Genomic DNA, 72,089 nt, shown 5'->3' on the forward strand with positions numbered 1-72,089 from the left:
CTTTTGAACCATATATCATACAACTTTTTAAGTGTGTATATTGTCCCGTTGATTTTAGTCATCCACCGCTCTTACACTGTTAAATTACTTCATATCCTTTTTTTTAACATATCTTGTTTAATTTCATGTTATGTTTTATGGTTGTTTTGTTCCTACATCTTCTGAAGAACTATTCACTATCTACGCCATCAATTTGGGTAAAACAAGCTTAAAGGCTGTGATCAGGTTACTTTTCTATCTTTTTTCTTCCATGGTGGGTAAATTTAAAACTTCTACCCTTTTATGTAATCACTGCAACCTAAACTAACCCAAGTTACTCTAACACATTCCTAAAATGATCGGCGATTTCATTCATGGTAAGTTTGGGCTAGGTTAGTGTTAGTTTGGTTGGGTTATATTAGGCGAGTTAAGCTAGGTTAGCGTTAGTTAAATTAGGTCGCAGTGATTTCTAAGTGTAAATGGCCTGAATTTACGCTGCGTGTGCGTGTGTGCGTGAAATTTCTTGTTGAAAATATTCCCTGCAACACACACACACACACACACACACATATAGTGTGTGTGTGTGTGTGTGTGTGTGTGGTCACTTGCAGTTCTACATTACTCTCAACAATCTGATTCCGTTTTGGAATCTTGTCATTGATGTGTATGGATGTGTATAACACCTGTACGTTGGTGAAAAAAAGGGGGTAAAAGTTAAAGAAGTGAGGCACTAGTGAAGGGCAGGTGGCCGGAGGAGGGCAGGTGTGAGGTGCAGTTGTGTACACCGCCATATATATATATATATATATATATATATATATATATATATATATATATATATATATATATATATATAATATATATATATATATATATATATATATTTATTTATTATTTATTTTGCTTTGTCGCTGTCTCCCGCGTTAGCGAGGTAGCGCAAGGAAACAGACGAAAGAATGGCCCAACCCGCCACATACACATGTATATACATACATGTCCACACACGCACAATATACATACCTATACATCTCAATGTACACATATATATACACACACAGACATATACATATATATACACATGTACATAATTCATACTGTCTGCCTTTATTTGTTCCCATCGCCACCTCGCCACACATGGAATACCAACCCCCTCCCCCCTCATGTGTGCGAGGTAGCGCTAGGAAAAACACCAAAGGCCCCATTCGTTCACATTCAGTCTCTAGCTGTCATGTAATAATGCACCGAAACCACAGCTCCCTTTCCACATCCAGGCCCCACACACTTTGCATGGTTTACCCCAGACGCTTCACATGCCCTGGTTCAATCCATTGACAGCACGTCCACCCCGGTATACCACATCGTTCCAATTCACTCTATTCCTTGCACGCCTTTCACCCTCCTGCATGTTCAGGCCCCGATCACTCAAAATCTTTTTCACACCATCTTTCTACCTCCAATTTGGTCTCCCACTTCTCCTCGTTCCCTCCACCTCAGACACATATATCCTCTTGGTCAATCTTTCCCCACTCATTCTCTCCATCTGACCAAGCCATTTCAAAACACCCTCTTCTGCTCTTCTGCTCTCTCAACCACACTCTTTTTATTTCCACACATCTCTCTCACCCTTACATTACTTACTCGATCAAACCACCTCACACCACATATTGTCCTCAAACATCTCATTTCCAGCACATCCACCCTCCTGCGCACAACTCTATCCATAGCCCACGCCTCGCAACCATACAACATTGTTGGAACCACTATTCCTTCAGACATACCCATTTTTGCTTTCCGAGATAATGTTCTCGACTTCCAAACATTCTTCAAGGCTCCCAGAATAAGTATATATATATATATATATATATATATATATATATATATATATATATATATATATATATATATATATTATACTTAGTCGCTGTCTCCCGTTTTAGCGAGGTAGCGCAAGGAAACAGACGATAGAATGGCCCAACCCACCCACATACATACATACATACATACATACAGCCAACATACATACCCACATATGCATACCTATACCTTTCAACGTATTCATACATATACATACACAGACATATACATATATACACATGTATATATTCATACTTGCTGCCTTCATCCATTCTGTCGCCACCCCGCCACACATGAAATAACAACCCCCCCCCCCCCCCCCCCGCGCTTGCGAGGTAGTGCTAGGAAAAGATTACAAAGGCCACATTCGTTCACAGTCTCTAGCTGCCATATATAATGCTCCGGAACCACGGCTTCCTTTCCACATCCGGGCCCCACAAAACTTTCCATGGTTTACCCCAGACGCTTCACATGCCCTGGTTCAGTCCATTGACAGCACGTCTACCCCGGTCTACCACACGTTCCAATTCACTCTTATTCCTTCCACGCCTCTCACCTTCCTATATGTTCAGGCCCCGATCGCTCAAAATCTTTTTCACTCCATCCTTCCACCTCCAGTTTGGTCTCCCACTTTTCCTCGTTCCCTCCACCTGTGACACATATATCCTCTGTCAATCTTTCCTAACTCATTCAATATATATATATATATATATATATATATATATATATATATATATATATATATATATATATTCTATCCCTGGGGATAGGGGAGAAAGAATACTTCCCACGTATTCCCTGCGTGTCGTAGAAGGCGACTAAAAGGGGAGGGAGCGGGTGGCTGGAAATCCTCCCCTCTCGTTTTTTTTTTTTAATTTTCCAAAAGAAGGAACAGAGAAGGGGGCCAGGTGAGGATTTTCCCTCTAAGGCCCAGTCCTCTGTTCTTAACGCTACCTCGCAAATGCGGGAAATGGCGAATCGTATGAAAAAAAAAAAAAAATATATATATATATATATATATATATATATATATATATATATATATATATATCTATATATATATGTATATAAATATATATTATACATATTCGCCATTTCCCGCGTACACTCTTAGTCTCAGTTGCACTTCACTTAATACTTATTAATCTTAGTTGTCCCCTGACGTATGTCTAGCGCGTAGCGCTCACCGAATGTCTTTCTCGTTAAATTATACTGTTTCTCCTCTGCCTTCATTCCGCTTGCTAAACTGTCTATCTGATGTTAATCTGGGATTGACATAAGCCATGAGTCTAATCTTATTCTAAATGTTTCTCATTTCCCCTCCCTTAAACGTTATCTAATATAATTAATTATACCTCACAGGTGATAAGTCACATGGAAAATCCATTAAGATTCGATAGAATAACCACAGGTGTGCCTGGAACGCCTAGCCTTCACTGACTGTAATCACACCACAGGGACTTGTTTATCGTGTGTCGATATTACATTACTGTATCAAACACACTACACATCCTCACAATTCACCGAAGAAATCGTCATAAAGGTAGATAAATCTGTATGTATGGTTTGAACGCAAGTGATGGCGTGTCGTGATTACAACCGAATCTCATAAGGAAAATGTTGACAGGAACACGACGAGGTAAGCCCAACACTGCAGTAACGATTGAATCACCAGCTTTGGTGAACCTAATCTCCCGAGCGAGACGGTATTACCTTCCAGCACAACGACGATACGGCTCTCAACTACGGCGGTACGACCCTTGAACACGACGCTATGACCCTTGGCCATCGTATCGTAGGGCTCGAAGCGTCATACCGTTGTGTTCGATCGGCCATCATGGTACGAGTGTGCTCGGGGTGAGACGCATCTGGTGGCTTCACCTTGACCTTGTCTGTGGCGTAGTCGTCTCCCGTATACGTGACACTGTTTACTGTGGCACAGCCTGCATGCATGTGTGGAGCTTGTTTATATGTGGTGATTGACTCTTGAACCTCGTGACCACACAATTATACGGCCCTTGGCCTTCGTTTTGATCCTTAAGGGCTTGACGAGATGCAAGGCCATTGTATCCAAGAAGCCTTTTAAATTCTAAGAGTATTATGCCTAGCCTCGCTACACGTTAAATTTCAGTCCATTTATGTCTCCTCTTGATTTCAAGGTGTACAAAAAGACAGTGTGTGAAAAGTGTACACTACACTTATTCTTTATTCTAGAACATGTCTGCACAAACGGTGGCCCACGGTTTCCATGTGCCCTTCGATTATTAATGAGGTTCCCGGAGTACCACGAGTAAATAGGTTGGGCATCATAGATACAGCGTAGATAAGAAGACGAACAAAGGCCAACATGTGAAGAGATTATCAAAAGAAAGAAAAAGACAAATTTAAGAACTCTAGAAAAACGTCTTGACCTTTGGGTGTGTGTATCCTGTTGCGTCCGGAAACGACCCAATCTTATTTCTCTGCTGGCGACATTCTCGTAAACAGATAACCACACGTAGATTTCTGGCTGCCACAGGACAACCCATGACTCTGTAATGAAATATGCTTCTGGGAATTACATTGTTGAATCATTACGATTCATGGTGAGTCAGGGGCACACCAGTTACCATTACGTTTTGTTAATTTCGCTAGTCTGTGCTTAGCATGGGCCATTGTCATTGTCCTTTTGCCACTTTAGTTTTTCTCAGCACTGGTACTGTTCCTGTTGTCTTCGTAATTTATATCTGTCCGTGTTTTTTTATTATAATTCCACGGGGTCTCATTGATAAAGCTTGAATATTTTATTTGTCCAGCTTTCTGCTTTACATATTAATACAGGAATATAGACAAATTTGGCTTTCTGTTTCATATATAATTAGGTGTCGAGAACGAATTCCTATTTTTACTCCTTTTTTTTTTTTTTTTTTTGCTTTGTCGCTGTCTCCCGCGTTTGCGAGGTAGCGCAAGGAAACAGACGAAAGAATTGGCCCAACCCACCCCCATACACATGTATATACATACGTCCACACACGCAAATATACATACCTACACAGCTTTCCATGGTTTACCCCAGACGCTTCACATGCCCTGATTCAATCCACTGACAGCACGTCAACCCCGGTATACCACATCGCTCCAATTCACTCTATTCCTTGCCCTCCTTTCACCCTCCTGCATGTTCAGGCCCCGATCACACAAAATCTTTTTCACTCCATCTTTCCACCTCCAATTTGGTCTCCCTCTTCTCCTCGTTCCCTCCACCTCCGACACATATATCCAATTGGTCAATCTTTCCTCACTCATTCTCTCCATGTGCCCAAACCATTTCAAAACACCCTCTTCTGCTCTCTCTCAACCACGCTCTTTTTATTTCCACACATCTCTCTTACCCTTACGTTACTTACTCGATCAAACCACCTCACACCACACATTGTCCTCAAACATCTCATTTCCAGCACATCCATCCTCCTGCGCACCACTCTATCCATAGCCCACGCCTCGCAACCATACAACATTGTTGGAACCACTATTCCTTCAAACATACCCATTTTTGCTTTCCGAGATAATGTTCTCGACTTCCACACATTCTTCAAGGCTCCCAGAATTTTCGCCCCCTCCCCCACCCTATGATCCACTTCCGCTTCCATGGTTCCATCCGCTGCCAGATCCACTCCCAGATATCTAAAACACTTCACTTCCTCCAGTTTTTCTCCATTCAAACTCACCTCCCAATTGACTTGACCCTCAACCCAACTGTACCTAATAACCTTGCTCTTATTCACATTTACTCTTAACTTTCTTCTTTCACACACTTTACCAAACTCAGTCACCAGCTTCTGCAGCCACCAGCGCTGTATCATCAGCGAACAACAACTGACTCACTTCCCAAACTCTCTCATCCCCAACAGACTTCATACTTGCCCCTCTTTCCAAAACTCTTGCATTCACCTCCCTAACAACCCCATCCATAAACAAATTAAACAACCATGGAGACATCACACACCCCTGCCGCAAACCTACATTCACTGAGAACCAATCACTTTCCTCTCTTCCTACACGTACACATGCCTTACATCCTCGATAAAAACTTTTCACTGCTTCTAACAACTTGCCTCCCACACCATATATTCTTAATACCTTCCACAGAGCATCTCTATCAACTCTATGTATGTCATTATTTAACGAGGTCAGACTCAAGCTATTATTATATGAATGATGAAGGACTGGAACTTCTCCACACATTATTATAAGATGAAGTTGTACTCAAGTCTTCTGCTCTATATATCATTGCAAGATTGAAGACACTTAGCTTGTTTGTGATTAACTTGCTTGTGATTCTTGAGGACCAGCCTTGGATCTCGTCTATTGCCTTTGTCTTTAGTGATTATTGTATTGTGTTATGCTCCACATATCATTTTAGGAATAAGGGAAGATTAATGTCGGAAGACCCAGTTAACTTTCCTGTTATTTCTCTGAGAGTAGCTTTGATACCTGTGTGTAGTGAATAACAGTCTCAATTGTGGTAGATTGTTCGCTATAAACTTTGTGCGCTGTCTTTAGCTTGTGTTCTGGGACTGGGATATGGTTGCTGTACTTTTTGCTAGCTGGCGTTGTTTACTTCGGAGGATTAACAGTGTCACGATGGCTGGTCAAACTGGTTTGAATTTTAGCAAGTTTGTTCATTGGGGAAGGAATATTGTCGCAGTAGGAAGAAATTACAGGTAATTTTCTGGTTGTATACTGTAGCGTACGGTGATAACTGTGACTAGGTGTTGCAACAAGATGGCATCAGGTTCAAGTAAGGAAATGAGAAAATTTTAATGATTTATAGCTAGTGCATTGGCAAAATTGTCCAACTTAATAAACTTCTCACATGCTCCATAGATATCTGTTGTTTGTTGTATTGTCTCCACTAAAAGTGACGTAACATAGTGGGTGCAAACAACAGTGTTCAACTTTTTATGATTAGGTTATGGTTATTGTGAAATCTAGTTTATGGTTATTGTGAAATTGTGTTTTGTATCTAGCTTAATTTTTGTTTACTCTTATTGTTATTCTTTATATTGTGCTCTCTTGTCATTTTGAGTATATTATGAGGACCACATGGGAAGAATGCATTTTATATATATGTTATGTTTATTCTCTTTAAAATATGTTTAGCCAAAATATATTCACATACTCTCACGTGGATTAATTGAAATTGTCAAAATTGTAATGGTGCTAATATCAGATTCCTCACCCTAATATTTTTTTTAATTTCTTCATATTAGTAGTGTCAGAAAAAAAGCACTTATTTGCCCACATCCACTGTCTATCTTTAAGTATAGTGCACTGTAATCAATGTCATGTTTGAATAAGGAATGTGTGATTATACCGATATAGTATCGGTGTAATCCTCAGTAACCAGCATAGAATAACCATGGAAAGTTCCACTGTTAGTGTCAGCAAATTTCAAACCCCTACTCCGCCTGCTGGCTGAAAACTGGCACCTGGCAGCGGGACAGTAGTTATCGATTGGCTCTGATTGGAGACACACTGGTCTCTCCGCTAACTTGTGTTCTCACCCCCCATTGTTGTCGAGCTCTGAAATGAATATATTTTTGTCCTGTAGGTTTGATTGCAACCCTAAGAAGACTCTCGGTACTTATACCAGCATGTCTGTTGAAATCTTCGAGGATCATGGATTTTGGAAAGTTTTAAGATATAGGTAGTATTTGACCATGTTGCTCTTGAGTGAGATGGAATCTTTGAAATAGAGATGTGCCAGACATTGAGTCCATTATGACAAATTAAAATCAGTTTCATGTTTGTTTATTGTTTTTGGCTGTTTGAGAAGCTATCTGTGCAAAGCATTTTGATGCTTCTTGCTCAAAAGATGGCATAGAAAATAATTGCTCTCACTGAAAATGCTGTACTTTCTCTCAAATGTAGGCTTACTGAATACAGAACTCTCCATAACCCAGACTTTTAATTGTGTGTTGGGTGGCTGTATTAAAGAGGGAGAAAGTAAGGAAGAAATACTACAAGGAATAAAATATTTTTCTGGATGGGTGTGTGGCTACTGCACAACTTACTGTTCAGAAAACTAAGCACCAATTGATTGATACTTTTAAATGGGCATTAGGTTGACTGATGGCATATCCATTTTCTGTTCTAGCACATCTTTTCCTCAGTCAACTCATGTGTTCCATTGTTTATAGATTAGTTAACTTTTCATATGATATACTGTTTATTAGTACAGTACATTGTTGTTTGGTGACAATATTATCCTTCACCAGTAGAATCCCATGGTAGAAATAAGAGTTACTCAACCCCCAGATGTGCGCAGTACTGTATTTTTTTATGTTAGCATATTTGCTTCTTATTTACTATTGTACCATTGTACTGTAATCTGCATCATTCTGATCACTTCAGGTATGTGTATCTTATTTTTTACATTTTGTAGTGTGTACCACTTTTATTTATTTATTTTTTTTTTTTGCTGACATAATTGTTCAGTATCAGGATTTGGCTATTTTGAATAAATGTATGATAATATCACTTTTTTGTCTACCATGCTTCATATGTATGATGTTTAAAATGTTCATGAAAATATAGAATTAGAATGCTTTCTTTTTTTGCATTTTTAGAGACCACTGTCGGGAGCTGGGAAATGCTGTTCCAACAAAGCCTCTTCTTTTTATGAAGCCTCCATCATCATATCTGGAAGAGGGCTGTGGACCCATATTGGTGAGACACCCTGTACTCTAAATTCAGTCAATAATTCCATTGACTTGTCTGTATCATCTGGATGATGGCTCTAGACTTACACTAGAGAAACACTTTTGATACTGCCATTACATTCTGTAGAAATTTCTTGCTTATCATAGAAGGGCTTTGGACTTGATGTCAAAGCACTATCAACACAGCTAGCACTTTCTGCATCTTTTATTGTTTCATTGGAAATGTATGGGTGGGAGAGAGTATAGAATTACAACTAGATATTAATGAGCCTCATTCATCATACAAAGTAACTAGTGTTGATCTTTTGTATTTACACAAACTCTTTAGGGGAACTTTTTTGATAATCGTTGATTAGTGATAATTCTGTTTCAAGATCATTTTAAAGTAGTGAAATGTAAGAGGGGTAGTGATGAAAAAGTAAAACTCAGCACTGTCATCAGGTCAGACAGCATAGCATCTTAGTCCACTTTGTAAATAAATGTCATGCTAAGGCTGCAAATCAAGATCAATGCCCTTTTCAAGGAGGATGCTAAACTACAGTATCTTACAAATATTGATGATTCTAAGAATATATTTTTTTTTAAGTTTAGTTAAAAAAATGTATATTTTTTGTTTTTAAAGCTTAAGAATGATTAAAGGAGAGAGAGTTCTGGATTGTGGCTATGGAAAGAGTTTTTTTATGAACCTCCTTTTATTTATTTCCCAAGTGCCCATCCGTACACCATGTGTAGTTAATGAATATTTCAAAATCCATAGGAAGTGTATATGATGGTTAATGTATTTAACCCCAACTGAAGTGATTTGGGCATGAAAGAACAAGTTTGTAAACTTTTTTCAGTCGCTCGTTGTCTCAGCAGCTTTTGAAAATTGACTTTGATATTAATATGCTTGTATCAGTTACTTGTTTTTTCCATACTTTGCCAGTGCTGTAAAGACTTCACAGGGAATCAATACTAATCCCTTTTTTTTAACATTTGTGAATGATGTAGCTAAGAATATTTTATTTTTAGATAATTTTAATGATATTTACTTCATGGAGTTCAAGAATGAAAACTCGCAGTCTTTCAGGTGGTCTCTGTTATGTGTTTATATGTATATGTCCTGTGTATGTATATGTATGTATACGTTGAAATGTATAGGTATGTATATATGCATTTGTGGGTGTTTATGTATGTATGTGTGTATATGGGTGGGTTGGACCATTCTTTCGTCTGTTCCCCATGCGCTACCTCGCTAACGCGGGAGGCAGTGACTAAGTATAGTAATGATAATGATATTATTATTATTGGGGAAGAGCAGTGTGGTTTCAGAAGTGGTAGAGGATGTGTGGATCAGGTGTTTGCTTTGAAGAATGTATGTGAGAAATACTTAGAAAAGCAAATGGATTTGTATGTAGCATTTATGGATCTGGAGAAGGCATATGATAGAGTTGATAGAGATGCTCTGTGGAAGGTATTAAGAATATATGGTGTGGGAGGCAAGTTGTTAGAAGCAGTGAAAAGTTTTTATCGAGGATGTAAGGCATGTGTACGTGTAGGAAGAGAGGAAAGTGATTGGTTCTCAGTGAATGTAGGTTTGCGGCAGGGGTGTGTGATGTCTCCATGGTTGTTTAATTTGTTTATGGATGGGGTTGTTAGGGAGGTGAATGCAAGAGTTTTGGAAAGAGGGGCAAGTATGAAGTCTGTTGGGGATGAGAGAGCTTGGGAAGTGAGTCAGTTGTTGTTCGCTGATGATACAGCGCTGGTGGCTGATTCATGTGAGAAACTGCAGAAGCTGGTGACTGAGTTTGGTAAAGTGTGTGAAAGAAGAAAGTTAAGAGTAAATGTGAATAAGAGCAAGGTTATTAGGTACAGTAGGGTTGAGGGTCAAGTCAGTTGGGAGGTAAGTTTGAATGGAGAAAAACTGGAGGAAGTAAAGTGTTTTAGATATCTGGGAGTGGATCTGGCAGCGGATGGAACCATGAAAGCGGAAGTGGATCATAGGGTGGGGAAGGGGGCGAAAATTCTGGGAGCCTTGAAGAATGTGTGGACGTCGAGAACATTATCTCGGAAAGCAAAAATGGGTATGTTTGAAGGAATAGTGGTTCCAACAATGTTGTATGGTTGCGAGGCGTGGGCTATGGATAGAGTTGTGCCCAGGAGGATGGATGTGCTGGAAATGAGATGTTTGAGGACAATGTGTGGTGTGAGGTGGTCTGATCGAGTAGGTAACGTAAGGGTAAGAGAGATGTGTGGAAATAAAAAGAGCGTGGTTGAGAGAGCAGAAGAGGGTGTTTTGAAATGGTTTGGTCACATGGAGAGAATGAGTGAGGAAAGATTGACCAAGAGGATATATGTGTCAGAGGTGGAGGGAATGAGGAGAAGGGGGAGACCAGATTGGAGGTGGAAAGATGGAGTGAAAAAGATTTTGTGTGATCGGGGCCTGAACATGCAGGAGGGTGAAAGGAGGGCAAGGAATAGAGTGAATTGGAGCGATGTGGTATACCAGGGTTGACGTGCTGTCAGTGGATTGATCAGGGCATGTGAAGCGTCTGGGGTAAACCATGGAAAGCTGTGTAGGTATGTATATTTGCGTGTGTGGACATATGTATATACATGTGTATGGGGGTGGGTTGGGCCATTTATTTCGTCTGTTTCCTTGCACTACCTCGCAAACGCGGGAGACAGCGACAAAGCAAAAAAAAAAAAAAAAAATTATTATTATTATTAGTAGTAGTAGTAGTTAGTAGTATTGTTATTGTCATGCTTGATCGCTGTTTCCTGCATTAGCGAGGTAGTGCCAGGAAACAGGTGAAGAGAGACCCATCCACTCGTATATACACATACACGTACATATATATATATACACACATACACCTACATATACATATATAGACATGTACATAATCATGCTTGCTTGCTCTCATCCATTCCTGGAGCCACTCAGCCCTAAAAGAAATAGCTTTGCCACCATGTGTCATCGAGGTAGCACCAGGGTACAGATGAAGAAAGGCCACATCCGTTCACACTCATTCTCTAGCTGTCATGTGTAATGCACCAAAACCACAGCTCCCTCTCCTCGTCAAGGCCCCACCAACCTTTCAATGGTTTATCCCAAATGTTTCACGTGCCCTGGTTCAGTCCATTGACAGCATGTCGACCCCAGTATACCACATCGTTCCATGCATGCCATTCACCCTCCTATATGTTCAGGCCCTGGTCACTCAAAATCTTTTTCACTTGGTCCTTCCACCTTCAGTTTGGTCTCCTACTCCTTGTTCACTCCACCTTTGACACATGTATCCTCTTTGTCATCCTTTCCTCATTCTATCCATATGTCCAATCATTTCAACACACCCTCTTCTGCTTTCTCAACCACTCTTTTTATTACCTCACACCTCTCTTACCCTTTCATTACTTACACGGTCAAACTACATCACACCACATCTTGTCCTCAGACATTTCATTTCCAACACATCCACCCATTTCTGCACAACACTATCTATATCCCATGTCTCACAACCATATGATATTATTGTAACTACTATTCCTTCAAACATACCCCTCTTTGCTCTGTGAGATAATGTTCTTTCTTTCCCGACATTCTTCATTGCTCCCAGAACCTTTATCCCCTCCCCCTGTCTGTGACTCACCTCCACTTTCATGGTTCCATTTGCTGCCAGGTCCACTTCTACGTATTTAAAACACTACTCTTCCTCCAATTTTTCTCTATTCAAACTTACACCCCAACTAATTTGTCCCTCAATCCTGATGAGCCTAATAACCTTGCTTTTATTCACATTTACACTCAACTTTCTCCTTTCACTCTCTTTTCCAAACTCAGTCACCAACTTTTGCATATTCTCGCTCTTATTAGCTGCCAGTGCTGCAAACAACAAATGACTTATTTCCCAGGCCCTCTCATCCCCGACAGACTGCGTCTTCACCCTTCTCTCCAAAACTCTTGCAGTTACTTTAGAGAAAGAAGATTTTCAGCAAGACCATACTCTTTTTCATCCATTGATGATGATGCACCCTCACTGAAGGTGATGTTTCATTCATGGTGTAATTACATGCAGGGAAAGGCCAGTAACATCTATAGGTGTGACTGCACATTTTCTGCACCTAAACACGGAATGATTTACTCTTCATGGTTTCTTTCTGGGCATTTCACACTATACAAACTCTAAGCATGCTACACACTTACATATTAAAGTGCATTATTTATGTTTTATCCATACAGGCAAAACTATTTCTATTTGTGTGAAAAAGAAATTATAACTACAGTAGTTTCATTTTCTAAAACTATAATTTCAATATTCTCCCTTACTGGGGGTGAGACTGGTATTTTATTCAACATTACGTGACATTGACACTATTGTTTTGACACTAAAACAATATTGCTCACTTTATGGATTCTCTCCAGGCTTGATTTTTTCTTTCTGGGCATTTCACACTATACAAACTCTAAGCATGCTACACACTTACATATTAAAGTGCATTATTTATGTTTTATCCATACAGGCAAAACTATTTCTATTTGTGTGAAAGAGAAATTATAACTACAGTAGTTTCATTTTCTAAAACTATAATTTCAATATTCTCCCTTACTGGGGGTGAGACTGGTATTTTATTCAACATTAAGTGACATTGACACTATTGTTTTGACACTAAAACAATATTGCTCACTTTATGGATTCTTTCCAGGCTTGATTTTTTCGTTTTATACGCTAAGTACGTTACCTATACATATTATTTACATATTGATTACACTGGCAGAAATTTTTATGTTATTCACATGAGCAAATGCCTGAGTAACTTCATCAAAAAAGAAGCACTAATATTTCAGTACTTGTTTCATTATTCAAAAACAATAAGTTTTCCTACTTAATTGAGGTAAGAGAGAGTGGATGCTCATGTATGTTTGCATGTGATTCCATCGTGATTGTCTGTACTTGCATAGTGTGGAATGATGTATTATATGTAAGTGATTTCCCAGTTACTCAGTTTACAGCCATACCGTAATTAGCACCCAAGATGTGTTTCGGGTCACCGAACACTAATCATGGCAGTTGCATCATAATTAATACATGGCTCCATGGAGATGCTTACCCACAGCAGTGGGATATTGGTAATAGCTCAAATGATGACTTTGCTCATATAATGAATGTTCGGGATCAACTTTTAGATGATAATTTTTGATGAAAAATAATCATCAGTAAGTTTTGGTACTTGTGTTCACCAGTGCATTGAGTTAGAGTAGCAAGATGATCACCGTCTTTACACCTTATACTCTGTATTTTCACAAAAATGTTGCATTTCCTTGAATGCTTGGCCACATTTAACACTAGCATCTGCAGGCCTCTTTCTAGGTATTATGGGCTTATTGTGCAAAGAAAAACAGGTAAAAATACGATAAATGAATTGACTTCGAAGTAAACATATTTTGCCTTATGACCTGCATTTTCGCATCTGAAACTTGTTTTTCCTAAAATGCTGGTCTACATTATCAACACTTAACACTTGCAGGCCATTTTCTAGATACTTTGGACCTCTTGCACAAGCAAAAGTAGGCAAAAATATGATAGACTGACCATGGTCCTGGAAATGAATGTAAGGAGCTTCACCATGCCTTACAGCCTGCATTTTCACACTCACACAGTTGCTTTTTTTTTTTTTTTTTTTTATGTTTGCCCATATTACCAACACTGACACCTGCAGGCCTCTCACCAGACATTAGGGCCTCCTGCACACAGAAAAACAAAGAAAAATATGATAAATAGATTAATGATTGTGCAGTAAGCATAGCTGCCAGGAGAGTGCTCAAAACTGATGGCCTGAGGCACTGATTGGCTTAATGATGATGAGCACATTCTCTTCCCACTGATTGAATGCACAGTTCAGACAGAAAAAGAAACCTATGCATGTTACATGTTCTTAGATGGGACATTTTGATAGCCTAAATGATTTGAGAGCTCTTATAGCAGCTATGCTTACTGCTTAATAGTTCTTTGTTTTGAAACCCCCTAAAAATTTAAAAAAGTCAGAGTATTATAATGAAACAGCACTAAACAGAATTAGACAACTAAGGTATGACCTCACAGTTTATGTCTGTAATGGAATCCCTGGAGGTCAGTGTAGAACTATAACCTAAGCAAAGCTCTTAGTATTTTGTATCCCTCTCACTAGCAATTATCATTTCTATCTCTAAAAATGCCTAGAAATATTTTGGTATGATCTAACTCTGCTTTCTACAAACACATATTGCTCTTCCTGTTATAATTTGGTTGAATGCGTAAAAGTGTTCCATTTCATAAGTCACATTAAGAATTATCGTAATTTTTTTCATACTGAGAAATCGCCAAGAGATGTTCTAGTTCTGCTTCAGTTCTAGCTCAGTTTTCTAAATGTATCTCCTCTAGAAATAATGTAGTTGTAACTCTGTCTGTTACATACACATTTCTCTTCTAATTTTGTAGGATACTGTAATGTATAGAAGCTTTCTTCTTCTGTAATTACACTTTTCAGAATTGAAACAAACTTCAGGATATTTAAAGAATATGTTCACTGGCTTCACTGCCCTTATTTTTTTCATGAATTTTGATGTTAAAGCAAATCAGAATTGTTTAATGAGCTATTTTAGTCCTAGTTTGGAGTTTTGCTAGTCTTAGGGGCAGATTATTCTCTCTCTCTCTCTCTCTCTCTCTCTCTCTCTCTCTCTCTCTCTCTCTCTCTCTCTCTCTCTCTCTCGTACAAGGTTGGGCAGACATACCATGAAGACCAACAACATTTATTTTTAATTTGATTTCTGTCTTATTTCCAACAGATTCCTCGAGGGTGCTGTAACTGTCACCATGAAGTAGAATTGGGAGTAGTGATTGGTAATAAGTGTCAAGATGTACCTGAACAGGATGTCATGTCTTGCATTGCTGGATATGCTCTGACTCTAGACATGACAGCTCGGGACATCCAAGAAGAGGCCAAGAAGAAAGGAAACCCATGGGCAGTGGCTAAGGGCTTTGACACAGCACTTCCAGTGTCCAGGTTTATCTCCAAAAAAGAATTGCATGACCCTAGTGCTGTAGGGTTGTGGTGCAAGGTAAGAAGTGCTTTTAAGAATTTATATGTTGTTCTTGTTGTTTTCAATGATACTTTAATCCTTTTGTGGCTTTGTTCGTATATATCTGAAGAAACATTTATCATTTATGCAAAATTTGTACTTATTCCATGACTACCAAAAAACTTTTCCTTTACTGCAGTTGTATCTATTTATCTATATCTTTGATGTCCAGTCCTTTTGGGAACTCCCTCAAAGGGGTGGCCACAAGAAAGGTCTCCATAACTTGAACTCCAGTGCTGCTTCATATCCTTTATTGCCTCACCCTTAACAGGCCACTAGCAGAGGGCAACTATAGCACAATGTTTTCAGAGTTATGTAGATACACAGACCACATAGACCCAAGCTTGAAAAATGCAATCCTATTGAAATCATTAGAAAAAAGATGTCAAAGCAGAGACTCTCTCCCCTCCCTCCACTCCCTCCGTCAACATGTCAGATGGAAAAAGGTAGAAAATATGCCTTGCAGGGTTACTGTGCTTGAAGGAAATTTTTTTAAAAAGTCAGAAGGTAGAATGAATGTGAATATGTTGTGCATCCCTGAACTTTTTGTTGTAAGATATTAGGATAAGCTTTGAGCTCAAACAGCCTCTCAACTTACCATGTCTATATTGCTCTTGATGTGGAAGAATGGTATAATATTTTCTTGTACCCTTATAGGAGGTGAGACAGGTTGATCAGTGTTGGTGAGTTACCACAACATGACTGGGATATGCCTCTAGTTTTCCATTTTTTGGGTTGTTTGCACTGTAGGTGGGTTACACATGTAGTACATAGTGATGCACACTCACACACACACACACACACACACACACACACACACATTATGTATATTATTCATTATACCTGATTGTTGTTTCCCACATCAGTGAGGTAGTGCCAGGAAACAGATGAAAAATGGCCCATCCACTCATATACACACACACACACACACACACACACACACACACACACACACACACACACACACACACACATTTTTTTTTTACTTCGACGCTGTCTCCCGTGTTAGCGAGGTAGTGCAAGGAAACAGACAAAAGAATGGCCCAACACATACACATGTATGTACATTAATGCCCACACATGCATGTATACATACCTATATATTTCAACTTAAACATACATATACATATTCAGACATATACATTTATACACATGTACATATTCATACATGCTGCCTTCATCTATTCCTGCCCCCACCCTGCCACACATGAAATGACACCCCCCTCCCCCCGTGTGCGCGTAAGGTAGTGACAGGAAAGAACAACAAAGGCCACGTACATTCACGCTCAGTCTCTAGCTGTCATGTGTAATGCACTGAAATCACAGCTCCCTTTCTTCATCCAGGCCCCTCAAAACTTTCCATGGTTTACCCCAGACACTTCACATGCCCTGGTTCAATCCACTGACAGCATGTCGACCCCGGTATTCCATATCAGTCCAGTTCACTCTATTCCTTGCACACCTTTCACTCTCCAATATGTTCAGGGCCCGATCACTCAAGATATTTTTCACTCCATCCTTCCACCTCCAATTTGGTCTCCCACTTCTCCTCGTTCCCTCCACTTCTGACATATATATCCTCTTTTGTCAGTCTTTCCTCACTCATTTTCTCCATGTGACAAAACCATTTCAATACACCCTCTTCTGCTCTCTCCACCACACTCTTTTTATTACCACACATCTCTCTTACTCTTTGATTATTTACTCAATCAAACGACCTCACACCACATATTGTGCTCAAACATCTCATTTCCAAGACATCCCCCCTCCTCCGCACAACCCCATCTATAAGCCACACCTTGCATTCATAAAACATTGTTGGAACCACTATTCCTTCAAACAAAAACCCATTTTTGGTTTCTGAGATAATGTTCTCGCATTCCACTCATTCTTCAATGCTCCCAGAACCTTCACCCCCGCCCCCACCTTATGACTCACTTCTGCTTCTATGGTTCCATCTGCTACCAAATCCACTCCCAGATATCTAAAACACTTCATTTCCTCCAGTTTTTTCCATTCAAACCTGCCTCCCAATTAACTTGCCCCTCAACCCTACTGAACCAAACAACCATGCTTTTATTCTCATTTACTCTCAGGTTTCTTCTTTCACACACTTTACCAAACTCAGTCACCAGCTTCTGCAGTTTCTCACCCAAATCAGCCACCAGCGCTGTATCATCAGCGAACAACTGACTCACTTCCCAAGCCCTCTTATCCACAACAGACTGCATACTTGCCCCTCTCCAAAACTCTTGCATTCACCTCCCTAACAACCCCGTCCATAAACAGATTAAATAACCATGGAGACTTCACGCACCCCTGCCGCAAACTGACATTCACTGGGAACCAGTCACTTTCCTCTCTTCCTACTCGTGCACATGCCTTGCATCCTTGATAACAACTTTTCACTGCTTCCAGCAACTTGCCTCCCACACCATATACTCTTAATACCTTTCACAGAGCATCTCTATGCACTCTTATCATATGCCTTCTCCAGATCCATAAATCCTACATACAAATCCATTTGTTTTTCTAATTATTTCTCACATACATTCTTCAAAGCAAACACCTGATCCACACATCCTCTACTATTTCTGAAACCGCACTGCTCTTCCCCAATCTGATGTTCTGTCCCTGCCTTCACCCTCTCAATCAATACCTTCCCATACAATTTCCCAAGCATACTCAACAAACTTATACCTTTGTAATTTGAGTTCTCACTTTTATCCCCTTTGCCTTTGTACAATGTCACTATGCATGTATTCCGCCAATCCTCAGGCACTTCCCATGAGCCAAACATACATTGAATATCCTCACCAACCAGTGAACAACACAGTCACCCCTACTTTTTGATAAATTCCACTGCAGAACCATCCGAACCTGCTCCCTTGCCAGCTTTCATCTTCTGCAAAGCTTTCACTACCTCCCCTATGTTTACCAAACCATTCTCCCTGACCCTTTCACTTTGCACACCACCTCGACCAAAACACCCTATATCTGCCACTCTATCATCTAACACATTCAACAAACCTTCAAAATGCTCACTCCATCTCCTCACATCACCACTACTTGTTATTTCCTCCACATATACATATACATACACATACACATAAATATACATATATATACACGTTTTGTATTCATACTTGCTTGCCTTCATCCATTCCTGGCGCTACCCTGCCCCACAGGAACAGAATTGCTACCCCCTGCTTCAGCGAGGTAGTCCCAGGAAAATAGACAAAAAAGGCCAAATTCATTCACACTGTCTTTGGCTGTCATGTGTATTGCACCAAAACTACGGCTCCCTGTCCACATCCAAGCCCCACAGACCTTTCCATGGTTTACCCCAGATGTTTCACATGCCCTGGTTCAGTCCATTGATAGCATGTTGATCCCGGTGTACCACATCATTCCAGTTCACTCCATTCATTGCATGCCTCTCACCCTCCTGTATGTTCAGGCCCCGATTGCTCTAAATCTTTTTCACTCCATCCTTCCACCTCCAGTTTGGTCTTCCACTTCTTCTTGTTCTCTCCACCTGTGACACATATGTCCACTTTGTCGCTCTTTCCTCACTCATTCTCTTCATATGTCCAAACCATTTCAGTACTCTTCTCTTTCAACCACACTTTTTATTACCACACATCTCTCTTACCCTTTCATTACCTACTCGATCAAACCACCTCGCACCACATGTTGTCCTCAAATATTTCATTTCCAACACATCTACCCTCCTCCGTACTACCCTATCTATAGCCCATGCCTCGCAATCATGTAATATTGTTGGAACTACTATTCCTTCAAACTACCCATTTTTTACTCTTTTGAGATAATGTTCTCTCCTTCCACACATTCTTCACTGCTTCCAGAACCTATGACACCTCCCCCATCCTGTGACTCACTTCTGCTTCCATGGTTCCACTTATTGCTAAGTCCACTCTCAGATATCTAAAACACTTCTCGTCCTCCAATTTTTCTCCATTCAAACTTGCATCCCAGTTAACTTATTCCTCAACCCTTCTGAACTTAATGACCTTGCTCTTATTCACATTTACTCTCAACTTTTTCCTTTCACACACTTTTTTCCAAAGTCAGTCACCAATTTCTGCAGTTTCTCACTCGAATCAGCCACCAGTGCTGTATCATTGGTGAACAACAACCGATTCACTTCCCAGGCCCTCTCATCCCCAACAGACTGCATACTCACCCCTCTCTCCAAAACTTGCATTTACCTCCCTAAACAGGCCATCCATAAACAAATTAAACAGCCGTGGTTACATCACACACCCCTGCCGCAGATCACCCTTCATTGGGAACCAATGACTCTCCTCTCTTCATACTCATACATGTGCCTTACATCCTTGGTAAAAAGTTTTCACTGCCTTTAGCAGCTAACTTTCCACCACATATACTCTTCAGAACTTCCACAAAGCATATCTCTCAACCCTATCTTATGCCTTCTCCAGATCATTAAATGCTACGTACATATCCATATGTTTTTTTAATTATTTCTCACATGCATTCTTCAAAGCAAACACCTGATCCACACATTCTCTACCAATTCTGAAACCACACTGCTTTTCCCCAATCTGATGCTCTGTACATGCCTTCCCCCTCTCAATTGACACCCTCCCATACAACTTCCCAGGAATACTCAACAAACTCGTACCTCTGTAGTTTGAACACTCACCTTTATCCCCTTTGCCTTTGTACAGTGGCACTATGCATACATTCCGCCAATCCTTAGGTGCCTCACCATGATCCACACATGCATTGAATATCCTTACCATCCAATCAACACTACAGCCACCCCCTTTTTTAATAAATTCTACTGCAATACCATCCAAGTCCACTGCCTTGCCGGATTTCATCTTCCGCAAAGCTCTCACTGCCTCTTCTCTCTTAACCAAACCATTCTTCCTGACCCTTTCACTTCGCACACCACCTCGACCAAAGCACCCTATATCTGCCACTCTGTCATGAAACACATCCAAGAAACTTTCAGAATACACACTCCATCTCCCTTTCACTTATCACTATTTTTATTACTTCCCCACTTGTCCCCTTCACCAATGTTCCCATTTGTTCTCTTGTCTTATGCATGTTATTTACATCCTTCCAAAACATCTTTTTATTCTCCTTAAAGTTTAATTATACTCTCTCTCTCCATCTCTCATTTGCCCTCTTTTTCTATCCTTGCACCTTTCTCTTGACCTTCTGCTGCTTTCTTTCATACATCTCCCTGTCATATATATTTATGTATATGTATATATGCACCTGGCAAATTATATGGGAGGGTATTGATTGAGAGGGTGAAGGCATGTACAGAGCATCAGATTGGGGAAGAGCAGTGTGGTTTCAGAAGTGGTAGAGGATGTGTGGATCAGGTGTTTGTTTTGAAGAATGTATGTGAGAAATACTTAGAAAAGCAAATGGATTTGTATGTAGCATTTATGGATCTGGAGAAGGCATATGATAGAGTTGATAGAGATGCTCTGTGGAAGGTATTAAGAATATATGGTGTGGGAGGCAAGTTGTTAGAAGCAGTGAAAAGTTTTTATCGAGGATGTAAGGCATGTGTACGTGTAGGAAGAGAGGAAAGTGATTGGTTCTCAGTGAATGTAGGTTTGCGGCAGGGGTGTGTGATGTCTCCATGGTTGTTTAATTTGTTTATGGATGGGGTTGTTAGGGAGGTGAATGCAAGAGTTTTGGAAAGAGGGGCAAGTATGAAGTCTGTTGGGGATGAGAGAGCTTGGGAAGTGAGTCAGTTGTTGTTCGCTGATGATACAGCGCTGGTGGCTGATTCATGTGAGAAACTGCAGAAGCTGGTGACTGAGTTTGGTAAAGTGTGTGAAAGAAGAAAGTTAAGAGTAAATGTGAATAAGAGCAAGGTTATTAGGTACAGTAGGGTTGAGGGTCAAGTCAATTGGGAGGTGAGTTTGAATGGAGAAAAACTGGAGGAAGTGAAGTGTTTTAGATATCTGGGAGTGGATCTGGCAGCGGATGGAAACATGGAAGCAGAAGTGGATCATAGGGTGGGGGAGGGGGCGAAAATTCTGGGAGCCTTGAAGAATGTGTGGAAGTCGAGAACATTATCTCGGAAAGCAAAAATGGGTATGTTTGAAGGAATAGTGGTTCCAACAATGTTGTATGGTTGCGAGGCGTGGACTATGGATAGAGTTGTGCGCAGGAGGATGGATGTGCTGGAAATGAGATGTTTGAGGACAATGTGTGGTGTGAGGTGGTTTGATCGAATAAGTAACGTAAGGGTAAGAGAGATGTGTGGAAATAAAAAGAGCGTGGTTGAGAGAGCAGAAGAGGGTGTTTTGAAATGGTTTGGTCACATGGAGAGAATGAGTGAGGAAAGATTGACCAAGAGGATATATGTGTTGGAGGTGGAGGGAACGAGGAGAAGAGGGAGACCAAATTGGAGGTGGAAAGATGGAGTGAAAAAGTTTTTGTGTGATCGGGGCCTGAACATGCAGGAGGGTGAAAGGAGGGCAAGGAATAGAGTGAATTGGAGCGATGTGGTATACCGGGGTTGACGTGCTGTCAGTGGATTGAATCAAGGCATGCGAAGCGTCTGGGGTAAACCATGGAAAGCTGTGTAGGTATGTATATTGCATGTGTGGACGTATGTATATACATGTGTATGGGGGTGGGTTGGGCCATTTCTTTCGTCTGTTTCCTTGCGCTACCTCGCAAGCGCAGGAGACAGCGACAAAGCAAAAAAAAAAAAAAAAAAAAATATATATGTACTGTATTATGTATGTATTACATATGTAATTCAACTATAAAACAATAAAACCAACTGAAATCATGGAAAATTAGTGGCATATCCTAGTGTATATGTGATGGTTGTTTCAAGGTTCCAGTGATATCCCTGAGGTAGGGAAGAAAATTCTACCTCTGTATCTCCACTTGTTGCAGAAGGTGACTAAAGTGGGTGGGAGGGGGGCAGGAAACCCCCCCTCTTTGTATATCAATTTCTGAAAGAGGAAACAGAGGGTGCCAGGTGGGGAGTGCTCATCCTCCTCGAAGGCTCAGATTGGGGTGTCTGAATGTATGTGGATGTAACCAAGATGAGAAGAGAGGAGAGATAGGTGGTATTTTTGAGGAAAGAAACCTGGATGTTTTAGCTCTGAGCGAAACAAAGCTCAAGGTTGAAGTGGAAGAATGGTTTGGAAAAGTCTTGGGAGTTGTTGAGAGGACAGCAGCTAAGGAAGGAGTGGCACTACTCCAGAATCTGGAATTGTGGGATTGTGTGATAGTGTAATGAAGTAAAATCAGCACTGATGTGGTTAAAATCGAAAGTGGATAGTGAGAGACGGGTGATTATTGGTGCATATGCACCTGGCCGTGAGAATGAACATCATGAGAGGCAAGTGTTTTGGGAGCACCTAATTGTCAGCAATTTTGGTGCACAAGATGGGTAATGGGTGACTTAAGTGTGAAGGTAAGTAATGTGAGTCAAGGGTATAAGTGGTGCATGGGATATTCACTGTTATGAATGGAAATGGTGAAGAGCCTGTAGAATCATGTGCTGAAAAAAGATAGTGATTGGTAATACCTGGTTTGAAAGGAAAGATATATACAAGTACATGTATATGAGTAGGAGAGATGGTCAATGGGCATTATTAGATTATGTATGAATTGATAGGCTTGTAAAAGAAAGGTGTAGAGTTGCAAGTATGGAAGTGAGAAGATGATCATGGGACAGCATTGTCTTCCCAATCCTGACCCATGCAGCCAAAACATGGACGTGGTATGAGGCACTGAGATCAAGAATCCTGGTTATGGAAATGAGCTATTTGAGAAGAGCATGATGTGTGACTAGATGGAATGAAGAAATAAATAAAAGGATTGTGTAAGAGATGTGTTATGCAAAGGGATTGAATTGTGGAGTGGTAGAATGAGCGAAGCTTAATACTTTGAGGTGGTTTAGGCATGTGGAAAGAGTGCAATACTGGGAGTTTACAAAGAGAATGTATGATAGTACAAATAAAGGTGTTGGTGTGAGTGGAAGACCACCGTGTGACATGGGCAAATAGGGTGGAGGAATACTGGAGGGAGAGAAACAGAGGAAGAATGTGTGGGATGGTGTTTGTGAGGGAGTTATGTAAGGACAGGGAATGGGCATCAAAGATAGATAGATAGAATAAAGGCGGTGACTGTATTGTTGATTGTTTGTTTAGGATGTTCACTCTATGTATGGATCCTGGTGAGGTGCCTGAGGATCGGCTTAGTGCATGTATAGTACCATTTGTATATTGACAAAGGAGATAAAGGTGAGTGCTCAGATTACAGAAGCATAAGCTTGTAGAGCATTCCTGTTAGGTTGTATGGGAGGGTATTGATTGAGAGGGTGAAGACATGTGCAGAGCATCTGATTTGGGGAGGAACATTGTAGTTTCAGATGTGGTGGAGGATGTGTGTATCAGGTGTTTCCTTTGAAGAATGTGTGAGTAATACTTAGAAAAACAGATGGATTTGTATGTGGCATTTATAGATCTTGAGAAAGCACAATGGGGTTGATAGAGATGCTTTATGGAAGGCCTTAAGAATATATTGTTTGGGAGTTAAGATGCAAGAATTAGAATGAAGTTTTTATCAAGGGTGTAAAGTATGTGTATGAATAGGGAGAGAGGAGAGTGAATGGTTCCCAGTGAAGGTCGGTCCATGGCAAGGGTGTGTGATGTCACCATGGTTGTTTAATTTATATATGGATTGGGTGGTTAGGGAGGGAAATGCAAGAGTTTTGGAGAGAGGGGCAATTCTGAAGTCTCTTGGAGATGTAGAGGCTGATTTGAGTGAGAAACTGCATAAGTTGTTTGCTGAGTTTGAAAGAATATGTGAAAAGAGAAAGTTGAGAGTAAATGCGAATAAAAGCAAGGGTATTAGGTTCAGCAGGTTTGAGGTACAAGTTACTTGGAATGTAAATTTGAATGGAGAAAAATTGGAGGAAGTGAAGTGTTTTAGTTATCCGGGAGTGGACTTGGCAGTGAATGGAACCATGGAGGTGGTCGTTAATCATAGGTTGGGCGAGGGGGCGAATGTTCTGGGAGTGAAGAAGAATGTGTAGAAAGAGGTAACGTTAAGTGGTAAGGGAAAAATGGGTATGTTTCAAGGAATGGTAGTTCCAACAATATTTTATGGTTATGAGGCATGTGCTATAGATAGGGTTGTGTTGAGGAGGATGGATGTGTTGGAAGTGAAATGTTTGAGGACAATATGTGGTGTGAGGTGGTTTGATTGATTGTATAATGGAAGGGTAGATGAGATATGTGGACATGAAAAGTGCGGTTGAGAGAGAAGAAGAGGGTGTATTGAAATGGTTTGGACATGAGAGACTGGGGTCTGAACATGCAGGAGGGTGAAAGGCGTGCAGGGAATAGAGTGAATTGGAATGATGTGGTATACCAGGGTCAACGTGCTGTCATTGGATTGAACCATGGCTTGTGAAGCGTTTGGGGTAAACCATGGAAAGGTCTGAGGGGCCTGGATGTAGAAAGGGAGTTGTAGTTTCGGTGCATTACACATAGCAGCTAGAGACTGGGTGTGAACAAATGTGGCCTTTTTTGTCTTGTCCTGGAGCTACCTCGCTGGGGGGGAATGGATGAAGGCAGCAAGTAAGAATATGTTCATGTATATATATGTATATGTCTGTGTATGTATATGTAGGTATACATTGAAATGTATATGTGTGTGCATGGGTGTTTATGTATATACATGTGTATGTGGGTGGGTTGGGCCATTCCTCGTCAGTTTCCTTGCCCTACCTCGCTGACGTGGGAAACGGCGATTAAGTATGATGATAGGAGAATTGTGTGTGAGTGGATATGTACTCCTCCATTTGTTTCCTGGCACTACCTCCCTAATGCCGGAAACAGTGATCAGGTATGAAAAAAATGTATGTATGTATATGTACTTGTATGTGCTCATATGTATATATATTTTTGCATGTGAGTGGATGTGTCTTTCTTCATTAGTTTCCTGGCACTACCTTACCAACATGGGAAACAGCAATTAAGTATGGAAAAAAGATAAAGCAAGATTGTAATGACTCAACAAATCGCATCCAGTCTTTTTTTTTTTTTTTTTTTTTTTTTTTTTTTTTTTTTTTTTTTTTGCCGCTGTCTCCCGCGTTTGCGAGGTAGCGCAAGGAAACAGACGAAAGAAATGGCCCAACCCACCCCCATACACATGCCTTGATTTAATCCACTGACAGCACGTCAACCCCGGTATACCACATCGCTCCAATTCACTCTATTCTTTGCCCTCCTTTCACCCTCCTGCATGTTCAGGCCCCGATCACACAAAATTTTTTTCACTCCATCTTTCCACCTCCAATTTGGTCTCCCTCTTCTCCTCGTTCCCTCCACCTCCGACACATATATCCTCTTGGTCAATCTTTCCTTCCTCATTCTCTCCATGTGACCAAACCATTTCAAAACACCCTCTTCTGCTCTCTCAACCACGCTCTTTTTATTTCCACACATCTCTCTTACCCTTACGTTACTTACTCGATCAAACCACCTCACACCACACATTGTCCTCAAACATCTCATTTCCAGCACATCCATCCTCCTGCGCACAACTCTATCCATAGTCCACGCCTCGCAACCATACAACATTGTTGGAACCACTATTCCTTCAAACATACCCATTTTTGCTTTCCGAGATAATGTTCTCGACTTCCACACATTCTTGAAGGCTCCCAGAATTTTCGCTCCCTCCCCCACCCTATGATCCACTTCCACTTCCATCGTTCCATCCGCTGCCAGATCCAATCCCAGATATCTAAAACACTTCACTTCCTCCAGTTTTTCTCCATTCAAACTCACCTCCCAATTGAATTGACCCTCAACCCTACTGTACCTAATAACCTTGCTCTTATTCACATTTACTCTTAACTTTCTTCTTTCACACACTTTACCAAACTCAGTCACCAGCTTCTGCAGTTTCTCACATGAATCAACCACCAGCGCTGTATCATCAGCGAACAACAACTGACTCACTTCCCAAGCTCTTTCATCCCCAACAGACTTCATACTTGCCCCTCTTTCCAAAACTCTTGCATTCACCTCCAGTCATATATGTTTCTTTTAGGAGACTGTACAGAGGGAAGGAGAATGGTGGCAAGAGTATTGAAAACTCACACTAACAGAAATGAATATTGAGAGAGCATTTGTATAAAGAAGTGTTACTGTGTATGAATGTGTCAGAATGTGCTATAACTACTGTTTGGAGGAGATTTTAACTACAGAGAGAAGGGGAGAAAGAATTCTACCTCTTTATCCAGCATGTAGTAGAAGGCGAGTAAAAGGGGCAGGAGCTGGGGCTGAAAATTCCCCTCCCCCCTTCCCCTTCTTGTATTTCATGTTCTGAAAATATAAGTAAAAAGGCAGTACAGGAGCCTAGCTAGTAATGCTCTTCCTCTCAAAGGTTTAGGCTGGGGTGTCTAATTGTGTGTGGATGTAGCCATGATGAGGAGGGAGAAGAGATAGGTAGTATATTTGTGAAAAGAAACTTGCAAGTTGTGGCTGTGAGTGAAAGAAAGCTCAAGGATAAAGGGGAAGAATAATTTGGAAATGTATCAGGAGTAAAGTCAGGAGCTGGTGAGAGGAAAAGAGATAATGATGGAATAGCAGTACACCTAAAGCAGGAGTTGTGTGAGTGTGTGTAAGAGTGTAAGGAAGTAAATGATCAGGGTTTTATAAGAGAGAAAGCAGTAGGAGGCCAAGAGGAATGTGTAAGGGTTGAAAAAAGAGAGCAAATAAGAGTTGGGGTGAGTGAGTATCAGTAAAGTATAGGGAGAATAAGATGTTTTGTGAGGAGGTTGATAATGTGAAAAAAAGCAAGAGAACAGTTAGGAACATCGGTGAAGTGGTAAAGGGGGAAATGGTAACAGATAGTGATGAAGTGAGGAGATAGAGTGAGTATTTTGAAGGATTGTTGAATATGTTTGATGATAGAGGTGGAGATGTAGGGTGTTTGGGTTAGGGTGGCTTGTGAAGTGAGAGAGTCATGGAGAGTCATTTGGTGAGAAGAGGTGGTAAAAGCCTTGTTTACATGAAATGTGGCAAGGTGGCTTGAATGGAGGGTATTGCTGTTGAATTGATTATGAAATGGGATAATTGTTGTTGATTGGTTGGTAAGGATTTTCAGTGTATGTATGGATCATGGTGAGGTGCTTGAGGATTGGTGGAATGCATGTATAGTGCCATTGTATAAAGGCAAGGGAGATAAAGGTGAGTGTTCAAACTGCAGAGGCTTAAGTTTGTTGAGTGTACTTGAGAGGGTAGTGATTTAGAGGGTGAAGGCATGTACAGATATTAGGGAAGAGCAGTGTGGTAGAGGATCTGGTGTTTGCCATAAAAAATGTTTCTGAGAAATACTTAGAGAAACAGATGGATATGTATGTGGCATTTATGGATCTGGGGAAAGCATATGATGGGGTTGATAGAGATTCCTTGTGGAGGGTCTTCAGAATATATTGTGTGGGAAGAAAGTTGCTAGAAGCAGTAAGAAGCAGTAAGGCATGCGTACAAGTAGGAAGGGAGGAGAGAGAATGGCCCCAAGTGAAGGTTGGTTTGTGACAGGGGTGTGTGTTGTTATTGCCATGGTTGATTAGTTTGTGTATGGATGGGATGGTGAGGGAGGTAAATGTGACAGTCTTGGAGAGAGTGGTAGGAGTGCAGTCTGTGGGGGATGAGAGCGCCTGGGTATTGGGTCAGCTGTTTGCTGATGATACAGCACTGGTGGCAGATTCAAATGAGAAACTGCAGAAGTTGGTGACTGCATTTTTTTGGATGTGTGAAAGGAGGAAGTTGGGAATAAAAGCAAGTTTATTACATTCAGCAGGGTTGAGGATAGGTGTTAGGTGGGATGTGAGTTTGAATGGAGAAAGATTGGAGAAAATGAAATGTTTTAGATACCTAGGAGTGGACATGGCAGCAAATAGTTCTATGGAAGCAAAAATAAGTCATAGGGTGGTTGAGAGAACAAAGTTTCTGGGAGCGCTGAAGAATGTGTGGAAAGAGGAGAGCAAAAAACGAGTATATATAAAGTTATAATTGTCTAACATTATTATATGGAAGAGAGACATAGGCTGTAGATGAGTCTGTGGAGAGGAGGTTGGGTGTGTTAGAAATGAAATGTTCGAGGACAGTATGTAGTGTGAGGGGGTTTGATCGAGTAAGTGATGAAAGGGTGGAGAGATGTGTGGTATTAAAAAGATTGTGGTAAGGAGAGCTGAAAAGGGTGTGTTGAAATGGATTAGAAATATGGAGAGAATGAGTGGGGAAAGGTTAGCAAAGATTTATGTGTCAGAAGTGGAGAGAACAAGGAAAACAGGAGACTAAATTGAAGATGAAAGGATGAAAAGAAATAGATTTTGAGCAGTTAGGGCCTGAACGTGCTGGAGGGTGAAAGAGGTGCAATGGATGAAATGAATTGGAATGTTAAGGTATATTGTGGTTGACCTACTGTCAGTGGCCTGAACCAGGGCATGTGAAACCCCCATTGGCAAACCATGAAAAGGCCTGTGAGGCCTGGTTGTGGATAGGGAGCTATTGTTGTGGTGAGTTACACATGACAGGTAGAGAATAGATGTGAGCAGATGTGGCCTTTCTCTGTCTATTCCTTGTGTTACCTCATGAACGTGGGAAATGATAATCAAGTATTAAAGACAAACTTTTATATATAGATTTGATGACTTTCACATTTATTGGAGTACCTTCTCTGCCACATATTTTCAAGTATGAAATTGTTCTGCATAGCAATCTTTTAATGATTTAACATATAATGTTAAGGAATATATGTTTTTTGTAGCAGACTGTGTAGAGGGAAGGATAATGGTAGCTAGAGTTGAAAGCTCACTGTAATAGAAAGAAATGTTGGGAGAGCATTTATGAATGTCAGAATGTGCAGTAACTCAACTGTTTTGAGGAGACTTTGACTACAGAGAGCATAAATGTTATGTAGTTATGAAATTTATGGTAAACCTATAACTATCTTTCATGCAGGTAAATGAAGAGATGCGACAGAATGGCACCACAGCAGATATGGTCTTCAGTATACCCTACCTTATTTCATACATCTCACAATACTTCACTCTCCATCCTGGTGATCTTGTTCTTACTGGCACACCTGCTGGAGTTGGCTCTGTACAGCCTGGTGACGTCATATTAGCTGGTCTGGGAGATATTGTAACAATGAAATTCACTGTTGCTCGGAGGGAATAACGTAAGCTTTTAGAGCTTACCGTTCCTCAGGGTGAGTGGTACAATTTTTTGAAGATCAGCATTAAGAAAGAGGCAGATATAAGATCTAATTCTGTTTCTTTGTGGAGGGAGTAAAATTTAGTATTTTTATAATGTAGTGTTGTTAGCATTATTCAGAGGGAAGAAGGTTGAACATAGTAGTTAAGGAGTAGTAATGTACATTTCACTGTTCATATATAGGGATAAAACATTGTAGTTCAGTATTCACAGAGAAGAAAAGTTGAACATTTGTACACTTCTCTGTTGATCATGTAGAGAGATAACACATATTGTAGTTAAGTATTTTTGAAAGATTGAAGATTAATGTATCAGTGTGCCTTGCTCGATTCTGTTGTATCACCAAGGGTTGTATTTTTGTAAAAACATCAATAATCTTCTTACCTCAAGGGACTGGTTAACTGGGGTGTGAGTTTGAGTGGGGAAAATTTGGAGGAAGTGAAGTGTTTAAGATACCTAGGTAGTAGACATGGCTGCAAATGGAACCACAGAAGCAGAAGTTAGTCTTGAAATGTGTGAGGACATTATGTGATGTCAGATGGTTTGATCTAGAAAATAATTATAGAGTAAGAGAGGTGTGGTAATAAAAGGAGTGTGAATTAGAGAGCTGAAGAGGGTTTACTGAAATTGTTTAGACATTTAGCAGGAATGAATGAGGAGAGGTTGATAAAGAGGGTATATGTTTCCAAAATGGAGGGGACAAGGAGGAAAGGGAAACCTAAACATGCAGGAAGGTAAAAGGTGTGCATGGGATGAAGTGAATTGGGACAACATGGTATATGGGGGTCGACATGCCATCAGTGGATTGAAACAAGGCATATGAAGCAGCTGTAGGAAACCATGGAAAGATCTATGGGGCATGGTTGTGGATAGGGGCCTTTCTTTGTCTGTTCTTGGCCCTTTCTTTGCTAATGCAGGAATAGCAGTGAAGGATGAAAAAAGTTTAGAATAAGTTTTACTGAGAGTAATTTGCATGCAAATTAATGTTGATGATGGTAGTAGTTCTGACTTTAGAGTATACTGTTAATATGTACTGCAATGTAGATTGTACAGTGGGTAGTCTTATACTTCTCTTTGCGTAGAATAGTTCATGTGAGTTTACACAGTGGCAGAGAAGACAGTGTGTAGAGAAGGAGCATATTACAGCTGTAGATGTACTGAATGATATATTTAGCATCTATGATGTTAATGAGCATCTGTGATGTTAGTGATTTTATATAGAGTCACCCATATCCACATTACGTAAGATGAAATTGTTCTTACATATACGGAAGGCCTCCTGCAGTGAGCTAAGTTTTTGCATACTTGTGCTCTCATGTAATGACATTAATCATATATGGCTTCACTTTTCTCATAAACACATTCTGAGTGTGTAATTCAGTAGCTACTCCAGAGTCAAATGTTTGGTTTATAGATTGATTTTTCTTTATTTATTGGAAAAATGATTATCACTACCATCACTCTTGATTTTCCATTTGGTGCTGTGTATTGTAATCTAGTCAACATGGTTCATAATACAATATATATGAGTGCAACTAGAATACTGAACAAGGGCAGAAAAACTATAGATCATTTAATGAACACAGTTTGATGTGTATGGCATTTATGATACATGAGTTATAGCAGGTGGGTGGGAGATACAAGACTTAGAAAATGGGTAAGGACACAAAGTGTTCTGGGTTGTGAGAAGCCAAACCATCATAGCTGCCAGTTCAGTGATTAGCCAAACTCCATGATGCTGGTTATCCAGCTAGAGCTCACAAGACAGAAAGTTGTAGTGTTTTGGTTACATCATACACATAGGGACTTATACGTAGGTTGCTACAAACAAAGGATCGTAAAAGGTAAGAACATTTGTGTAGTATTTCATATGCCAGTTATAGTTAAAAATTGTTGTTTCCTCTAAAGATATGTAAACTTTTCACAGTTTTATAATGTTGATTATATATATGTATATATATACTGTAAATAGATTTTTTCTTTACTTTCATACTTATTTGCCATTTTCTGGGTTCGCAAGGTCGTGTCATGAACTGATGAAGAAAGCCTGCATTTACTTACACCCATTCTCTAACTGTCATGTGCAGTTCACCCTGCCCTACAGGAAACGGCATTGCTTCCCCCTGCTTCAGCTAGGGAGAGCCAGGAAGACAGACAAAAAGACCACATTCATTTGCACTTAGTCTCTACCTGTCATGTGTAATGCACCGAAACTACAGGTACCTGTCCGCATCCAGGCCCCACAGACCTTTCCATGTTTTACCCCAGATGTTTCACATGCCCTGGTTCAGTCCATTGACTGCACGTTGACATCAGCATAGAGCATCATTCCAATTCACTCTATTCCTTGCACACCTCTCACCCTCCTGTATGTTCAGGCGCTGATTGCTCAAAATCTTTTTCTTTCCATCCTTCCACCCCCAATTTTGGAGAGAGGGGCGAGTATGCAGTCTGTTGTGGATGAGAGGGCGTGGGAAGTGAGTCAGTTGTTGTTCGCCGATGATACAGCTCAAGTGGCTGATTCGCGTGAGAAACTGCAGAGGTTGGTGACTGAGTTTGGAAAAATGTGTGGAAGGAGAAAGATGAGAGATGTGAATAAGTGCAAGGTTATTAGGTTCAGTAGGGTTGAGGGGCAAGTTATTTGGGATGTAGATTTGAATGAAGAAAAACTAGAGGAAGTTTTAGATATCTGGGAGTGGACCTAGCAGCAGATGGAACCATGGAAACGGAAGTGTCACAGGATGGGGAGGAGGCAAAGATTCTGGGAGCAATGAAAAATGTATGGAAGGAGAGAACGTTATCTTGGAGAGCAAAAATGGGTATGTTCGGAGGAATAGTGGTTCCAACAATGTGCTGGTGACTGATTCGGGTGAGAAACTGCAGAGGCTGGTGACTGAATTTGGTAAAGTGTGTGAAAGAAGAAAGCTGAGGGTAAATGTGAATAAGAGCAAGGTTATTAGGTTCAGTAGAATTGAGAGACAAGTCAGTTTGGAGGTGAGTTTTATTGAGAAAAACTGGAGGAAGTGAAGTGTTTTAGATATCTGGGAGTGGATTTGGCAATGGATGGAACCGTGGTAGTGGAAGTGAGTCACAGGGTAGGGGAGGGAGCGAAGGTTCTGGGAGCGTTGAAGAATGTGTGGAAGGCGAGAACGTTATCTCGGAGAACAAAAATGGGTATGTTTGAAGGAATAGTGGTTCCAACAATGTTATATGGTTGTGAGGCATGGGCTATAATGGTAGGGTTGTGTAGAGGAGGGTGGATGTGTTGGAAATGAGATGTTTGAGGACAGTATGTGATGTGAGGTGGTTTGATCGAGTAAGTAATGAAAGGGTAAGAGAGATGTCTGATAATAAAAAGAGTGTGGTTGAGAGCAGAAGAGGGTGTATTGAAATGGTTTGGTCGCATGGAGAGAATGAGTGAGGAAAGATTGACCAAGAGGATATATATGTGTCAGAGGTGGAGGGAACGAGGAGAAGTGGGAGACCAAATTGGAGGTGGAAAGATTGTGTGAAAAAGATTTTGAGCGATCGGGGCCTGAACATACAGGAGGGTGAAAGGCGTGCAAGGAATAGAGTGAATTAGAACGTTGTGGTATACCGAGGTCGACGTGCTGTCAATGGACTGAACCAGGGCATGTGAGGCATCTGGGGTAAACCATGGAAAATTTTGTGGGGCCTAGATGTGGAAAGGGAGCTGTGGTTTCAGTGCAGTATACGTGACAACTAGAGACTGAGTGTGAACGAATGTGGCCTTTGTTGTCTTTTCCCAGCGCTACCTCGCGCGCACTTAGGGGGAGGGGGGTGCCATTTCATGTGTGGCGGGTTGGTGGCGGGAATGGATGAAGGCAACTCGTATGAATATGTACATGTGTATATATGTATATGTCTGTGCATGTATATGTATGTATGCGTTGAAATGTACAGGTACGTATATGTGCGTGTGTGGGCGTTCATGTACATGCATATGTATGAGGGTGGGTTAGACCATTGTTTAGTCTGTTTCCTAGCGCTAACGTGGGAGACTGCCACAAAGTTTAGAAAAAATTGATTTGTAGTCCTTATTTGTGGAATTAGGGTTGTGGTTCTCCAGTAAGAAATAATGACTTAAAGTTATAATACGGTTGAGAGAACACTTTCCAGAGCGTGGTGTAAGCATATTAACTCATGTGGAGGAATGATAGTCCTTGCAGGGTTGTTTTTCCACAAGCTCTGTGATAGGTGAGTCCTGGTCCCGCCCAGAGTTCATCTCGTCTCTTTCGTCATCCTCTGTTTCATGATCCATCAATCCCTTGTTGTGACCTGGCTGTAAATGATGTCAACTTTTAGGACTGGCGAATATGTATGGGGGAGAAAAAAAAGATATATATATATAGGAGTGGGATGTATTTAGGGAATCAGTGATGGATTGCGCAAAAGATGCTTGTGGCATGAGAAGAGTGGGAGGTGGGTTGATTAGAAAGGGTAGTGAGTGGTGGGATGAAGAAGTAAGATAATTAGTGAAAGAGAAGAGAGAGGCATTTGGACGATTTTTGCAGGGAAAAAATGCAATTGAGTGGGAGATGTATAAAAGAAAGAGAGAGGAGGTCAAGAGAAAGGTGCAAGAGGTGAAAAAGAGGGCAAATGAGAGTTGGGGTGAGAGAGTATCATTAAATTTTAGGGAGAATAAAAAGATGTTCTGGAAGGAGGTAAATAAAGTGCGTAAGACAAGGGAGCAAATGGGAACTTCAGTGAAGGGCGCAAATGGGGAGGTGATAACAAGTAGTGGTGATGTGAGAAGGAGATGGAGTGAGTATTTTGAAGGTTTGTTGAATGTGTTTGATGATAGAGTGGCAGATATAGGGTGTTTTGGTCGAGGTGGTGCACAAAGTGAGAGGGTTAGGGAAAATGATTTGGTAAACAGAGAAGAGGTAGTGAAAGCTTTGCGGAAGATGAAAGCCGGCAAGGCAGCAGGTTTGGATGGTATTGCAGTGGAATTTATTAAAAAAGGGGGTGACTGTATTGTTGACTGGTTGGTAAGGTTATTTAATGTATGTATGACTCATGGTGAGGTGCCTGAGGATTGGCGGAATGCGTGCATAGTGCCATTGTACAAAGGCAAAGGGGATAAGAGTGAGTGCTCAAATTACAGAGGTATAAGTTTGTTGAGTATTCCTGGTAAATTATATGGGAGGGTATTGATTGAGAGGGTAAAGGCATGTATAGAGCATCAGATTGGGGAAGAGCAGTGTGGTTTCAGAAGTGGTAGAGGATGTGTGGATCAGATGTTTGCTTGAAGAATGTATGTGAGAAATACTTAGAAAAGCAAATGGATTTGTATGTAGCATTTATGGATCTGGAGAAGGCATATGATAGAGTTGATAGAGATGCTCTGTGGAAGGTATTAAGAATATATGGTGTGGGAGGCAAGTTGTTAGAAGCAGTGAAAAGTTTTTATCGAGGATGTAAGGTATGTGTACGTGTAGGAAGAGAGGAAAGTGAGTGGTTCTCAGTGAATGTAGGTTTGCAGCAGGGGTGTGTGATGTCTCCATGGTTGTTTAATTTGTTTATGGATGGGGTTGTTAGGGAGGTAAATGCAAGAGTGTTGGAAAGAGGGGCAAGTATGAAGTCTGTTGGGGATGAGAGAGCTTGGGAAGTAAGTCAGTTGTTGTTCGCTGATGATACAGCGCTGGTGGCTGATTCATGTGAGAAACTGCAGAAGCTGGTGACTGAGTTTGGTAAAGTGTGTGAAAGAAGAAAGTTAAGAGTAAATGTGAATAAGAGCAAGGTTATTAGGTACAGTAGGGTTGAGGGTCAAGTCAATTGGGAGGTAAGTTTGAATGGAGAAAAACTGGAGGAAGTGAAGTGTTTTAGATATCTGGGAGTGGATCTGGCAGCGGATGGAACCATGGAAGCGGAAGTGGATCATAGGGTGGGGGAGGGGGCGAAAATCCTGGGAGCCTTGAAGAATGTGTGGAAGTCGAGAACATTATCTCGGAAAGCAAAAATGGGTATGTTTGAAGGAATAGTGGTTCCAACAATGTTGTATGGTTGCGAGGCGTGGGCTATGGATAGAGTTTTGTGCAGGAGGATGGATGTGCTGGAAATGAGATGTTTGAGGACAATGTGTGGTGTGAGGTGGTTTGATCGTAAGTACATAAGGGTAAGAGAGATGTGTGGAAATAAAAAGAGCATGGTTGAGAGAGCAGAAGAGGGAGTTTTGAAATGGTTTGGGCACATGGAGAGAATGAGTGAGGAAAGATTGACCAAGAGGATATATGTGTTGGAGGTGGAGGGAACGAGAAGTGGGAGACCAAATTGGAGGTGGAAAGATGGAGTGAAAAAGATTTTGTGTGATCGGGGCCTGAACATGCAGGAAGGTGAAAGGAGGGCAAGGAATAGAGTGAATTGGATCGATGTGGTATACCGGGGTTGACGTGCTGTCAGTGGATTGAATCAGGGCATGTGATGCGTCTGGGGTGAGCCGTGGAAGGTTGAATGGGGCCTGGATGTGGAGGGGGAGCTGTGGTTTCGGGCATTATTGCATGACAGCTGGAGACTGAGTGTGAACGAATGGGGCCTTTGTTGTCTTTTCCTAGCGCTACCTTGCACACATGAGGGGGGAGGGGGATGGTATTCCATGTGTGGCGAGGTGGCAATGGGAATGAATAAAGGCAGACAGTGTGAATTGTGTACATGGGTATATATGTATGGGTCTGTGTGTGTATATATATGTGTACATTGAGATGTATAGGTATGTATATTTGCGTGTGTGGACGTGTATGTATATACATGTGTATGGGGGTGGGTTGGGCCATTTCTTTTGTCTGTTTCCTTGCGCTACCTTGCGAGGTCGCGGTAAGAAGAGATGACTGGGCCTTTGAGGGAATATCCTCACCTGCCCCCCTTCTGTGTTCCTTCTTTTGGAAAATTAAAAAGAAAAAAAACGAGAGGGGAGGATTTCCAGCCACCCGCTCCCTCCCCTTTTAGTCGCCTTCTACGACATGCTGGGAATACGTGGGAAGAATTCTTTCTCCCCTATCCCCAGGGATAATATATATATATATATATATATATATATATATATATATATATATATATATATATATATATATATATATATATTATTATCATTATTATTATTATACTTTGTCACTGTCTCCCGCGTCAGCGAGGTAGCGCAAGGAAACACGAAAGAATGGCCCATCCCACCCTCATACACATGTATATACATAAACGCCCACACACGCACATATACATACCTATACATTTCAACGTATGTGTACATATACATACACAGACATAGACATATATTCACATGTACACATTCATCCTTGCTGCCTTCATCCATTCCGTCGCCACCTCTCCATACATGAAATGACAACCCCCCTCCCCCCGCGCGCGCGCGCGAGGTAGCACAAGGAAAAGACAACAACGGCCACATTCGTTCACACTTAGTCTCTAGCTGTCATGTATAATGCACCGAAACCACAGCTCCCTTTCCATATATATATATATATATATATATATATATATATATAAAACCTGTGCCAGGTACCCAATTTATCTAAGGGGAGGATGATTGCCGATTGTCTTCTTCGGTCAGGATAGGAACCCTTGCGTGCTTGGCTCTTGACTACGTCATTATCAGCATTGCTAACAGCAAAACCTCGAAGAAAAACCAAATGTGCCGTGAACTGGATTTTTTTTTTTTTTTTACCGATACCAGATATCATTGTATTATTTGTCTGGCCTTGATTTCAAGGTATTTATAATTATAATCCAGGAACCCGTCGTATTCCAAGGACCCAACGTAGAATGCGAGCCAACCTTACGTAGACCCAGACATGGTAACGTGGGTCAACTCAGGACGTAACCTAGCCCCACTACTAAATCTAGGGATTGGTGTAGGTACCAAACCTCCGAAACTGACCACAGGAACACGGGAACTGAACCTTACCAAGAACCCATTTTTACGTTGCCAGACCTGGCGTGAACCCTGCTCGACCAGTTCTGAAGCCTTGAGAACTAGGAGGTCGCTACAAGGTTTGAAGGCACTCCCTATCAGAAGTGCCCTTGATATTAGGATCTGGGGATTATCTATCAAAGGAAGTGCCAGCGACTAAATTTAAACATCGTGGTGCTGAGTTAGCGTTCCTGCCCTTGATGCATCCACTGGCCATCCCGGGTTGACCACATAGGTTCGAATCCTGGTTGCCACAGTCGGTCCACAGTCAACCCAGCTGTTCATCCACCCTTAGGGGTCGGTCGATGAAATGGTGCGTAGGATATATATATATATATATATATATATATATATATATATATATTCGTCTGTTTCCTTGCGCTACCTCGCTGACGCTGGAGATCGACATAGTTTAAAATGAATATATATATATATATATATATATATATATATATATATATATATATATATATATATATCGTTGGTGAGATGACCTTGATTAGTGCTTCAGTTCCCGTTCTAACTCGGCTAACAAAGAGTGAACGCACGAAACATCCAGGGAACGCATCGAGCGAACGTGCTAGAGATACGAATGAATATTTCGGTAGTATATTTAATGAACAATCAGAAAAGAGTATATAAAACGATCTATGCCTAATTGGGGAAATTTTTCTAGAATAGGAAAAGAATGAGGTAGAATTAGGTAGCACTAGATACCCTAAGTCGTTCCCCTTGAGCAGTTGGGATTTTTTTTTTCTAAAACATAAGTACATCTTGGATTGTATAAATGTCATACGGATGTTCCTTCCTCAAGATAAAAGGAGTTGACTTAGGCGCCAGGGAAGGTGCCAGCATGTATATCTTGGCAGCACTGTGTGTAATAGAGCCTTTTAGAAGGCGCTCCTCGTTCGTGCGTGTGATCCAGGCTAAATGACTATACATGAACTACATAATGATAAAATGCGAATGCGTAACCTCTGTTCATAGTTAGCCATAACATAAATGAATACCGTAAGCAGTCGTACATCCTGCCTGAATTGGCGAGTTGCCCGGTGTGATGTGCATGATTTTGGCTGCATATAAACATGGTTTCGCCGTGCTTTAGTATTGTGAGAAATGACAGCAGCTGGCTCCGTCCATCCGAGGTTGCCGCTGTTAATCTCGTGTACTTCCCAGGAAGAGAAAGGAGTCGGCAACAAAAGAGAAATTAATGAGAATTGGTAAGGCGACAGTTCCCCCCCCCCAGTTGAAGGTTGGCCACCTAACGTACGTATCCCCGCTGCCGACTTTCAAGGAGAAAATGTCCTCGCTCGACTCCTAACCCAATCCTTCCTGTTTTGTTCGTTAAGCTAAAGTCTTCGATATTCCTTCTTCATTCATAGACTGAAGACTGTTGTTTAATCTGGATTTATTTATTAGTGTGAATACCCTGTGTTCGCATCGTAGAATATGTTTGAAAGTGGAAACTTATTTGTCTCCTACCGTCATAGTTAACGGACGCTTTTTCAGGGGCACAGTACTTAATGCTTCCTGGTACGAGGCCCTGACACTGCCACTTGTAAACCTGTGAAAAAGTACATCGTAGGTTACACTTAAGGGTCTAAATAACATTATTTACTTCACTAGGTTATTATCAAATTTGTTTTCCATTTATGATAGGCTCGGCACCGGCTCGCGACGATACGATTTATTGATATAAACTTCAAGACTCGCACTTAAAAGGGCTGTGCTGACGATGTTAACTGAGATCCAGGAATTAGTCGGATTGGAAGTTACGTATGTGTACGAGATACTGACTATTGATTATAATTCGTTTATCACATTGTTGAGATGAATAGATAGACACGTTTTTATTGCGACACATGGCGCGGGCAGGATATTCTCCACTTATGACCGTCTTGGATACATAGTGATTAAGATATGGAAAAAAAAAAAATGTCAGAGCTGCTTAAAGACTTCGATGCAGATGTTTCAGGGAGAGCGAAAGACCAGAGAAGGAAGAGAATCCCAGTTTCCATGTGCAAGGAAAGGGTGTGGACTCGTATGATCAACATCATGTAAGGTTGAATTGTGATGTTTTGGAAGAGTACAGAGGAACGCGTGATTGCGTTATAGCGTGGTTGAATTTATCCAGGTTGCTGCTGCCCCATTTCCAGATGCTACACGGGTCGGAAATAAGATATATATTCAGTGTAAGAAAGAGCTGGAGGCTCGGAAAGGAAGTTGAGGACGTACCTCTGCGTCATGAGCGTAAGATTGAGCAAGGTTAAAGGTTGATGAGTTCGTTTATATAGTGAAGAAATTGTGTAGCTGATAGGATAGAATACGTAGGGACTCCACCGTTATTAGGATAATAGTGGGAAAATCGTCCCATTAGTGACCTCTGCAATGGGCTGACTAGAGAAGCAGTGCCCCGTTGAACATAAAAGCTGAAAGTATGAAGTTTAGAAAGTAAAATGCTTTGTAGGTGTCAAGGAACAACACTAGATAAACCAGAGATGCTAAGGGAAAGGACCAAAGATGCGTCACATGATTACAAGTAGACGTAGCACGGCTGAATGCGCTTATCAGTGACCAGAAAGGAGGGAATGAGATTCAGAATGTTTGAGGAAGCGAGTTGAGGAATGTTGGTAAGACTTCGGGGTTTGCGGGGGTGAGACCGGTGCGGCGATGAACGGTGTTCTTAGGGATGGGCTGCACCGAGGCCTGCTTCCAAGAAGAGGGAAAAGCTGGGGTTTTTGAGGCGAGACAGAGACGAGCAAGGATCGGAGCTATCTCCTTAGTCCCTTAGGACTTGAGAAGATATGCCATCTGGACCATACACCTTACCCTCTAGAAGCTTCGAAAGTACCGGGAAGACACCTGTATAAGGCTTTATAAATAAAGGGGAGGTCGTAGCTTCAGCGGGAGGAGACGGGGGTATGGAGGGCTAGACGGAGAATAATCCAGAACACAATTAGGGAAGAATAACAATGCGATAAGAGCGGCTTTTACATGGGAGTACATGTGACTGACAGATAACAGACCTGATAGTTCTGGATATGGTTATCTGTTGGCTTGTCCTATAAAGAGTGGTGGATACAAGGTATTAAAGCAGAGGGCACTTGTGGCTTATCTGTCGGCAGGAAAAAGACGAGAAAAATTGAATAACGCGGAGAATGAGGGACAGATACTGCCGTGGAAAATTTTTATGGTAGAGTGTGGACTGGAGAAGGAGGAGGAGGATGGGATGGTAGTCCGAAGAACTGTTTTCCTCCATTTGTGACTTTCCCTTCCTGCAGCCATGTGTGGAATGTTTTGATGATTGGAAGAGCAATTTGCCGGGAAGCTCCCTGGGTTATTCTGGGGTTAGATGTCGGCAAGACCAGTTGATTTCTTCCGTTGTAATTTGTCTTGATATTTAAGAATTTCATAGCATTCAGTGCTCTCATTGTCGGATTTTTTTTTTTTTTATTTTCTTTGCCCATGTATGCCTTTTGTGCAAGCTGTACCTCACACGAGTTTTCGGTAATAAGCAACGAGTAGAGATAGAAGGGAAACCATCTTAAGTTTTGTCGTTAAAAGGTGTTACTGTCCTTTGATAGTGGGCCAATAGTATTCCTGATTTTTTTTTCCTTGTTTTCAGCGTATTTAATGAATTTTTCAGTTTTTCTTATGGCGCTGTCATGAATTTTTTTTTTCGATGTTTTCTAACTGGTTTTGATTTTCTTTCAAAATTCGCTTTGTCATCGTAAGTTACTTTTCATGGTCATCATTTTCGCCCAGTAAGCCAGCCAGTCATCCGTCTGCGTTTATGTCATTAGTTGCTTTAGTCATCCAGCCTGGCGTGTCCCCACCGCAACTGTTATCTTTTTGAGAACACTGATTTTGCTCTTTGATTTGGAGAGTTCGTTATATATGACTGGTCGAGTTGCTAGGGAGGAGGAAAGTTCGAATTACACTCTTTGTTGTAGAGTTTCTTCTTTGGTATTGGAGGAAGGGAAGAGCTTCCAGACTTGAGATGATGATGTGTCCCCGTATGGCGACAGTCAGCAAAATGATTGATATGTCGTCAGTCAACAGAGAACTTGAGCTCCGACCGAACCCGTGTTTACCCCTGTCAGTTGAACCTCACATACACAAGACTACGAGTGTTAAGAAGTAGGCCAGTATACTAGAACGTTTAGGTAAGTAATTGGTATGCTATCGGAGGTCTTCGTGGATTTGTGCCAATGAAAATTACACAAGCCCATCATAGAACGTCACAACCAAATGTGAAATAAAGAAATGAAATAATAGAAAATGGGTAGTTTTCATTGACTTCGCGTTATTTTACAAGGTAGACTATAATATTTTATTAGAAATGATGGCAAACTAGAAAAGCGGATCACTGAGTGTTTGATAAACAGAAAATTCGAAGTTTTAGGTTATGCAGATTCAGGGGAGACTGTATGATGAACGTGAATGGGTGAGTGGAGAACAGAGTGCCTGAGTAAGTCGGGTAAATATGAAATGGTGGATGTAAATGATCCTTGTTAATGGATACGGCTGGCATGGCTGTTCCAAATGAGTACTTGAAGCTTCAATGTGTTTATGAATGAACGTGGTACACAGACACAGGGGACGCAATACAACCAGAGCATGATTGGATTGTTTGTGGTACGAAGGCATGTGATGGTAGCGGGCCTGATGTACAGAGGTCTGGCAGACTGGGAGAGGGTTTGTCAGATCTTGTGGAAGTGTTATGTAAATGCGCACTTTGTTGTAAATGGTGTAGGACCAGGAATAGGAATGGGGAAAAATAGGAGGGACAAGTGTAAACGTTGTGGAGTGAAAACGTGAAACGTGCCGCCACTTTCAAAAGGTTCGGTGAAAAGTTGAGAAGATTCGAAAGTAAACGTTTCGAGTTAAGCGGAGGGCAGGTTAAGACCGTCTCACAGAGGGTTTTCAGGGAGATGTGTATTCCCACAGGAGGAGTCGATGTTACTACCTGCGGCTACAATATATATATTTTTTTCAGCACAGGGTTGTGATTAGCGTTAACGAAGAGCGAGGCACCACCGCTTGCTATATGTCCCCTGCCACTGTCAAATACAGTGTACCTTGGGATTGCATAGTCGGCAAGGGAATATCTATTTTTGAAATCTGAACAAGTCTTAGATACGACACTCACACGATCCTCCACTGCAGTTGTCACAAACTATACCAATTTGTTGCGTATACTTCTTGCATTGACGTGAATTATTGTCATACGTAATTGAGTGTCACATTTAGCCAGAAGTATATCCGGAGGGAACAGAGTCATACGTCATGAACTGCTTTGTTGACGGGAATGTAGTACGTGGAGACTCACCGAGGCGCCTCTCCCACAAAGCACGCAGCACCACCGTTGGTTTAGGTGCATCTCGTCCTTCAGAAACATACCAGACCTCGAGTCATGCTCGCACCAGGTATGAACTCGACTCCCTCCTGCAAACATAGGAAGAAGACTGAGGGCTTTGCTGATGATCAGGACGTGTGTGGTGCCGACCCTGGACAGTACTCATGAAGTCCTGATATTATTACTTTATGAAGTCCTGATATTATTACTTTTGTTGTTGAGATGACCAAACAGACCGACACAGTATATCCCCAGATGTTCTTCCACTCGTTCCTTGAGTCTGTTCTTAGTGTTTACCTGGCAGATGAACAAGGGATACCGCTACCAGGGCTCTATGACGTCGACCAGATCATGCACTTGGCTGCTGCTTATCTGGCATGCTAACACCCACAGCGGTACCGCGTGACGTCAGCGGCTCGATCCCTAACGTACCCCGGTAAGTTGGTTCCAGCGGTCGCCTGCAGCACACACTTACCCCTGTGGGTGAGAACGTTAATCAACAGCTGTGGTCAGCTTTCCCTCCAGGATACGTCTGTTTGGGCACAACCTGCTTGTGAAAGGCTTAGATTAGTGAAGAACTGGACGGCAGACGCGTCACCACACACACACACACACACACGCACACACACACAACATTGCTGACCTGCCTGCATTTTGAAGAAAAATAAAGAAAATCGAAAAGCAAGATTTTTTTTCTTATATGACCTGAGGCTTCGGACCTCAGTGTACCTTAATGTTCGGGCAGGTACTGACCATGTTTCCTGAGCTCGGGTGACCCGAGGGAATGTTCTTTCTTTCTATCTCAATTTAAAGAATTTCTCAGGACTGCCTTGTGACGCGTGATTATCAAAAGCTATTGATACACCACAAAGCCTCTTGCTTGAGAAAAAAATGTTATATTGCGAAAAAAGGAAAATATATATGTAATTCGACCTCTCTCACTGGAGGAGCAAAAAACAGTTGTGTGTGTGTGTGTGTGTGTGTTCTAGGAAGGCTGGAGTGTGATTAAGTGGCTAGTTCTGAGGTTCATAGAAAGCTGTGTCTGGCAACTTTGTATGTTGTTCAGTTATACACGTCACGGAAAAGTAAACGAAAACCGCTGGAGCTGAGCGTGTGCTATTATTGTTATCATCATCATGAAGCAGAACGAACAGTAACATTCCCTTTAACCTCACGAGCCGCCTCACTCACTTCGCAGATTTACCCTCTCACGTTACTGTTAACTTCCTGAAGGGAGGAAACTCCTCACCTGCACAGTCTGGACATTCTCAAAAGTGAAGTTTTTGGTTAGATTCCCTAATGTTCTGTAATCCTTCCATTGGGTTCCACCTCGCCAGTCTTGACGTGTCTTAAGAGTGGCTTCAGGACGTGTAGACTGTTGCTTGAGTTTTAACAGCCTCAAAGTTTGAACTGTTGTCCCCTTAATGAGGGCCTCTGGTTGAGGGAGGGGGTTAGTGAGGGTCTCTGGTTAAGGAAGGGGATTAGTGAGGGTCTCTGGTTGAGGGAGGGGATTAGTTAGGGCCTCTGGTTGAGGGAGGGGATTAGTGAGGGTCTCTGGTTAAGGAAGGGGATTAGTGAGGGTCTCTGGTTGAGGGAGGGGATTAGTGAGGGCCTCTGGTTGAGGGAGGGGATTAGTGAGGGTCTCTGGTTGAGGGAGGGGATTAGTGAGGGTCTCTGGTTGAGGGAGGGGATTAGTGAGGGTCTCTGGTTGAGGGAGGGGATTAGTGAGGGCCTCTGGTAGAGGGAGGGGATTAGTGAGGGTCTCTGGTTGAGGGAGGGGATTAGTGAGGGCCTCTGGTAGAGGGAGGGGATTAGTGAGGGTCTCTGGTTGAGGGAGGGGATTAGTTAGGGCCTCTGGTTGAGGGAGGGGATTGCTGAGGGCCTCTGGTTGAGGGAGGGGATTAGTAAGGGTCTCTGGTTGAGGAAGGGGGTTAGTGAGGATCTCTGGTTGAGGGAGGGGATTAGTGAGGGTCTCTGGTTGAGGGAGGGGATTAGTGAGGGTCTCTGGTTGAGGGAGGGGATTAGTGAGGGCCTCTGGTTGAGGGAGGGGATTAGTGAGGGTCTCTGGTTGAGGGAGGGGATTAGTGAGGGTCTCTGGTTGAGGGAGGGGATTAGAGAGGGTCTCTGGTTGAGGGAGGGGATTAGTGAGGGTCTCTGGTAGAGGGAGGGGATTAGTGAGGGTCTCTGGTTGAGGGAGGGGATTAGTGAGGGTCTCTGGTTGAGGGAGGGGATTAGTGAGGGTCTCTGGTTGAGGGAGGGGATTAGTGAGGGCCTCTGGTTGAGGGAGGGGAAATGGTCCTCACGCGTACAGCTTGACTGGTAGTGTGTCGTAGGGGAATGTTGTGTGTAACCTGCCTCACTGACTCCCTCCGACACAGCAGGAATCGCACACTCGGTATCTTAATTATTGGCAGTGGCTGAGGTGTGTTGCACTGTACCAGTCGGGTGGACCAGCTGATGTTATCTTCTGATACAGAGTCTGCTATTGTGCTACATGTGATACATTGGAATGGAAAGCGGATCGTCTTATGAGACCGGCATTAGATCATATCTTTCAGAATACTAGAATTATGAAAGAAAATGAGGTATAATTGGCCGCTGGGCATCGTGTATCACTACACAAAAGAAAACTAGTCCGGCTTGACCTAGCGCATCATCATGCCCCACAAGTGTAGATGAATTACTACATTACACTCAGCATGTGGGCAAGTTTGCAGCTGATACAGTAACGAGCAAGTGTCTGCTAACAGTAGCGAGCAAGGGACTGCCAGCAGCCACTGAATTGTACAGTAGGACGAAGTATTATTCAAAGAGAAGCTTCAGGACCAGTCACCGTTAGTATTCACCCACAGCCATAAACAGCTCAGTGTATCCGGATATCTTTCTTCGGCCAGAACTCCTCACACATGTGGGGTCTGTGGTAGTGCGGTTTCCTTACGACACACACACACACACCACCACCTAGGCACTGGGAAATACTGGCCGATATTTTGTACATCAATGTGAGCAGCGTCGCCGAATGTGTACACATCGTTTAGGCGCTCTGACCTTTATACCAACCAAGGAGTGGTCTTCCTCGCTGCCTTTAGTGGTATTCTGGACCACAACCAAGGCACGGGTCGTAAATGCCAATCAGCTCGGTGTTCATGACCGAAGTGGGCTTCGCCCTTTGTCCATTGTGGATGTTAGGAAGAAGGTGTTGTCGTCGTCCAGTCGAGTGATCCGAGGACCTGCTTGCCATCAGAAATGAGCCAGATAACAGCAGATGTCGCAGAGAGTTTGAGCGCTCACAGTATATTGATGGTTATAGATAAGATAAGATATCGACTTTGGGTACGGACGAAAATGATACAGAAAGTATGAGTGCGTTGGAACCAGAGCGCAGCAGACGGAACCTGAAGAGCTATACACACACACACACACACACATCAGTAGGAAGGTTCCCGGAATGGGTAAAGCAGCAGGAGAGATGGTCTCATGATACTGAGTTTGACGATGTGGAATGGATTGACGTCACACCCAATGAAGGGTGACGGTATTGGTACCACTTTATACAGAGGTGATAAAAAGGGTATGTGATAATGTCGAGAGCATAAACCCTCTGCATGAGGGGAATTGAGGCGTCTGGCACGGTGGAAAGAAGGAGATTATAACGAACTGAGGTGTAGGGAAGGAGAGACACACATGGTCTGTGGAAGGAGATTATAACGAACTGAGGTGTAGGGAAGGAGAGACATAGATGGCCTGTGGAAGGAGATTATAACGAACTGAGGTGTAGGGAAGGAGAGACACACATGGTCTGTGGAAGGAGATTATAACGAACTGAGGTGTAGGGAAGGAGAGACACACATGGTCTGTGGAAGGAGATTATAACGAACTGAGGTGTAGGGAAGGAGAGACGCAGATGGTCTGGTGAAGGGGATTATAACGAACTGAGGTGTAGGGAAGGAGAGACACAGATGGTCTGTGGAAGGAGATTATAACGAACTGAGGTGTAGGGAAGGAGAGACACACATGGCCTGTGGAAGGAGATTATAACGAACTGAGGTGTAGGGAAGGAGAGACGCAGATGGTCTGGGGAAGGGGATTATAACGAACTGAGGTGTAGGGAAGGAGAGACATAGATGGCCTGTGGAAGGGGATTAAAACGAACTGAGGTGTAGGGAAGGAGAGACGCAGATGGTCTGGGGAAGGAGATTATAACGAACTGAGGTGTAGGGAAGGGGAGACGCAGATGGTCTGTGGAAGGAGATTATAACGAACTGAGGTGTAGGGAAGGAGAGACACACATGGCCTGTGGAAGGAGATTATAACGAACTGAGGTGTAGGGAAGGAGAGACGCAGATGGTCTGGGGAAGGGGATTATAACGAACTGAGGTGTAGGGAAGGAGAGACATAGATGGCCTGTGGAAGGGGATTAAAACGAACTGAGGTGTAGGGAAGGAGAGACGCAGATGGTCTGGGGAAGGAGATTATAACGAACTGAGGTGTAGGGAAGGAGAGACGCAGATGGTCTGTGGAAGGAGATTATAACGAACTGAGGTGTAGGGAAGGGGAGACATAGATGGCCTGTGGAAGGAGATTATAACGAACTGAGGTGTAGGGAAGGAGAGACGCAGATGGTCTGTGGAAGGAGATTATAACGAACTGAGGTGTAGGGAAGGAGAGACGCAGATGGTCTGTGGAAGGCCAGCAAAGTCCAGGTCTATAAGGAGCATTGATCTGATAGCTAGCTTCCCGTTCTCCGACACACACCTAACGTATTACCACCACACGTTACAAACACAGTCAGTTTGCAAATGACCGTGGAGAGCCAACACTCCTTCACTCCCTGTCTCCATAAGTTACTATTTCTCCGCCACAAAAGCTGCGTTGTTAACACAACTGTCTGACATATCTTCGTACCCTAACAGTCAAAAGACAAACACGATCGTAGAGAGTGGTGTTCAAGACTACATACCTCTGCCGCTGGCTCAAGCTCCATCTCTTGCAAACGAACTCAGTGATACCCCCCCCCCCCCCCCCCCCCCCCGCATACAGATCGTGTGTATCACAGGATAAACACTTGACCTGTACGTGATCATCCCAACACACAATTTGACCATTTTAGGACGTTGGTGACGCATAACTCGTTAGCTCGTTGCGTTGATGGTCGGCATGAACTTCGGGCGTCGTGCGATTAGCTACGCTACGCCGTTAGAAGGAAATATATACGTAAATGTTGGCACCTTTATTGAATCCTGACCTGGGTCAGCCTCTTTGTGCTGGAGGGCGGGACATTTACATAGGTGGAAAACCAGTCCTGAGTGTGCGTGTCTTGCAAACTTATCAATATAGATGAGAACTCGGTTTGAATATATATATATATATATATATATATATATATATATATATATATATATATATATATATATATATGTATATATATATATATATATATATATATATATATATATATATATATATATATATATATATATATATATATATATATATATATATATGGTATTGCAGTGGAATTTATTAAAAAAGGGGGTGACTGTATTGTTGACTGGTTGGTAAGGTTATTTAATGTATGTATGACTCATGGTGAGGTACCTGAGGATTGGCGGAATGCGTGCATAGTACCATTGTACAAAGGCAAAGGGGATAAGAGTGAGTGCTCAAATTACAGAGGTATAAGTTTGTTGAGTATTCCTGGTAAATTATATGGGAGGGTACTGATTGAGAGGGTGAAGGCATGTACAAAGCATCAGATTGGGGAAGAGCAGTGTGGTTTCAGAAGTGGTAGAGGATGTGTGGATCAGGTGTTTGCTTTGAAGAATGTATGTGAGAAATACTTAGAAAAGCAAATGGATTTGTATGTAGCATTTATGGATCTGGAGAAGGCATATGATAGAGTTGATAGAGATGCTCTGTGGAAGGTATTAAGAATATATGGTGTGGGAGGCAAGTTGTTAGAAGCAGTGAAAAGTTTTTATCGAGGATGTAAGGCATGTGTACGTGTAGGAAGAGAGGAAAGTGATTGGTTCTCAGTGAATGTAGGTTTGCGGCAGGGGTGTGTGATGTCTCCATGGTTGTTTAATTTGTTTATGGATGGGGTTGTTAGGGAGGTAAATGCAAGAGTTTTGGAAAGAGGGGCAAGTATGAAGTCTGTTGGGGATGAGAGAGCTTGGGAAGTGAGTCAGTTGTTGTTCGCTGATGATACAGCGCTGGTGGCGGATTCATGTGAGAAACTGCAGAAGCTGGTGACTGAGTTTGGTAAAGTGTGTGGAAGAAGAAAGTTAAGAGTAAATGTAAATAAGAGCAAGGTTATTAGGTACAGTAGGGTTGAGGGTCAAGTCAATTGGGAGGTGAGTTTGAATGGAGAAAAACTGGAGGAAGTGAAGTGTTTTAGATATCTGGGAGTGGATCTGTCAGCGGATGGAACCATGGAAGCGGAAGTGGATCATAGGGTGGGGGAGGGGGCGAAAATTTTGGGAGCCTTGAAAAATGTGTGGAAGTCGAGAACATTATCCCGGAAAGCAAAAATGGGTATGTTTGAAGGAATAGTGGTTCCAACAATGTTGTATGGTTGCGAGGCGTGGGCTATGGATAGAGTTGTGAGCAGGAGGATGGATGTGCTGGAAATGAGATGCTTGAGGACAATGTGTGGTGTGAGGTGGTTTGATCGAGTAAGTAACGTAAGGGTAAGAGAGATGTGTGGAAATAAAAAGAGCGTGGTTGAGAGAGCAGAAGAGGGTGTTTTGAAATGGTTTGGGCACATGGAGAGAATGAGTGAGGAAAGATTGACCAAGAGGATATATGTGTCGGAGGTGGAGGGAACGAGGAGAAGAGGGAGACCAAATTGGAGGTGGAAAGATGGAGTGAAAAGGATTTTGTGTGATCGGGGCCTGAACATGCAGGAGGGTGAAAGGAGGGCAAGAAATAGAGCGAATTGGAGTGATGTGGTATACAGGGGTTGACGTGCTGTCAGTGGATTGAACCAAGGCATGTGAAGCGTCCGGGGTAAACCATGGAAAGCTGTGTGTGTGGACGTGTGTATGTACATGTGTATGGGGGGGGGGGTTCGGCCATTTCTTTCGTCTGTTTCCTTGCGCTACCTCGCAGACGCGGGAGACAGCGACAAAGTATAAAAAAAAAAAAAAATATATATATATATATATATATATATATATATATATATATATATATATATATATATATATATATATATATATATATATATGGGGTGAGAGAGTATCATTAAATTTTAGGGAGAATAAAAAGATGTTTTGGAAGGAGGTAAATAAAGTGCGTAAGACAAGGGAACAAATGGGAACTTCAGTGAAGAGGGCTAATGGGGAGGTGATAACAAGTAGTGGTGATGTGAGAAGGAGATGGAGTTAGTATTTTGAAGGTTTGTTGAATGTGTTTGATGATAGAGTGGCAGATATAGGGTGTTTTGGTCAAGGTGGTGTGCAAAGTGAGAGGGTTAGAAAGAATGATTTGGTAAACAGGGAAGAGGTAGTAAAAGCTTTGCGGAAGATGAAAGCCGGCAAGGCAGCGGGTTTGGATGGTATTGCAGTGGAATTTATTAAAAAAGGCGGTGACTATTGTTGACTGGTTGGTAGGGTTATTTAATGTATGTATGAATCATGGTGAGGTACCTGAGGATTGGCGGAATGCGTGCATAGTGCCATTGTACAAAGGCAAAGGGGATAAGAGTGAGTGCTCAAATTACAGAGGTATAAGTTTGTTGAGTACTTCTGGTAAATTATATGGGAGGGTATTGATTGAGAGGGTGAAGGCATGTATAGAGCATCAGATTGGGGAAGAGCAGTGTGGTTTCAGAAGTGGAAGAGGATGTGTGGATCAGGTGTTTGCTTGAAGAATGTATGTGAGATATACTTAGAAAAGCAAATGGATTTGTATGTAGCATTTATGGATCTGGAGAAGGCATATGATAGAGTTGATAGAGATGCTCTGTGGAAGGTATTAAGAATATATGGTGTGGGGGGCAAGTTGTTAGAAGCAGTGAAAAGTTTTTTATCGAGGATGTAAGGCATGTGCACGTGTAGGAAGAGAGGAAAGTGATTGGTTCTCAGTGAATGTAGGTTTGCGGCAGGGGTGTGTGATGTCTCCATGGTTGTTTAATTTGTTTATGGATGGGGTTGTTAGGGAGGTGAATGCAAGAGTTTTGGAAAGAGGGGCAAGTATGCAGTCCGTTGTGGATGAGAGAGCTTGGGAAGTGAATCAGTTGTTGTTCGCTGATGATACAGCGCTGGTGGCTGACTCATGTGAGAAACTGCAGAAGCTGGTGACTGAGTTTGGTAAAGTGTGTGAAAGAAGAAAGCTGAGAGTAAATGTGAATAAGAGCAAGATTATTAGGTACAGTAGGGTTGAGGGACAAGTCAGTTGAGAGGTAAGTTTGAATGGAGAAAAACTTGAGGAAGTGAAGTGTTTTAGATATGTGGGAGTGGATTTGGCAGCGGATGGAACCATGGAAGCGGAAGTGAATCATGGGGTGGGGGAGGGGGGCGAAAATTCTGGGAGCATTGGAGAATGTGTGGAAGTCGAGAACATTATCTCGGAAAGCAAAAATGGGTATGTTTGAAGGAATAGTGGTTCCAACATTGTTATATGGTTGTGAGGCGTGGGCTATGGATAGAGTTGTGCGGAGGAGGGTAGATGTGCTGGAAATGAGATGCTTAAGGACAATATGTGGTGTGAGGTGGTTTGATGGAGTAAATGATGATGGGGTGGGGGAGATGTGTGGTAATAAAAAGAGTGTGGTCGAGAGAGCAGAAGAGGGTGTTTTGAAGTGGTTTGGTCACGTGGAGAGAGTGAGTGAGGAAAGATTGACCAAGAGGATATATGTGTCTGAGGTGGAGGGAACGAGAAGTGGGAGACCAAATTGGAGGTGGAAAGATGGAGTGAAAAAGATTTTGAGTGATCGGGGCCTGAACATGCAGGAGGGTGAAAGGCGTGCAAGGAATAGAATGAATTGGAACGATGTGGTATACCGGGGTTGACGTGCTGTCAGTGGATTGAACCAGGGCATGTGAAGCGTCTGGGGTAAACCATGGAAAGTTGTGTGGGGCCTGGTTGTGGAAAGGGAGCTGTGGTTTAGGTGCATTATTACATGACAGCTAGAGACTGAGTGTGAACGAATGGGGCCTTTGTTGTCTTTTCCTAGCGCTGACTCGCGCACATGAGGGGGAGGGGGTTGTTATTTCATGTCTGGCGGGGTGACGATTTTTTTTTCTTTTCATACTATTCACCATTTCCCATATTAGCGAGGTAGTGTTAAGAACAGAGGACTGAGCCTTTGAGAGAATATCCTCACTTGGCCCCGTTCTCTGTTCCTTCTTTTAGAAAATCTAAAAACGAGAGGGGGAGATTTCCAGCCTCCTGCTCCCTCCCCCTTTTAGTCGCCTTCTACGACTCGCGTAAAATTGAAAATGTCCGGGAAAAACCCTTGAAACGGAAGTTAGGAAATGGGTACTTCCCTTGGGCCTCATTCGTACCTGGCTTCCGTACCCTGAATATACTTTATTGTTACATTGCGGCGTTTTTGTGGGGCGAGTTGTATGGTACGAATCGAACTGAAATCGCGGTCTCGGTAGCGCTTGCTCACATCTGTTATGGAGTGTTTAATAATGATCGTGATGGCCAATTTTTTGAAAAAATAAAACGTGCTTCGCATTTGCCAAGTCAACTCTTATTGACTGAGATTGTTTGTCCTATCGGTCCATCACAAAAGAACCGAATTCATGACACTTGGTATGCAGATTGGAATACTATAAATTGTGCATATTGCCAAGAATATATTTTAATCCATAACGCCAATTCAGTCTATTCAGCAATATTGATTCAAAATCCTTCTCTGGATTTTTTGGTTTGAGCTGTACACGATCCAAGTAATAATTTATAAAGAATATATAATATACATGTACAATAGGAAAACACTAACCATTGCAAACTAGTTGAAGTTCTGAGTCATAAGTTGTGATTATCCAAGAAGTAGCATCATGTACTTATTAACATCAAGAATTGAGAGTATGGTTGATGAAAATGGATTTTTACCAAACTTGATCTTTATGGAAATCCCTCGAATGCTAAAGATTTCCAATATTTTAGGTAAATGGCCTTAGTCACAGTGCTGAGTCAGAAAATTTCTGTATCATGCAAATTGGTCATCTTGTGGCTCATAAAGCATTGAGAGCCAGCCTCATACAGAAAGCTCTTGATAGTCCTGTCAATACAAGTCCAATCCTAAATCATTAGCACTAACATGGTAACGAAGTTATAAATGTGTTCAATAGAACAAACACAAACCAATGATCAGTGTTATCCAGATGGTTTGTCCATTGAAGTCCATTCAGATTAAGTGGGCTGAAAACCCTGTAGAAAATATCCTGGAAAACATTTACAGATCCTGGAAATATCCTGGAAAAAGCCTTGAATTTTATGTCAGTAAAAGAGTGGGAACCCTGTATATATATATATATATATTATATATATATATATATATATATATATATATATATATATATATATATATATAATATATATATATATATATATATATATATATATATATATATATATATATATATATATATATATATTTCTTCCTTTCTTTCATACTATTCGCCATTTCCCGCGATAGCGAGGTAGCGTTAAGAACAGAGGACTGGGCCTTTGAGGGAATATCCTCACCTGACCCCCTTCTCTGTTCCTTCTTTTGGGTGTGAATGGCCAGCAAATCTTATTGCTGTTGCCAATTGTTTACTTGAGTCATGACTACAGAAATCACATTAAGAATACAAAAAGGTAATAAACTTCTCTCCCCTTTAAAAGATATTGCCGTAGATTGACAGTACGACTAGTATAGAACGCGAATAACTGACGAGAACTTGGAACATATGGAAGTCCATACGTTTCACAACTGGAATGTTTATGTTTGAGTGTGTGTGTGTGTAAAACTAGAAAGAAACAAAATAAAGAGTGTCAGGCGATTTCGTATATTTCATTGGCAGTGTGATATATGCAGAGGTAATTGCACTTTGGAAGTTCGGGTAGTTTATTGAAGCTTCACAAGCACTACATGTTTCACGGATGAAATCGGCCTCGTCCAGAGTGTAAAAAATTAGTTTCAACTCGTAACACAAGCACACAGAAGTGTACCTTCTTCTACCGCCATGATGAAGCTGAAACTTTGTCCGTGACCGTTAAAGGGAAAGTTGGTGGTGCCTTGTGGTTTAAAGGGGGGGCTATGAGGGAGTGGTTGGCCTGGGTAGCGAGATGTGTGTTCAGCTACTTTCCTTATGGTGTCTTGTCTTGATAGTTTATTCACAATGATTTTGTTGGTAAGAGGATGTCCTTTAAAGTGACCTGGAGATAGGTTAAAGTTATTATTAAAAATTTAGACATTCATGGTCACTATGGGTAGCATAATCTGATGAGCAGGGGGTTACACCATGACTAGCTTGTTAAGGTTTACAGGGTGATCAATTTCCCTGCCAGTGCTCAGCAGTACTGTGGTCACCTCGACGTACAGAGTGACTGGCTTACCTGTCTGGCCAGTGTATACATCTTTACGTGCCATACTATTAATCAAGGTCTCACGAATAGCGCTGCTATATTGGAGGTAACATTAGAAACAATTTTTCTTTTGTAGTAACTTTCATACATTAGGTAAGTTACTATGGCAACACTAGACATTTAGATGTACCAGCCTTTTCTGCATGGGTGTTACTAGATATCTTGAATGTCTTCCTAGCTTTCCAGTAAGCTTAATCAGAAACCACTCGGGGTAACATCAATGCCCAACTGTACATTTTATATACTTTCTTCTAGGGTCGTGGATATCACATATACGTAGTGTTCCTGAGAAAAACGTGGACATAACTATAGACATTTTTGCAGGATGATCTTGGATTGAAGAACTTGGAATATAACACAGCGTTGTTGTATTCTTGTAGATCTTGAAGGATAAGTGATCACATTTCTTAGTTCTCATAACCATCAAGAATCAGCAATTAGCCCTATGTTCCCAATCAGTCTTGAAATTGATGGTAGGGTGAATGTTATTTGATTGATTAAAGAAGACCTCATAGTCTTGGCAAGATAGCCATAAGGACCACACATCCCCGAGACCACACATCCCCGATATATCTAAGCCAGATTTTAGGATGGTTACTGATGGAGTTAGGATTTCATAGGATTTCCAAGTCTCAAAGTACTCTATGAATGATTTACTAAGGGTGGGACTAAGATGGTATCCCATGGCTCGACCAAAATTTGTCTATAATTACCCTCAGGATCTTATAAAACTATATTGGAAATACAGAGTTCTAGTAAGTTAATGCAAGTTTTTGTGGGTAGCGTTAATTTGAGACTGAGATTGGGTAACTTTCTCCTTAAGTAATTGGTGGTGACTTTGATGAACAAGGAATTCACAATAATGAGCTATGTTCAGGCAAATTAAAGTACAAAAACTAGGCTGTATGTCACATGAGATGGTAAGATGTGTGTGTGAGAGAGAGAGAGAGGTTTCCTTGAACATGGCTACGGTGTTTAGATCGAGTCCATATCGTAGAGCAAGTTTTTCCTCCTGGGTTAGATGATGGGACGAAAGATTTATAATTCTCATAAACTTTTATACAAATTCTATTAATTTTACATCCCAGCTGATTCTTCATCATTTTGATTTATTGATTTTTTAGCTCGTTTCTTGTTTCATTCATACGGTTGGCAGCAGCGACTAGGTCAGCACAAAAGGAAGAAAATTCTCTTTTGGCTTGTCTAATGTTGTTGAAGGTCTTGTTGGAGTCTGTTTTTGCTTTGAGTGTGTACTGTAGAAGAACTCATGTTCATTTCTCCCAAATGGACTGTGTTTCTTCTAATGAAAGGCACTTAGGATTAGGTAGCTTGTTGTCATTTTGTTTCTAGTGCATTCTTTTGGGAATTTATTTTGTAACATCTTGTTAGCGCATTATATATATTCACACTAAGTGATTAACCTTCAAAGGAGAGAATGCTGGATATTATGTAGTGAGAGGGGTAAACCTTAGAGGGAATATCCTCACTTAGCCCCCTTCTCTGTTCCTTTTGGAAAATTAGAAACGGGAGCAGAGGATTTCTAGCCCCCGCTCTCTACGTCTCTTCGTCGTATATCAACTGACTTATATTTCTTGTATCTCCCCTGATTATGTGATTATTACACGAAAGTGCGCTTGGGAAATCGTATTTAAGTCCCCCGTGGACTCATAGGAATATATATATATATATATATATATATATATATATATATATATATATATATATATATATATATATATATATATATTTTTTTTTTTTTTTTTCATACTATTCGCTATTTCCCGCGATAGCGAGGTAGCGTTAAGAACAGAGGACTGGGCCTTTGAGGGAATATCCTCACCTGGACCTCTTCTCTGTTCCTTCTTTTGGAAAATAAAAAAAAAAAAAAAAAAAAAAACGAGAGGGGAGGATTTCCAGCCCCCCGCTCCCTTCCCTTTTAGTCGCTTTCTACGACACGCAGGGAATACGTGGGAAGTATTCTTTCTCCCCTATCCCCAGGGAATAATTGTTATCAAGTAGAAAAATAATCCAATAACGACAAAGCCTGTGTGTTTTTGTGAAATGGCTATACCTATGAGCTTAACTGCCATTCAGGAAGACCACTACCACGCACAAGAGGTGAACAAAGGGAATGCAGTCATGCTAACACAACAGGAAAACAGAAAAGTAATCGACAAGAAGAAGCAACTGACTGTTAAATTACACTACATATATGTAACGTACTGCAAGCAAGATATTTATATGGTTGTGCTTAAAGTGAAAAATCAGTAAGGGATAAAGAAAATAATACTGAAACTGTCCTGTCAATAATACCGCATTTGTCTCTCACCAAGGGAAGCTCATAAGGTGAACTACTTCTGATTTATCTCTATCCTCAAGAAACGTGAAGAAAAAAGCCTCCAAAATGTGTCAGCAGTAGCTGTAATCTATATAGTACCATTCCTCAATAAATGGTTTAGTAGCAACTGGTACTTCCAATGAAAATTTATATATATATATATATATATATATATATATATATATATATATATATATATATATATATATATATATAAACAGACAACAACGCCAGTGTTGGGCAAGGAGGAAGACGGGAACGTAGGAAGTCCCTTATACGTGAGTAAGCGGAGGAGTTCTCCAACCTTCTTATTAGACGGCTGATTTCACCTTTTTCTAGTCCGGACCCAACACCCTAAGGCTACCAAACTGTACCTGGTGCTTGCATGTGTGCTTGGCCCCCAAGGTCTTTGTTGGGTACGCTGGTCAGGTCAAAAGCCAGACCCATCATACATACTCAGTCGTTGTTTCGTGTTCAAGGGTCGTCCCATCTCGCTGAAGGAGTTATGGTGAAAGCGTCGGCATGCGAAAGATTAAGTTGTTAACGTCGTGTCATCACTAGTGTAGTGACGCCATACGCGTGGAACAACAATAACACAACTCTTTAGTTATTGTATTATGCATGACAGTGACTGTCTAGGGTTATCAGAGGCCCCAGTGAGAGGCCCATGATTTTGATTAAGATGGGAAAGTGTGCAACATGGAAAGAGAAGGTTGGACCGAAGCTACGAAGTTAACTAACGAGGCTGCATGGCTCAAGGGACTTCTGTTCAGTTTTCTTGTGTCGTGTGTCCTCCAAAACGACAGTTAGGCTGTAGTCGATGTTGTGTGGATTGACTCGCATAAACTCACATCACCGTATGATAAACGTTTTGTACAGAAGTTCACATTAGAATATACAAAATGGTTAGCATGATAATGGTAAGAAGGGGGCCTAGTCAGTTACAAATACCATTGGTCAACGAAGGTGCATGAATTATAGGATGCTATTAATTCTGTGTGTGTGCAAGCCATTTACTTGTCAAGATGTTATAATAAAAAGAGATTAATGAACCCACAGCTGAACTGACCTCATAAAGATCTGTGTTAATTATCACAATGACGCTCTGATTGCTTTATGGCACAACATTTAAAGACAGTCTATAATAAAGCGAACAGCTCACTCACCGGCCAAAACAATATAATTTTAACATGAAAAATCTGTTATTTTTCTTTCCATGTTGTATTTTCTCCTCAAAGACAGCATTTGTACCAAGGTGGTGATGATTGACTGCCAGGAGCGGTTTGCTATAGAGTAACAATCACGAAATATAAATTCGCTCTCCAACTTGCACGAGAGAGAGAGAGAGAGAGAGAGAGAGAGAGAGAGAGAGAGAGAGAGAGAGAGAGAGGAGATAGAGAGAGAGAGAGAGAGAGAGAGAGAGAGAATGGCAGGCGTCACAAGGTAACAGCCTGTCGTGTACCCAAAGTATTGACGTTTTCGCGTTTGTGTGAGATCATTCCATCTTAGTTGTTTGAAGAAAAAAAAAAGGTATTTATAGAATATTCACTGAGAATGTTGATACTTCGAAAAGATTTAAAAAAAAAAAAAAAATATACCCGATAATATGACGAAGTTTATGACTAAACTTGATATAAAGATGAAAACTTCTGAACTAAACCAAACCAGGCCAGGCGGGGAATGAGCAAGCAGAAGCGGCCAGCGCAAGAGATAAATGGTCGACTTAACCTATCCTAAACCCTGACCTTCCTCAAGAGGACTGACCTACCCTAAGTGTTCTCTCACTAACACACCCTTTGGGCACATCCTTTGCGTCCCTGGCTATTACGGCTCTAGTGTGCGTCGCAAAGGTGTGTTTACCAGGACGGAGGTAAGGGAAGGACTCCCGCGTTGTGCTCTGTTCATCTGTATTTGTTTCCTTGAATGTCTCTAAACCTAAAACTGGCAAGGACGACGCACGGTTCCTGGTGTTGACCGCCCAACAGCAGTTAACCATATTCGGGGAACTGAATGAACAGTGGGACCTCTGACAGTTGTTGATATATTCCTTTCTGCTTCAGTGGTAATGTAGAATGAAGATTAATGATCTCTTGGGATCAAGGAAATTCCAGATGAGACAGTCAAGGGTATATATCTTCGCTGATAAGAGTGCGAGAGCTCGCTTGTGGTAATGATAAGTGTTGTTGAGAGGGCTGCAGAGGATGTACTGAAATCGTTTGGACATCGGAGAGAACGAGTGGGGAGGAGTTGACAAAGAGGATGTACAGTATGTATCATAAGTGGAGGGGGAAATGAGGAAAAGTGGGGGAGGGGGGAGCAAATTGGAGATGGAAGGATGGAGTGAAGTAAATAAGATATCGGGTCCTGAACATACAGGAGGGTGAAAGGCATGCACGGGATAGAATTGAACAGGAACGATGTTGTAGACAGGGGTCGACATGCTGTCAATGGTTGAATGTGGGTAGGGAGCTGTGGTTTGGGTGCATTACACATAACAGCTTGGGAACAGGTGAGTGAATGCGGCCTTTCTTCGTCTGTTCCTGGCCTTACGTTTTTACACGTTTTTACAGCCGTGTTCAGAGTTGTTGAACTAGAGGCTTGTTTGAAGTAAACGTGTTTCCCTCACATCTGGGTATCCAGTTTTTTAAAGTATGCTGTTTGATATTAGTGAGTGGCTGGGTAAGAGCGATAACAACCAAATAACTTGATCACTACAATGGTGCTTGAAGGTGGGGTGGCCAACCAGGACACAGCGTCAGGGCAGAACGAAGGACATCCACTAGCCGGCTTGTGGAATTGTAAACTCCAGACTGGTTGCGGAGACGACCTGGCTGGCCTGGTCTTATGCTTCGTCATTACTTTTATTATCATAATTCTTTTTTTTTTTTTTTCATGGTAGCTGAGACGGCACAGGCAACTGAATGCTCTAATCGTGGCCAGCAGCGCTGACTACTACAGCATGGTTCAGAGCGCCATACTGTATAAGATTACGAGTATAGTTGACGCAACAATCCTCTGTAAGTTCACTATAATCGCTGTAGTGTAGCATACTGTTAGTCGTCCGTCCGTCTGCGGGGCATTAGCGACAGTGTGGCTCCCTTGCTGCTAGCCGCTCTGGACGATAGTAATTGGTATCGACTTTCACGATCGGTCCCTCTGTTTTGTAAACACGTTCTGATGTTCCACCATGATTTGCGTCATATTTGATAACCAGGTTCTTTTACTGCATGATGCCTTGTGTTACCTAGTGTTTTTGTAATCAGTGTGTGCATAATGGATGAGTGCCGCCAGACGCCAGTCAGAAAGCCAAAATGTTTTTGTATATATATATATATATATATATATATATATATATATATATCCCTGGGGATAGGGGAGAAAGAATACTTCTCACGTATTCCCTGCGTGTCGTAGAAGGCGATTAAAAGGGAAGGGAGCGGGGGGCTGGAAATCCTCCCCTCTCGTTTTTTAATTTTCCAAAAGAAGGAACAGAGAAGGGAGCCAAGTGAGGATATTCCCTGAAAGGCTCAGTCTTCTGTTCTTAACGCTACCTCGCCAACGCGGGAAATGGCGAATAGTATGAAAAAAAAAAAAAAAAAAAAAAAAATATATATATATATATATATATATATATATATATATATATATATATATATATATATATATATATATATATATAAAACATACAATTCCTCCAACAGCCTGGATCATAGCCTAGCGGTAGCGCTCCCGCCTGTTGCACAGGGGTCCCGGGTTCGATCCTGGCTGTTGGAGGTTTTTATGTTCTATGAAGGTGCGCGGTTTCAGAAGTGGTAGAGGATGTGTGGATCAGGTGTTTGCTTTGAAGAATGTATGTGAGAAATACTTAGAAAAGCAAATGGATTTGTATGTAGCATTTATGGATCTGGAGAAGGCATATGATAGAGTTGATAGAGATGCTCTGTGGAAGGTATTAAGAATATATGGTGTGGGAGGCAAGTTGTTAGAAGCAGTGAAAAGTTTTTATCGAGGATGTAAGGCATGTGTACGTGTAGGAAGAGAGGAAAGTGATTGGTTCTCAGTGAATGTAGGTTTGCGGCAGGGGTGTGTGATGTCTCCATGGTTGTTTAATTTGTTTATGGATGGGGTTGTTAGGGAGGTAAATGCAAGAGTCCTGGAAAGAGGGGCAAGTATGAAGTCTGTTGGGGATGAGAGAGCTTGGGAAGTGAGTCAGTTGTTGTTCGCTGATGATACAGCGCTGGTGGCTGATTCATGTGAGAAACTGCAGAAGCTGGTGACTGAGTTTGGTAAAGTGTGTGGAAGTAGAAAGTTAAGAGTAAATGTGAATAAGAGCAAGGTTATTAGGTACAGTAGGGGTGAGGGTCAAGTCAATTGGGAGGTGAGTTTGAATGGAGAAAAACTGGAGGAAGTGAAGTGTTTTAGATATCTGGGAGTGGATCTGTCAGCGGATGGAACCATGGAAGCGGAAGTGGATCATAGGGTGGGGGAGGGGGCGAAAATTTTGGGAGCCTTGAAAAATGTGTGGAAGTCGAGAACATTATCTCGGAAAGCAAAAATGGGTATGTTTGAAGGAATAGTGGTTCCAACAATGTTGTATGGTTGCGAGGCGTGGGCTATGGATAGAGATGTGCGCAGGAGGATGGATGTGCTGGAAATGAGATGTTTGAGGACAATGTGTGGTGTGAGGTGGTTTGAGCGAGTGAGTAACGTAAGGGTAAGAGAGATGTGTGGAAATAAAAAGAGCGTGGTTGAGAGAGCAGAAGAGGGTGTTTTGAAATGGTTTGGGCACATGGAGAGAATGAGTGAGGAAAGATTGACCAAGAGGATATATGTGTCGGAGGTGGAGGGAACGAGGAGAAGAGGGAGACCAAATTGGAGGTGGAAAGATGGAGTGAAAAAGATTTTGTGTGATCGGGGCCTGAACATGCAGGAGGGTGAAAGGAGGGCAAGGAATAGAGTGAATTGGAGCGATGTGGTATACAGGGGTTGACGTGCTGTCAGTGGATTGAATCAAGGCATGTGAAGCGTCTGGGGTAAACCATGGAAAGCTGTGTAGGTATGTATATTTGCGTGTGTGGACGTATGTACATGTGTATGGGGGGGGGGTTGGGCCATTTCTTTCGTCTGTTTCCTTGCGCTACCTCGCAAACGCGGGAGACAGCGACAAAGTATAAAAAAAAAAAAATATATATATATATATATATATATATATATATATATATATATATATATATATATATATATATATATATATATATTCCTATGAGTCCACGGGGAAAACGAAACACGAAAAGTTCCCAAGTGCACTTTCGTGTAATAATCACATCATCAGGGGAGACACAAGAGAGAAATATAACAGTCAGTTGATATACATCGAAGAGACGAAGCTAGGACGTCATTTGGTATATATATATATATATATATATATATATATATATATATATATATATATATATATATATATATATATGTATATATATATATATATATATATATATATATATATATATATATATATATATATATATATATATGTTTAACTTGTGTATTACGATTTCTGTGTTAAGAAGTGACTGCTCAGAAGCCGATAACCATTACATTAATCACATACCTTCATGCATACGCCGATCACCAAATTTTCTACTTTATATGTTTGTTATGTATGGTGCTGACTCTGACTTAAGAACCTTTATCTGGTGGTAGACGTTAAATCTACGAACCTAAGAGAAGCGAGCGGTGTGGTGTTGAAATGTGCAGTGTTTCGAGCAGAAGCAGCCACTATACCCCGATCAGAGATTGTCGGTGTAGCTTAGCTGACAGCAGTCAGTCTCTTGCTCCGAAGTGAAGCTTGTAAACATTGTATTGAGGTCAGGAAGAACCCGTCATGATTTCCCGGTGTGAGTTTTGACTGGACGTATCCGCCAGTTGTGGTTCCGATAGTTAAAGCTCGTGGTGTGGTTAGTTACCGACTGGGCCCCTTGCTGTTCACATATACACACTCGCACACTTTTAAACAACAAAGACACCACCGTCCAAAGCCATAGAAACTAGTGGAGTGGTATGGTTCAAATACCTCCAATTTCCAAGTGAACCAGTATGCTTCAGATCACTGTCATTAGGAAATGAACTACAGTTTTGCTCCCGAGAGCTTGCTGCTTGTGTGCTGCCAAGCGAAACTCGGCGCAAGCTGCTGCGTCATATGATTACTGTGTGGCCATGGGCAACTCGAGGGTGGGCCGTTTTGACGTCTGTTTTTTTTCCGTACTCCTCGAAACTCTGGATCTTTCTCCCTTCTCATGTCATTCCTAACAACTATGACCTGGCGCATTTTAAGAGACAGGTTTTTCACTAACTCCAGAGTCCCTAGATATTTTCCTTTTTTTTTTTTTTTTTTTCGTTTTCCCTTATAATCCTCACTATATTTCAGTGAAGACCCGGGTTTGATGTGGACTTTTGTCCTTTGACTTGACCCCTAAGAATGTATACAAAGAGTCGGTCGTCATAATCAAGGGTCGTACTGTAAGTTTAGGCTATTAATGAGTCATCGTTGTTGGATATATTGGTTTTAAGCTACCAAAAGGTAATTAACATTTCATCAACAGTCGGTACCCGTTAAAACTTGAGAACTTCAACGATGGATCGTCACGAAAAGCTGACGTAAGAAAAGTGGATATTGAGACATGCAGATGATGTGGTAATGTGTGGATCGATTTCTGGAGCACAACGTTAACGAGCTTAGGATATGATAGCGTCATTTTTGCCATGACCCTTAATGTTCAGGTCAGAGGTCAGGCCTTTCAAAGGGGTTGAGTTCAGTGCTGCGATGGCATTGTTCCGGACGTAACCGGCGTCTCACGCACACAGGAAAGACTGGTGTTGAGTGGACGATGAACATCATCAAGGTGCCCTTCCAGTTGAGGGCAAGGAGCTAACCTGTCTCCGTTCCTCCCCAGCAGAACGAGTAAGACGATTTAAAATTCTCCGATACTAATGATAAGCTGAGAGACAGATGTGCAACAACAGCAAGAGAACGTCTGTAGCTTACCTCAGCTCCAGGGAGACTGAGACAAAGCTGATGGACTGGACAAATGAATTTTGATATCGATAAGCGAACGCTTTTACACACACCGGTTGTGGAATGGAGAAGGCGAGCTGATATTCAGACAGATGATGTCAGAACTGCAAAGGGTAACCAAGGGAAAATATTTCAGGTGTAAGATAATCTATTATGACCTGAACGTTAGTCAAGCAATGAACATATGCATTAAAAAAAAAAAAGACGAACGGAATTCTTGGATTTTTAGGTGAGGGACGCAAATTCAAGTCTTGCATGAATTAGCCATAACTTTGTCCACTACATTGGTGCACCCACCACCTCCTTGAATACTGAGTTCAGTTTTGGTGGCCATGTATAAAGAGAGAAATAGAGATTAGAAGGAGTGTGTGACGGCTGAATATGAAGATGACTACAGGAATGAGCACTAGCAGGAGTTACCTTAAACGTATTTAGCTAAGAAAAAAGTGCGGTGATAAATGATTCACTCAAGGTACTGAATTTATTAGATATTGCGGTAACAGATGACTCACTAAATGTCCTTAATTTATCAAAAGCCTTCGATGAACTCGTTCTAAAAGGCTGCATAAAGTTAGATTTCTGTGATTTCACCGGTAATATATGAATATATAATATATAATGAATATAATCTTGGGCAAACGTTTCACCTCGAATGAGGAAAACGACTGTCTCTTCAACAGTATTGTTATCACATGGAATGACTTACAATCAGAGTAGGTCAAAGCAGCACCGTAGACACGTTTAAGAATAAACACAACAAACACTTCGCCTGGCGTCCATAGCCAACATTATTTGCGTCTTCTGAGTTATATGTTAAAAGTTTTTCTCCTTAAGTCGTCTGCATGCTTTCCCATGTCTACTACGTTAATCTCTGAGTTTCTAAACTCTTCCATTATCATGATCAGCCTCGAAAAGACTTGGTGGTCTCTTGCTGTTTGAATGCCTTTATAAAGCATACTCTTAGAAACAAGTGCTCGTGTGGTACAAGAATTGATTATGAAGTTGGTTGCCGAGACTAGTCTGCTCAGTGTGTTGTTGTACAGATAGTCATCTGCGCCCCTTATGTTTGAGCTGACCGACACAGACGAAACCCAACACTGTAGTAACACACCACCGTCTCTTAGGTCAGGAGTAACAAGAATATCCACACGATGGTCGCAACGTTTCTTGGCTTGAGCCTTCGTCAGTTCTTAATAAGACTTCAGCATTTACCTCCGCAGTATAATACCTGTTTTGATAACCGGGAAAGGTTTTTGTTCACTGTTCGGCAGTTTTGTGTGAGGTAGCTCTGCATTACGTCAATTTGAGCGATGAGGATTTTATGCATCCTAGCTTAGTTTGAGGATTGTATGCATCCTAGCTTAACGCTGTGGATTGTCTTTCGAGTACTTAACAAGATGATGATTGTCTTGGCCGGATACCGTTCAACTTCGCCTTTTCCTTGCGAAGACCTGTAACTTAAGTCATTTAAAGTGGTATGAACGGCAGCAGCTGGCATATATCAGCTCAGACAGATAGACAAGAAGCTGACCATAAGCAGAAACACAAGGCCAGCCGCATGTGCAGCACGAAGGACCCTGCCCCAGACAGCCGTCACCACACAATTAACCTCTACAACATAGTTGTTTCTCTGCTAAGATCAAGGTGCGCCGTGCGTGATGTGCACCACGTTCACACCACCTCGGACTACCGACGACACTTCAGACTACCATCACCACAACAGACTAGTTTTCACCTGGAAAAGAAACTGTTGTATTCGAGGATAGCTAGAGTTGGTGGTGCTCCTACAGCTGTAAACCTGAGCAGCGGAGCAATGGTGCCTCGGAGAAGCAAATGATTCCAGTAAACTCTTGTGTTGACGGATTTTCAGCCATTGTTTTGTCATTAAACAAAAGTATTTTCAGCCATTGTTTTGTCATTAAACAAAAACTAGTAAACAATGCCTGCTGATCACAGTCAAGCCCTGCTTACTATTCCATGGTTTACCCTGACTACTTCATATGCCCAGGTTTATCCCATTGACAGGACGTCGCCCCTCGTATACAATAACTATATATAGATTCATTCTGTTCCATGCACGCCTCTTGCTGAACGTTCACACCGCGGTACCCCATGACCCCCTTCACCCTATCCTTCGATCTCCTTCTGGGGTCTTCCATCCCTCCTGTTCCCACTACTTCTGAGGTAGTCAGTCTATCTTCGCTAATATCCTGTCAATGTTCAGACCATTTCAGTACACCCTGGTCAGCCCTGACAGTCAGACTGCGCTCGTGCACGTCATTTCTTACGTTGTCATCATCACACCACAGAGTGATTGTCATCAGGCACTTTATTTCCAACACACGTCCATTACCTTCTTTTTGCATTCAGGATCCACGTTTCGCATCCAGATATCATCGTTAGGACGACATTAACTTCAAATATTTACCACCTCAGCTCTACCAGACACTGACCTCTACTTTCAAGAGTTTCTTAATTCACCAAGGACGTTAAGTCTTCGGCCCTCATGACTCATTTCAGTTCTGTGGTTCCGTCTGCTGCCATGTTCACTACCCCCCCATTCTCATTTACAATCATCTCATCCAATCTCACCTTGCCACACCTCATTACCTTACTTTTCTTTACACGCACTACTCAAGTTTCTTATACACAGTTATCTGAACTCTTTCACCAGCTTATACACAGTTATCTGAACTCTTTCACCAGCTTATACACAGTTATCTGAACTCTTTCACCAGCTTATAGAGCTTATCTCTGAAGATTACCACCAGAGGCGTGTCATCCCTGAAACGTACCTGATTCACCTCCCACAACAACCGCCCTCACAACCCAAAGGAAACCTTAGACCCACCCATTTCTCTTAAGAACCTTTGCATTTACCCTCCACCCCATCTTACAACCCCGCCCATACACAGATTCAACGACCACAGTGACCTTACCGCAAGATCACACCTTCACCGGTAGCCCCTCCCCGATCCCTCTCTTCCTTATCGCACCCATCATTCCAACGCTGTCTTTTTCTGGGGTCGAGGCTGGAGCCTCAACATGAAGTGATACGGACGCGTCCTTTGTGCAACCACCACCATCGTGACCATCCCCCCCCCCCCCCCACACACGTCTCGTTCATCGGAATCATGTCATAGGCAGAGATGCCACTGACACGCACGACAGGGCCACTGTGATGCCACTACAACCAGGGCCACTGCTGTGGAACTGATACCCGAGCCACTGAAACGCTACTGATTTCATGACCACTGTGGTGCCAGTAGTGAACCAGGACCACTATAGTGCCGCTGATACTGGGACCATAGTGGTGCCACTAACATGAGACCACTGGGGTTCCACTGATACCAAGACGGATCACAACTCTGACGCAAGGGATGCATGTAAAGCAGGGGATATACGTACATGGAACTTATGTATAAAATGGGGTATACATACATAGTATATATATATATATATATATATATATATATATATATATATATATATATATATATATATATATATACATATATATATATATATATATATATATATATATATATATATATATATATATATATATATATATATATAAATATCTTTCTTTTTGTTTCAAACTATTTGCCATTTCCCGCGGTAGCAAGGTAGCGTTAAGAACAGAGGACTGGGCCTCTGAGGGAATATCCTCACCTGGCCCCCTTCTCTGTTCCTTCTTTTGGAAAATAAAAAAAAACAAGAGGGGAGGATTTCCAGCCCCCGCTCCCTCCCCTTTTAGTCGCCTTCTACGACACGCAGGGAATACGTGGGAAGTATTCTTTCTCTCCTATCCCCAGGGATATATATATATATATATATATATATATATATATATATATATATATATATATATATATATATATATATATATATGTATATATATATATATATATATATATATATATATATATATATATATATATATATATATATATATATATATGGCACCTACATTAATGGGATATGTGAACGTACATATATGTTTCTCATGGGTTGAGCAAGGGTCTTTCTTCAATGATGTATGTACAGTTATTATTATTATAACCTCATATGTAATATATTATATCTCATTGCCCTCGGCATCAGAAGGATCTGATATGTAGGCCAGTCCAGGTGGCTGCAAATAAATAATGTGAAGCTATTAATCACTCCTGGTTGTTAACTGGAGGAGCAGGTTTTTAAGACGTTGAAGAACTTGGGAGGGGCTTACTGAAGGGTTCTTGGGAGTTCGGTGACCAGTGAAAGGTAATGGAGATGGAAGAGAAGCAGTGGCAGAAGTAGAGAAGGATCGTAAAGTCTTACTTCCAGCCGAGATCGTACGTTCTTGACCTGTCGGGGGAAAATCGTAATATATTTACTTTTGTTAATGATTGGCCAGGCATTGAGTCAGGCATGGGCCCTTGTTTGTACTACTGTATCTCTCGCCCAAATGTCTTATTTGGGTAGTTTTATTATTAAGGCCGTCAGTTTCAAAATTCTACCGCACGTTGAATAACAATGAACACATCAATGTCATTCCTGTGCTCTAGATAATTTTGAGGTCATATATATATATATATATATATATATATATATATATATATATATATATATATATATATATATATATATATATATATATATATATATATATATATATATATATATATATATATATATATATATATATATATATATATATATATATGTGTGTGTGTGTGTGTGTGTGTGTGTGTGTGTGTGTGTGTGTTATCCCTGGGGTTAGGGAAGAAAGAATACTTCCCACGTATTCCCTGCGTGTCGTATAAGGCGACTAAAAGGGGAGGGAGCGGGGGGCTGGAAATCCTCCCCTCTCGTCAAAGACTCGGTCCTCCGTTCTTAACGCTACCGTGCTGACGCGGGAAATAACACATAGTATGATATATATATATATATATATATATATATATATATATATATATATATATATATATATATATATATATATATATGGTTGATTATGTGTTATGCCTATGGACAGCTAGGGTCATTAACGCTGTAAACAATTTACAACCACCAGTCAGTGAAAAAAAAAATCCCTTTTATCCGACCACAAACCATCGCACGGCCTAACCTTAGAATGTATTTACATTTTACAAATAATTGGCTCCCAGTTGGCTAGGCACGGGACTGCAGGCTGGCGGGTGGTATAGGTTGGTGCTCACGTGATGAACACGCCCGGGGCACAAGTGGTGGGTCTGTCTTGGTTGACGCACCAAGGGTCGCCCGGGCGCCTGTGAGCCAGCCAGGCCAGACCTGACTCACGCGCTCGCTGGTCGGCGAGGATATGGGGTGCGAATGCGGGGTTTCCCTCCGACGCAACGAACGTTAAGGTCATTGTGTTTGGGATTATCTCGAAATTTCTCTCTAGCCTTGGTGTTTACATTGTTGTCTCTTGCTCATTAAACCGTCAACTCTTATGTTAACTGTGCCGACTATAGTTTGATGATCCCGATTATAGAGATAATAGAATTCATAATGTTGTAGAGTGAAGCCTAGCATTTATGTACAGATATTGATATTAGGTGTTTTTTAATGTAAATATGGATTAAATGCTTTTTGGATTCCTCGTCATCTCTCAGTTTATTTTTTTCATTTTATATGGTCGAGAGACCAAGATAGGTGAAGGCGAAAATGGAGGCACAACCCCACCCCCAAACTCATTTTGGACTCGCGGGTATCACAAGAGATTCTGACGTCTCTCGCTTTTGGCTTCTCGCGTCAAAATTCCGGAGTGAGTGTGGTGGAATCTCCCATGGCAATCCCCTCGGGGAATTTTGTTATCTCCCGGTGATCTGGAGGATTGCCACGGCGTCTTGACAGTTCAGCACTGAGCACGGTACAGTGGTGAACAGTTCCGTGTTGAAAGTAACCCAATTTAAGTTAGGATGGGTTGAGTTAGGTTAGGTTACGCTGAGTTAGGGTAGGAGAGGTTGAGTTAGGTTAGGTTACGCTGAGTTAGGGTAGGATGTGTTGAGTTAATTTACGCTGAGTTAGGGTAGGAGAGGTTGAGTTAGGTTAGGTTACGCTTAGTTAGGGTAGGAGAGGTTGAGTTAGGTTAGGTTACGCTGAGTTAGGGTAGGATGGGTTGAGTTAGGGTAGGTTACGGTGAGTTAGGGTAGGATGGGTTGAGTTAGGTTAGGTTACGCTGAGTTAGGGTAGGTTACGTTGAGTTAGGTCAGGTTACGGTGAGTTAGGGTAGGATGGGTTGAGTTAGGTTACGTTGAATTAGGGTAGGGTGGGTTGAGTTAGGTTACGTTGAGTTAGGGCAGGATGGTTGAGTTAGGTTAGGTTACGTTGAGTTAGGGTAGGAGAGGTTGAGTTCGGTTAGGTTACGCTGAGTTAGGGTAGGATAGGTTGAGTTAGGTTAGGTTACGCTGAGTTAGGGTAGGTTACGTTGAGTTAGGTCAGGTTACGGTGAGTTAGGGTAGGATGGGTTGAGTTAGGTTACGTTGAATTAGGGTAGGGTGGGTTGAGTTAGGTTACGTTGAGTTAGGGCAGGATGGTTGAGTTAGGTTAGGTTACGTTGAGTTAGGGTAGGAGAGGTTGAGTTCGGTTAGGTTACGCTGAGTTAGGGTAGGATAGGTTGAGTTAGGTTAGGTTACGCTGTTAGATTAGGTTACGTTGAATTAGGGTAGGTTACGGTATTCCTGATTTCCAGGTTACTTCAGTTGACCACAAACTTCTTCGTTAATGAGTTTTTTTTTTCTTTTTTTTTAGTAAACGAGGGCAACTTTCCTGTTACCTTCTCTTTATGATGTTCGTATTTAAAGGAACTTGTGTGTCACCTCTTGAACTTTGGGATTTCATCTTGGTAATGTACAAGTGGTCCTGCAGATCTGCCCTACACTAATTACACTAATTAGACAAACTGTTTTTCAGGCTCCATCTTAGAGGCGGTGAATACACTGCCCCCTGCCTTACAAGGCAGGTTTTTTAACAGCTTTTTCTGCAGCTTTCCAACACATCACTGCTGCTTCCGTGGACGCTTAAATTGATTTGTCGTCATCATCCCACAGCTGCAGTAAAGTCTCATGGGATCGTGAAACATCCACTCTTCAGAATCGCCTTCATTTCAGTGCAAAATCAATTTTCGCTGTTGTCTCTGTGCAACGAAATTTGTGTTTTATGTTTTTTCGAATATTTCTCTAAGGTTTTGCCTTAGTATCACTTTTTTTCTGTTCTTGCATTCATGTGTTAGTAATACAACTTTACCCTCGCTACACTCATTATCTCTCTCAGAACCACCCTCCCCTGCAGCGCTCAGGTTACGAATCTGTTTGGCTGGGTCAGAATGTTGACTGACAGACCATAACACTGTCGCACAGGCAGACGTCCAACATGGGGTTATAGTTGAGGATTTACTGGTTGCAAGTGGAGGAATACATTCACGTAAACCAAGAGAACGCTTCATGTACTGCAGAGACTTGTGATGGGAATTTATGAGATTTCGGTTATCTTAGTTTCTGGTGGTACAAATGCATTATGCTGTAGCATAGGTCTTATCAGAATCATGATAACTGGCGTATTATAGTCATATAATTGATTGATCCAGCCTCAAGATAGTGCCATGTTCGACAGCCACAGTGGGTGATAGGTACTTACGTACGTAATACTCTGCCTCATTGTATGGGAGTTTCGCCATGATGGACTTGAGTTACTGAAATCAATTCCAAACCTCCCCGTCTTGGGAAGCAACACGCTGCAGACGGTTGCCCAACTTTTCCCCTCCTATTTCGCCCAAATGTGGCAGAAGGTGATCATATTATGAACAAGTTCCTGTATCGTTACTTTTTCGTCTATGTACGTAAATTGACCCAGCCGTCTTT

The 72,089-nt window shown here is 41.7% G+C and overlaps 1 protein-coding gene and 1 long non-coding RNA gene across 2 annotated transcripts; one reads left to right on the forward strand and one right to left on the reverse strand.

The window, feature by feature from the left end:
- Nucleotides 1-6,380: 6,380 nt before the first annotated feature.
- Nucleotides 6,381-31,891, forward strand: LOC139758478 (oxaloacetate tautomerase FAHD1, mitochondrial-like). The gene is made up of 4 exons (XM_071679951.1): nucleotides 6,381-6,536; nucleotides 8,445-8,544; nucleotides 15,343-15,615; nucleotides 29,664-31,891. The coding sequence occupies exons 1-4, from the start codon at nucleotides 6,397-6,399 to the stop codon at nucleotides 29,880-29,882; spliced, it is 732 nt and encodes a 243-aa protein (XP_071536052.1). The 5' UTR covers nucleotides 6,381-6,396; the 3' UTR covers nucleotides 29,883-31,891.
- On the reverse strand, nucleotides 31,102-43,861 carry LOC139758481 (uncharacterized). Its single transcript, XR_011714836.1, has 2 exons — nucleotides 43,193-43,861; nucleotides 31,102-34,221 (listed from the first exon to the last, which is right to left on the reverse strand). It is a non-coding gene; the product is annotated as an uncharacterized lncRNA (long non-coding RNA).
- Between the last annotated feature and the right edge of the window lie 28,228 nt (nucleotides 43,862-72,089).

The sequence above is a fragment of the Panulirus ornatus genome, chromosome 30, assembly GCF_036320965.1.
Source record: "Panulirus ornatus isolate Po-2019 chromosome 30, ASM3632096v1, whole genome shotgun sequence".
NCBI classification, from domain to species: domain Eukaryota; kingdom Metazoa; phylum Arthropoda; class Malacostraca; order Decapoda; family Palinuridae; genus Panulirus; species Panulirus ornatus.

Bases quoted from the DNA above. Each gene is read 5' to 3' on its own strand.
- LOC139758478 (XM_071679951.1), top strand. From the start codon at position 6,397: ATGGTTGCTGTACTTTTTGCTAGCTGGCGTTGTTTACTTCGGAGGATT. The intron at 6,537-8,444 runs GTAATTTTCTGG...TTGCATTTTTAG, and splicing joins GCAGTAGGAAGAAATTACAG to AGACCACTGTCGGGAGCTGG. The intron at 15,616-29,663 runs GTAAGAAGTGCT...TCTTTCATGCAG, and splicing joins CTGTAGGGTTGTGGTGCAAG to GTAAATGAAGAGATGCGACA.